The sequence below is a fragment of the Parasteatoda tepidariorum genome, chromosome 6 (genome assembly GCF_982258835.1).
Source record: "Parasteatoda tepidariorum strain Cologne lab strain chromosome 6, Ptep-v5.0, whole genome shotgun sequence".
NCBI lineage: Eukaryota > Metazoa > Arthropoda > Arachnida > Araneae > Theridiidae > Parasteatoda > Parasteatoda tepidariorum.
This window is the reverse complement of record NC_141760.1, coordinates 67,861,274-67,933,362: the sequence shown is the minus strand read 5'-3', so window position 1 is coordinate 67,933,362 and position 72,089 is coordinate 67,861,274. Positions and strand designations below refer to the sequence as shown.

General features: G+C 29.2%; 3 protein-coding genes across 3 annotated transcripts; 2 read left to right on the top strand and 1 right to left on the bottom strand.

The window, feature by feature from the left end:
* Positions 1-8,483: 8,483 nt before the first annotated feature.
* LOC147808095 (ATP-dependent DNA helicase PIF1-like) lies at positions 8,484-9,275 on the top strand. Its single transcript, XM_087166865.1, has one exon. The coding sequence runs from the start codon at positions 8,484-8,486 to the stop codon at positions 9,273-9,275; it is 792 nt and encodes a 263-aa protein (XP_087022991.1).
* Positions 9,276-11,475: 2,200 nt separating this feature from the next.
* Positions 11,476-12,039, top strand: LOC139425246 (uncharacterized). Its single transcript, XM_071179191.1, has one exon. It carries the CDS (start codon positions 11,476-11,478, stop codon positions 12,037-12,039), a length of 564 nt encoding a protein of 187 aa, XP_071035292.1.
* Positions 12,040-24,204: 12,165 nt separating this feature from the next.
* On the bottom strand, positions 24,205-36,795 carry LOC107452867 (uncharacterized). Its single transcript, XM_016069487.4, has 6 exons — positions 36,007-36,795; positions 33,696-33,748; positions 30,548-30,655; positions 28,400-28,447; positions 27,308-27,364; positions 24,205-24,361 (listed from the first exon to the last, which is right to left on the bottom strand). Exons 1-6 carry the CDS (start codon positions 36,119-36,121, stop codon positions 24,311-24,313), a joined length of 432 nt encoding a protein of 143 aa, XP_015924973.1. The 5' UTR covers positions 36,122-36,795; the 3' UTR covers positions 24,205-24,310.
* Between the last annotated feature and the right edge of the window lie 35,294 nt (positions 36,796-72,089).

The following is a 72,089-nucleotide window of genomic DNA, read 5'->3' as shown; positions in this document are numbered from 1 at the left end:
TACGATATTAAAAATAAAAAACTTGGTACTCAGGAAGCTGGAGCATTTAACAGTAATTTCTAGTTCAATAAATATAATTCTAGTGGTATTTCTAGGTAATCAATCACTAGTCAAAGCACTTGAGTTAAATAAATATTAGTGTAAAAATTACGGTGTAATTGTATGCGAAAAAAAGGGATTTTACACTAAAAAGATTTTACGGTTGATGCATTAAAAAATCTGGTACCAAAATTTGAACCGTAATTTTTACAATGCAGTTGACACAGGGCCGGGATAGCCTGGTCGGTAGGGCGCTGGGCCCATATCCAAGAGGTCGTGGGTTCGATCCTCGCCGGCCGAAGACTCCCCGTGTAGTAAATGGTGACTGATGCACGTTAAATCTGTCGAGTCTCAAAGTCCTCCATGTTCCCACAACAAATCAATACCTCTGGGGGTACTGTTCCAGGAGTTTCCTTGTCTTCTGGATTAGTTCAAAATTACAAGGCTACGGAGTTGAACGTTAGTAGTCGTAAACCCATGAAATTGGGTCGTCTGTTCAACGACGGTTATAAAATAAAATAAAATGCAGTTGACACGTTTCATATAATTTATATCTATTGTATACGTTTTTTCTAGCTTTTTGAGGATAACTAGTTTTGTTTCTTAATGTTTGTTATTTAATACTTTTTTGTAAATTGGCTCAATTATAATGTCTACAGTCAATTATAAGAGTCTTTTTTCCTGATTGGCAAACTTCTGTTAGTGATTGTGAATAACATATACTAATATGTAAAGAATATTTCATTGCTAATTTACAACGTATTTTTTTGCTCCTGGCATCAGCATTGTTTGGTTATTGCATGTAGTCAGCCAACCGCGAAATGAATTTACGGCTTTTCGCGACCAATGCGTATAAAATCATTTCCCGCACTCCGGAGGTCCTTAGGACCCAGGCTCATCTAACACGGAAACCAGGAGTCGCCACCGAGAAACCGTGCGTGCTGTTGCACGCACATTGTGCCCAATCCTGCAACCCTACAGACCCACTAAAATCCGTCTTCCTAGGCTTCCTAGAAAGGAAAAGGTTTTTGTAATTTTCGATTCAATAAATGCTCCTCCTCCATCAAAAAGGAATACTGTCGCGACAACGAGCTTAATTTCCTCCGTATACCCATTAATAGAGGATGGGGTTCGAAATTTGTAAACTTTAGCATCTTGCGTGGATTCTAAAATATTTATCAAGGGCTGTTAGAACAGATCACCCAGTGCACAATTAGAATTTTCATTCCTTAATTATGGTAAAATAACAAGCAGCAGTATGTTCATCCGATTAACCATAAGGTTTATGGTAAATAAAATCTTTTAACCTTATGGTTTAGAAACCGTTTACAATTAGTGCGGTTAAGAAAACGTGACTACAAAACTATACCGATTTGTTACCATGTACGACTAGCATAGTTTCTAAACCAAAAAAAAAGAGACTTAAACGGACATTGGAGCTATGCGTGTGCTGCGCCATTTATCTGTGAATGCTAGTTTTGTATTCTTATAGTTTAGGGTCACTGATAGAAGATTGCAGGACACTGGAAACTCTTCATGTATTGAAGGAATAAAACAAATATTTTAGCATCAACGTTGAGATTCGTACCCCTGTTCAGCAGGTCATGAGATTGACCAATCAGGCCTTCCAGCTACAGTACGTATCCAGCTGCATGGAACAAAATTGCTATACAAGATGGACCTATTTGTCGCTGTTCGAACCCTGATTGTTAAACTACTTTGCCACTTTTTTATGGTTATTTTACTGTTGTCAGTTGAATATTGTAAAATAGCAATTAAATAAATTGCTTTTTAACAATATTTGTCGAGAAATTTCTAACAGTGAAGTTTGAATCATATATTTAGCAAATTCTTAACTATATTAATTTGGAAAAAATAAACCTTTCTGAACAAAATAACGCTTCATAAAGAAGCCAATAATTCATTTATGTTCGTATAATTTGAAGGATTTAGATGCCAGTTCTTTTCTTTCTTATCTCTTTATGTCAAGGCTGTGCTTCATTTTATATTCGTTTAATCTTCCTACACAAAAAAGTATCCAAGAAGAATTGTGTTGTTTCTTTCACAAGCAGCTCAAAAATGTACCTGTATTACTTCCTCGCAAATAAAAGGAACGTGGAGATACCGTAATCAAATTTTATCCGAATTCCTTTGAAACTAAATTACATTTTGTAAGCCATGTTACTTTAGTAACTCAAGTTTCGATGTATTTTTATTATTATTATTTTTCTCTTCATTCTTATATTTTCGAATTGGAAAATTTATGCATATTTTGGTTTCTATAAAGTTTTTGAACAAAGCTAAAGCACTGAATTTTTTTATTCATTCTCCAATAAACATTAAAAAGAATCTTGTGTAAATTCGTTTTGAAAATAATAAGAAGAGTTAATTTCGCGCCACAATTGTAAGGAATACGAGATTTTACTCTAATTTGATCTGATTGAAGATGGAATTTTTAAATTAATTCTTCTTTAAGAAAACAATGAAAACAAAAAATAAAAAAATAAGAAAACCGCACAATAAAATTGTATGCTGAAAAACTTTAGAAACTTTCTTTATTCTTGAAGAAATATTTTCGTGGTATGTGTTCCGAGCAAAAATTTCGTCTGCGTGTCGAAATAACTATCTTCATTTCTTCAAAGAAAAGAATTTTGTTAAAATACAGAACTATTTGGTCATTTTATTTTTTCCAAAAAAAGAATGATACTAATTTTGCGATTTATCCAACTTTTGTCATAATCACTTTAGTGGTTATTATACAAGTGAGTCAATTTTACCTGTATGATACCCACGGACGTCACTTGTATTATAACACATGCCCGAAGCTGATTTCGAACCCGGGATCTTTCTGGTCCAACTCCTTTGACAGCATGCAGATCTTTTGACTTGTTTCGTTGATTTATGTTCCATCGTCCACTCTTCATTCCAGTTAACAATCTCTCTCAATGCACCGCAATAAGGTTTCGAGTTGGTGTATCTTCTGCTATGTTGGATCTTCTGCTTATTCTTCTGCTATTTTGGATCTTCTGCTTATTCTTTTGCTATTTTGGATCTTCTGCTCAAACATATTTTTCGTATTTCTGTACATTCAACCATTACTTTGATCAAACGATGCTTTGAGCAAAAGTTTTAAAAGTGTTTACTTTTTTTGCGTGCTATACATTAGACATGATGATTCATGAACCTTCTAAGCAGAAAAAAAATATTTCAGTAAAAAAAGAAAAGAAAAAACAATTGTCTGAAATTATTTCAACTTAAATTGCAACAATATTTCTTTGTGAAGCTGTTTATATTTCAGTGACAGTAATTATTAATAATTTCCAGCGACAATAATCTTCCTAAACCTTCTTTTGAGACAATACAAGAACCAAAATTAATATAGTTCTTTGCAATTAAGGCAGAAGCATTTCCTGAGAATAGGAGCAGCTGCGAATGAAGTGCTTTTGTAGCAAATTAGTGAAAGCAAAGCCTTGAAAATATTTCAACAATACTTTAACAAAAATAAAATTTCTTTTAAAGAGAAAAAAAAGGAAATATAAAACAGAAACGGTCAAATAGCTTAGTTGAGCGCATTATTTTATTGTCAGTTGAATTGGAACATCTGTCAAAGCATATGTAGTTTCTTTTTGATATTTTCTGTTGAATAGTCACTAAAACGTAATATATCATGGAAAAAGTTTTCATCACAAGTTAAGGAACTAATAGAGCATGGCAACAAACGATGAAAGAAATTTTTCAGTAAAGTGAGCATGTCAAAAAATATCGACAGAAAAACTTACTTGCCAAAGAAAAATTTCCTCGCTTGAAAACTTAAAGAATATGTCAAATTACATTTATCTGACTGATCTCCAGAAAAAAAGAGTTTGTGACAGTTTAGAAAATTAAGGACATTTATGAAAACATTGCAAAAAATAGGTAATGACATTTAAGTATTAAAGACGAATCCAAAAAAAAAATGTGTATATGTATGAAAACCCATTATTTGCCTCACGTAATTTTAAAATTAGCATAATCTATTATATATAATTCTCTTACGTGGCTCCCAAATTTTGGCTGTATTTCTTTTCCACCGGTGGCAACGTTTGCTTTGTTTTGAAAACACCAAAGTATTCTGCCTTTTAATGATGTGTTTCTGATCTAATATATATAATTCTCTTACGTGGCTTCCAAATTTTGGGTGAAGTACTTTGTACAACTAAATAAGATTCTTTTCACAACAGTTAAATATTTACTTTATTTTCTTCATTCATAGAGAAAACAGTCGGCAAAGAATTCTGTTAGGTTAAAAAACATTTCGCTAAAAAAATAACGAATTCTAAAAGAAATAAAAATAAACAACTTAAAAAATAAAAATGCTGTTGCCAGCCATAGAATTTTTTGAAAGTTAACTTAGCAACATAAGTCAAAATGACATAGAAGCGCAACTAGATCAAAATTAAGATACCTGAGCGCTTGACGTAACAAATCCTTCAATTCTATAAGTGTGATATCGCCAAATGCCCAAATTAACAATTGTGTTTTTAAAGAAATTCTCTCTCTCTCTGTATATATATATATTTGCATTTTACAAGTTATTCATATTAAACTTCTGTTGTGTGTCTGAATACTGACATTTAGAAAAAAATTAAGGTTTAGAATTGCCTCGGAGAAATTTGAATTGTTAACAATGACTTAAACAAAAAGTTTTATTTTAACTGACAAATACTATATTATAATTTTAACTTTTTCTATGACTATACTCATTTTCTTACTCTTTTCTTTGTTTTTTATACATTTTATATTTTTGTGATAAAATAAAAAATGTATAGTTGTTCTGCTTCTGAACACTGATGAAAACACAAAATGATGGGCTTCATCAACAATCAAAAATATCTATCTATCTATCTATTATATATAATTCTCTTACGTGGCTCCCAAATTTTGGCTGTATTTCTTTTCCGCCGGTGGCAACGTTTGCTTTGTTTTGTTTACGTTTTGAAAACACCAAAGTATTCTGCCTTTTAATGATGTGTTTCTGATTAAGAATTAAGGAAAGTATTCTGCATTAGAATTAAGGATGGATTTAAGAAGAGCTGTGAAATATTATTGCAATAACAATCGTCGAAGAATTCTTAGAGAGAGTGAAACTCCCGAGGAAGCCAGCTATCGCCGGGCCAATCGCGTAGAGGCAGACAGATTGCGACGTGCAGCAAGTGATCGTGGTATCGGTATTTGCGATATAGCGTTACTAACGGAGCATGATTGCGGGTCGATGACTGAAACTTGCCAATATTGTTCTGCACGGTATTGGAAGAAGGAAGAAAACTCTAGCAAACGTTATATGAAATGTTGCCATGGTGGTAAAGTACAGTTGCCAGTTCTTGGCACTCCTCCTGTTCTACTCCAAGATCTTCTGACCGGCAATTCATCGGACTCAAAAAATTATCGATCTCACATAAGGGAATACAATGCTGCTCTTGCTTTTGCTTCTATGGGAGCCCAAATAAAGGCCCCTCCAGGAACTGGGCCATACTGTTTTCGAATCCATGGTCAGATCTACCATATGGTGTCGCCACTTTATGCTGACAGGGAAAACAATTCTGGATACGGACAGTTATATATATATGACTCGAGCGAAGCTACAGAGAGAAGAATGGGAAGAAACGAAGGGTTTTTAGAAATCGTTATGAAAAATTTGGATGATATGTTGCGTCAAGTAAATCCCTTTGCAGATTCTTTCACCAAGATGCATCAAATTGTTCAAAGTAATCAAACAGTTCCCGTAAAGATGGTTTTTATGGAGGATGGCAACCTGGATCTGCGGAGATATAACAAACCTACAACCACAACTGAGGTTGCTGCTATTTTTGTTGGGGATGATGGGGAGCCCCCTGCAAACCGGGACATAATTATCTATCCAACTGGAAGTCGCTGCAAAAATATATCCCCTATTAACCAGTGTGCTGATCCCATGGTGTACCCTTTGCTATTTCCGAATGGGGAATTGGGATGGAACAGCAGTTTAGAGCATGTGGAAGAGAGGCAAACATCTAGAAGAACACGAGTGACTCAGCTTCAGTTCTACGCATATCGCCTTGCTGTGCGGGATGGATTCAGCGTGTTGCATGCAAGTGGAAAATTGTTTCATCAATACATTGTAGATGTTTACGTTAAAACAGAAGGCTCTCGCCTTAATTATCTAAGGCAGAACCAAAAAAATTTAAGAGTTGAATTATATCAAGGCCTGCTGGATGCATTACAAGCTCAGGCCGGAAATGAGCAAAAGCAAATTGGAAAATTGATTATTCTCCCTTCTTCATTTCAAGGTAGCCCTCGGCAAATGCAGCAAAACTACCAAGATGCCATGTCAATTGTGAGAAAGTTTGGTAAACCTGACCTATTTCTCACATTTACGTGCAATCCCAAGTGGTCAGAAATAAGTGATGCTGTAGGGGAAAGGTCAAAAGATAGACCAGATGTTGTTGTCCGTGTGTTTAAAATGAAGTTATCTGAACTTTTAGATGACATTTTAAAGCGAAACCTGTTTGGTGTTGTTGTAGCTTATATATATGTAATAGAGTTCCAGAAACGGGGCTTACCACATGCTCATATATTGTTGACATTAGATGATAGATCGAAAATCCGCACAAAAGATGATATTGACAAATTTGTTTGCGCTGAATTGCCAAATCCTAATACTGAACAACACCTGTATGATATCATAACAAAATGCATGATCCATGGGCCGTGTGGCCCTTTGAATCCTAATTCCCCGTGCATGAGAGATGGGGAGTGTTCAAAAAAATTTCCTAAGGAATTCAATGAATGTACTGAAGAAAATGTTAACGGATACCCTGTATATCAGCGTAGACAAAAAGAGCCAGTCAAAGTGGGAAAATATGAAATAGACAACAGATGGGTTGTCCCATACAATCCCTGGCTTTCTAAGAAATTCAATGCACACATTAATGTAGAAGTATGTGCTTCTGTCAAAAGCGTTAAGTATCTCTACAAATATGTCTACAAAGGTCATGACGCTGCTTCTATCAGGCTCACAACTGAAAGCGGAAGACTTGATCACGATGAAATAACAACATTTTTAGATGGTAGATATGTAAGTGCCCCTGAAGCAATTTGGCGTTTAAGTGAATTTAATATGTCTGACAGATCTCATACAGTCATGCGTCTGGCAGTTCACTTACCACTCCAGCAGCAAATAGTGGGCAAGACGCTCAAGCAGCTGAACAAGCTGCTATCAAGTATACAACTTTGACAGCTTTTTTTGAATTAAATAAAGCGGATAATGCAGCTCACAGCTACACTTATTCTGACATTCCCCATCACTACGTTTTTGACAAAAGTGGAACAAAATGGAAGAGGCGCCAGCGAGGATCACAGCAGGTGATTGGAAGAATGCCTGTAGTTAGTGTTCAGGACAGTGAAAGATTCTATTTAAGAATGTTGTTACTCAGATGCAAAGGAGTCGTTGGTTTTGAAGATATCCTTACTGTGGACGGAATGCTGTGTACTTCTTTTCAAGAAGCATGTAGGAGGACAGGACTTCTGGAAGGAGATGAACATTGGAACCAGACATTAAGCGAGGCTGCAGAAGCGCAATCTCCTAATCAGTTGCGGATGCTGTTTGCCATAATATGTGCATTCGGGGAAGTTGAAGATATTCCTCAACTTTGGAAAACACACAAGGATGCTCTTTCTGAAGATTTTCTTCATATATATGCTGGAAGTACTGGCATGCAATATGCTTTATCAGAGATTGATAAATTGCTGCAATCATACAATTTAAATTTGGACAAGGTGAAACTTCCTGCAGTTTCATTATCAATGTTTGGCCCATCATCCTATGATGCTTTACAAGAACAGGAAAATGCAGAAATATATAAATGAAAACTTAACACCGAGCAGAGAGAAGTTTTTGAGGCAGTCTTATCAGCTGTTTACAGTAATGATGAAGATTCCTCCAAGTGTTTTTTTCTAGATGGACCTGCAGGAACTGGCAAAACATTTCTTTACACTACTCTTTTGCATACTATTCGAGGGAAAGGGGACATAGCAACACCCGTTGCTTCAACAGGCATTGCTGCAACTCTTTTGAGTGGTGGCAGAACCGCATATTTTGTCTTTAAAATTCCTATCATTTTAAATGCTACTTCTACTTCCAACATAAAACCTAAGAGTAAAGAGGCAGAAAGGTTGCTTAAAACCAAATTGATTATCTGGGATGAAGCCCCAATGACTCATGCTCATGCCTTTGTTACTGTCAGCAGATTACTATGTGATATCACACAATGTGAAAAACCATTTGGAGGGAAAGCCATTTTCTTGGTGGGGATTTTCGGCATGTCCTACCTGTTATTTTACGGGGATCGAGATCCTTGACAGTGGCAAGCTGCCTTAAAAAGCATCTTCTTTGGTCAAATTTCATACAACTGACTCTCACACAAAATATGCGAGCACTGGATACAGAAAAAGAGTTTTCGAAGTGGCTTTTGGATGTTGGAGATGGCAAGGATGGGGATATTTTAAATCTCCCTGAAATCTGTTATCCTGAGCTTCAAGATCCCATTGCACTATTGTATGGAGATATTGATTTTAAAAATGTTACACCTCAACACTTAAAAAACAGAGCTATTTTAACAGCTACAAACGACATATCTCTGACCCTAAATAATCAAGTCCTCAGTATCTTGCCTAATGATGAATTTGTATATGAAGCAACAGACAAAATAATAAGCGATGACCCCCAAGACCAGCTAACTTACCCAGAGGAGTTTCTAAACTCTTTAACCCCTACAGGTATGCCTCCACATAAACTTCATCTAAAAATTGGGTGCATTGTAATGCTCCTGAGAAACTTGGCACCATTGCAAGGATTGTGCAACGGCACCAGACTGATTGTCACAAACCTTCAAAGAAATATAATAGAAACTAAAACTATTGATTCCGTCAACAAGACTTTTTTTATACCTCGGTTGCCGATGGTTCCTTCCGACAGCAACATGCCGTTTAAATTTAAACGGAAACAATTCCCCTTGAGGTTAGCTTTTTGCATGACCATCAATAAATCCCAAGGACAGACTTTTGATAAAATCTGCCTGATGCTGCCTAAGCCAGTTTTTAGTCACGGCCAACTATATGTTGCCCTGTCCCGTGTGCGTTCTTTTCAATCTGTGACTGTAGTAGCTCCGAGCCGCAGCATTTACAATTGTGTGTATAAAGAAGTTTTGGATGAGCAATAATAATGCATATGGCAACACTTTTACAAATTTTTACATTCATGTTTTTTTGCTATACATTACTATTTCTGCAATACCATTTGTTTTCATTACAAATTAAATTTGTTAATAATCTCAGCTAGAATGTAAAGTATACGTCGAGCGAGCGAAGCGAGCATAGGATTGCGAAGCAATCCTAGGGGAAGTGCGACAGCAGTACCCGGGGGTTGGCGAGCGAGAGCGAGCAGGGGGCGATAGCAATATTTGATAATTTATTTTGCTAATATGTTTCTTATTTAGCTAATGTTTTGATTTTTTCACCATGTACAATCTAAATAGCTAATATACTTTTTTAAAAGCCAATAAGAACATTGGTAGAATTCTTCTACATAAGTACAATACTATGTCTTTGATGATAAAATACTATGTCTTTGATGATAATATATTATGTCTTTGTGCTAGAACATTGTGTTCATTGGCGAGCGAGCACAGCGAGCCATGGTTCACAGCGTGAACCACATAGGATTGCGTAGCAATTCTCGGGGGTTGGCGAGCGTTAGCGAGCAGGGGGCGGAGCCTCCTAGTTAAAATATAATACTTTAGCTAAATGGCATTATCTCCTGATTTCGTAGTTTTCCGCTATCGTCTTTATTAAATCCTAATACTTAGTTAACAGAACTACCACATAGATAAACAACAACAGAGAGATTAGATAATATATAACGTTTCGGGAATTTATAAATTTTCCCATGATGCTCAGCTGCTTAATCAAAATCTGTATGCCATATTTTCCATCATTTTGTGTGTCACATCAATTTTACACACATTTATGTTAAACTTTTACCTTTATTAAAATATTTTCTACTTGTTCCTTTCAGTTACCTTTAAAGCGGACAAGTTATGTTATTGGAAACATCATGAAGTTGTTGTTTCAAAAAATAAATGTGATATGAAGATCATAATTTGAAACAAACAACTTCAAAGCTGCGAAAATTATGATTGGGAAAATATGATATCCGAATTAGTTTCTATACTTTGAGAATTATCTAAGTTGAATGGTTACTATAACTAATTTCAATGTCTTGCGTTGTGCAATAAGTGCAATTCTTTCTTTTCAACTCCAATAACAAAGGAGTCATTTCGAACCATAGTCATGTTTATGTTTCAATATATCTTTTAGCTCAGTAGCTGTCTTCATTTTTTGAATTTTCACGTTTTGACACTTACTGACTTTTCCTTTTTCAGCAGTTTATTTGCTAGAAGTTCAATAAAAAATACAACTACCTGCCACTAATGATACTAGAATATTATTAACATCTAAAAATGTACTCAAACAAAAATATAATTTTTTTTAAAATATCCTTGCAAGAAAAACTACTTATAAATAAGATGTAAACTTTATTGATTCTACTATTAACTCCAAGGATGTTCTTAACTTCTCTAAAAGAAAATATTTACATTAATTATTAGGAAAAAAATTGGATCTGGAAATTCGGATTTTTTACTAATAATATTTTGTTAATTTTCTAGCATAGTATCTACTCTTGACTTTACAGTTAACCCAATAAACACAAACGTATTTCTTCACTATAGCTTTTTATTTCGATTGAAAATATCTGCCTTTCATATTAGTTATATGATCTTCAATATGCGTGTAAAACAAAATGGTTTTTTATTTTTATATTTGCATATGACTTATGTGCTCATTACAAAATACCCTTTATAAGCCTTAATCAAGTGTAAGAAAATTTTGCTCAAATCAAAGAAAAAAAATTATAAACTTAAGTTCATTGCAAAAAAATGCTTCGATGTTGTATTAAGTAAAAATCCTAACTCCTCCCAGTCTACACATGTGTACTGTGAGTTGATTTGACTAGGTCTCTTAGCTGAGCTTTGTAATGTGTTCACACACCTGCGTACATGGGTACAACAATAAATTAATGAATAAATTAAAGAAATAGATTCATCCGGGGTCATGGTGGCATTTGAAGCATCTACCTTTATGATTGCATATTAGAATGTTGAGACAGCCCTGATGCGGTAATTTTATTTACCCTACTGTAGTATTTGTTTAATAACAGTTAAGCTACTGATTTAGTTCAGCCTTTGTTGCACGCCGGTAATTAAATTAGTAATTAGATTAAATATAAGAACTTAGTTGTCTCTGCAAGGCAACACTTTTGTTAGTAGTCGTTTGTAAATAAAGGTAGGGTTTTGGGAGAGAATGATTGGTACTATCAAACAGTGTCTGCGGAAGACCCTTGGTAAAGCTTGTTTAGACACTACCGGTCTGATCACGGTTCTATGGGATATCGAAGCCGCCGTGAACAGCAGACCAATTGTTCATGAATATGCTATTACAGACGTTCCGGACGAAGCACTGACACCCTTTTACTTTCTGATGGGAAAACGACTCACAATTATCCCTTCTGGCTCATCGAGTTCAGATTCTGATTTAACACGCATATGGAGAAGTCGTCAACATTTAATGGACTCCTCTTGGAAAAGATGGCAGAGGGAGTATTTGATGGACTTGAGAACATTTCACTACGGGAAGAACCCACCTAATGGAACTAAAATCCGGGTCAGAGATGTGGTCGTGTTGCTGGAGGACGTCAAACCTCGGCACACCTGGAGGAAAGCACGCGTCGAGTCAGTGATCTTAGGCAGTGACAACAAAGCCCGTACATGCATACTGCGAGTAAATGAAGGGACAATTTCCCGACCCGTGCAGCAATTCATCACCCTGGAGGTCGACCCGGGCGGGGAGGATGTTGCAAGCGGGTAATTAAATTAGTAATTAGATTAAATAAAAGAACTTAGTTGTCTCTGCATGGCAACTCTTTTGTTAGCAGTCGTTTGTAAATAAAGGAAGATGGTGCTCTTTCAAAATATACTGAAGTTGTGTTTTAATTACGTTTACGTGAAATAACAGCCTTGTTCAGGTATTTGCACATCTACAAGTGTATTTTTTTTTATAGTTTTAAATGTTTATAGATGTTAACTGACAGCTTACATAGAAAAAAAAAACACTGATAAAAAATAAAGTTTTCAAATGTTTACTGCCCTGTTAAAATTACCTAATCATGCAGCTATTAATACTTAACAGCATAGTGATAAAGACCATGTTTTATTGCTAATTTGACAAAAAATTCATTACCAAGGCATTTTGGTAACAATTACCTGGTTTTTTGATGTTCCCATAGAGCCAAAAACACGGTTAATTTCACCATATTCTGGTAGTTTTGACCATATTTTTTCAGTGTAGATACGAAACGGTGATGAGAGTTTATATTATTTACTAATTACATTACAACACATGGTTTTAAGGTAATTGAAATCGGGAAAGTATAGAAAAAGAAAAGATGTGAATTTCTGGAATTTAATATAGAGCAATTGTAGTTCTTCCATTATTACCACTTACTGTTGGCCACAAAATCAAGTGGATGGTGGAATATAATGTGCAGATATGTGTAGATATGCAGTCCATATCATTCAAAAATATTTTATATCACGTTAGACCGTTAAAATAGACACCTTTACAAGTATTTGTGACACTTTATTAAATTTTTAAAAAAATCTTTCAGCGACACATGAGCTAAAAGGTTCATTTATGATTCTTAATCTGAGTTAACAGTTCTAGAGTAATTTTTTAATGAAATACTAGAGTTTTTAAAAGGTAAATTTGCTAAGAAGAAAAGTAAAGAGTTGCATATATATATATATTTTAAAATTAACTTTCATTTCTTCATTAACTTTTATTTACCATTTAATTTTTATGATTTTAAAATAAATTGCCATAAGATTCTGGAAACTCCTGGTATGAATAAGTGGAAAAATTTGCCGAATGTGTGAATAACATGTGAGGAACAGATTATTTTGTCTCATCATCCGTTATAAAGTACTTAACGCTGAGAAATTCTTTTAGGCAGCGAAACGAAGGAAAATCACTTGGTGTAAATTCTTAATTGTTCAGTGGGTAGCCGGATTGTTTCCTTCCGAAAGCATTAAATAGAATTTGAATGTCAATGGAAAAAAAGTATCTGGAATTTTCATGTTGTTACAAAACTCATGAGACCCCCTAGCTTATTCTGTGTTGTCGAATCACCGACCATAAGTAAACCATAACACAAGCCGTATTTTTTAACTGGTGGGCTGATAAATTATTTTAAACATTTTGTACCTATACCCTACACTTTATACTGCAATAACACCCATGAAAATTGCGTTGTTTAACGAGGAAGACATACCAGGAAAAGGTACCCATACGCGTTACAGCGCTCAAGCAATATTCAATTAATTTCGAGAAGCTACAGTGATTTGAATCTTAAATTCCAAATAACTCATGTAAAAAACCTTTCAACCAATCATTATATGAGAATTATACTCTTCTTAATTCAAAAAAAATCATGTCGATCAATCAAAATCAGGTGATTCCAATGTTAAGTTCCAAATAACTCTAGTATAAATTCTTTTATACAATCATTATAAAGGAATTATACTCAGTTTAATTAAAGCAATTGCAAAAATAGTATTACTTTACTTAAATTACAAAAATAGTATTACTTTACTTAAATTACAAAAATAATTTCAACTATAACAACGGATCAATTTACAGTACAGATTGCCATTGCGACCTATCTGAAAGCTGAATGCCATCTGGTGACAATATGTGTAGTCCATTTCAAACCACTTACTTTTCTATGCGTTAGGTTGTCTCCATGTTTCAAAGAACAGTAAATGTTTAATTTCATTTCAACTTTTATATTCTGTACTTGTATTTTTCCTTGTGAGTGGTATATGTGCTCTATCTTATGCGTATCAATAAGGAGCTAGTCGAAATCCTAATTTCTAGCCAGAACAGTTACAAAACCATGTTTTACCGAAAGCAGATTATAAATAACTAAAATATTTATAATTTCGAATTAATAAAAAATGGGTAATATTTTTTTGAAAAAAAAAATAACATACACTACTGGCCATTAAAATTGCTACACCAGGAAGACGACACACCACGAAAGTGAAATTTGCTGGATGGATAAAGTATGTTGTGATACGCAAATGATTAGCTTATCAGCGCATTCATGCAAAGCAGGCAACGGTAGTAGCACCTACAATGTGTATAAAGTAAGAGATTTTACAGTAAGTTTCTGATACAGAAATATAATTTGAGGGTTGTTCTTAGGGTAAAAAAGATTTTGTTACGCTTCGTGTAAGAAGGAGAAATCCCTACCAACACGTGTCTGAGTTTGATCGAATTCGAATTGTGGACTAACGAGATTGCGGTTAATCATACCGAAGTATTGCTGCTCGCGTTGATCGAAACCCCATGATTGTTAGCAGAATATGGAATCGATGGGTTCATGAAGGTCTTATGGAACGCCGTGCATTATCTCAGCGGAGCTCATCACTAACAGCCGAGAAGACTTACATATTATCCGCATGGCTTTAAGGGATCGTACAACAGCGTCACGAACCCTGAGTCAACAAATGGGGACATTTGCAAGACAAAAAGTGTCTGTACGAACAGTTCGACGACGTTTGCAGCAGCATTGACTGTCAGTCCCTGGCTTCCCTTGACGCTGCATCACAGGCAGAAGCGCATCCATTAGTGTGATCGACGACAAACCTGGATGCAGGAAAGGCAAGATGTCGTTTTTTTAGACGAATCCATGTTCTGTTTACAGCATTAAGATGGTCTTTTCCGTGTTTGGAAACATCGTGGAGAACGCCCATTGTCAGCTTGCATTCGACTTCGTCATACTGGCCCCTCACCTGAACTAATGGCATGATGCGCCATTGGATACACGTCTCGATCACCTCTTGTTCACATTGGTGGCACTTTGAACAGCAGCCATTACATTTCTAATGTGTTAGGGCTAGTTGTTCTTTCTTATCTTCGAGGCCTCCATAATGCTACGTTTCAGCAAGACAATGCACGACCGCATGTTGCCAGCACTGTCCTGACTTTCCCTGACACAGAACATGTTCGCTTCTTGCCATGACCAGCACGTCTTCCTGATCTGTCCCCAATTGAAAACGTCTGGTCAATGGTTGCCAAATGACTGGCACGCCATAACTCGTCAGTCACTACTGTCAATAAATTGTGGCATAGTGTTGAAGCTGCATGGAATGCTATACCCGTCCATGCTATCCAATCTCAGTTCATCTCGATGCCCTGGAGAATAACTCTTGTTATAGCTTCTAGGGGAGGCTGCTCTGAGTACTGATTTCTCAGGATCTATACATCCAAATATCCTAAACATTTAATCACTTGTTCCTCCAACTATAGTGTATGTGCCGATAAACATCACTCTGTTATTTGCATTCCTTCCTGGTGTAGCAATTTAAATAGCCAGCAGTGTATTATTACACTGAAATAACTGCATTATTGCTTTCTTTATTAAACACCTCTTTCGCTTCAAAAATAAATAAGTTGGAAATAACAGTCGATATGCTTTAAGTTCTCAAAAATAGGTTTCCCTTTTTCAAGTCTCGGCAGACGTGAGTGAGAAGAAACATAAATGATTTGAAATATAAAATACAAAGTTGCCAACAAAAAATTTAAAAATAAAGGTGAGAAATGAAACTAGAAAAACTACAGAAGACGAAACAGAGCAAAAGAAAATTATCAAAAAAACAAACGAAAAAAAGCATTTTCCAAGAGGGGAAAATTAGAGAGAAATACATTTCTACACGCTATAAAGAGGTGGGGATGAACTAACGTTTATAATAAGGGAATCAACATTCGTATGACTAAAACAAGGTTCTATGTCCTCAAGATGAGCTGACGTGATGGGGGGGGGGATACTATTGAAATTGTTGAATTTGAATTTATGTCCAGGATTCCAGCAAGAAACTGGAAATCCAAAAAATTCAGCAATTGATGATCTCTTGTATTTTCGATAACAAACATATCTATAGTGTTCTTTTAGTCTAAATTTTAAAATGAATCTAGTTAGCTTGATGACGCCCGGTGATTGAGTGGTAGTGCTTCCCGCTGTCGTGCCACAGGTCCCTGGTTCGATCCTCGGGCCGGGCAAGGTTCGCTCAGCCTTTCATCCCTTCAGTGGGTCGATAAATGAGTACCAAGCATGCTTGGGAATAAACACTGGGGGTCCCGCGTTCGGTTGACCACCTGATCGGAACATCTGCTCCTGCACCCCAGAGCACAAGGTTAAGAAAACTGAGATGGGCACAGTTTGTCTTGACCCTCTTGGGTTGCTTTTAGTTTAGTTAGCTTAGTTTAGTAGCCACTGAGTTTAGTTTAGTTTAGTTAGCTTGATACAGTCAATATCGCACTGACAAGGAATGTGGTAAATGCCACAGCGACTATCAAAAATAATAGATAAAACTAACTTCTCATTCACGTCTAGCAAATCTTGATAATGGGTGCTTATTTGGGAATGTTTAAAACGTGTCGATTAATATTTTAAAATTCATTTATATTTATATTAAATTAAGTTTCTAATCAAGTAGTATCTTACCGCTCCAGTTTCCTTTCCATTATTACTCGTTTTGAAATAACAGTTATATTCATAATATTTAAAAATATAAGACAAATAAACTTCATAAAAAATAACATTTTAGCTAAACTAAATCTTCGAACATTGCTTTTACTAAGCAAGCCTGAGGCAAGTATACAGAACTCAGCTCGCAGTTAATCATTTAAAGCTGATGGAGATTCTAATTAGGTTTCGGATGTTTCAACAGATAACTCAAGAAACTAGAATGACTTAAATTTTGCCAAAGTTTCCGCTAATTAACTTAATTTTATGTCGTGAAGTGTTTTGAAAAGGAATTAAAAATAAATTAAATTATGCAGCCTATTTGTATGAGTTTCAAGATTTCAATAGATTCGGCAAATTTTCCAGAGTTCTTACATAATTATTAAGTATTAAGAATTTCTGAAATTGCACTGTTTATTGAGATATTTGATTATAAACTATTTTGGTGTAAGCCATAGATTCATCGAAATGCAAAATTAAATATATTTTTTATAATAAATTATTTTTGGATTTTTTATTTTGATTGAAATAATTTTTTTAATTTATTTTTTATGTTTTTATTATTTTTTATTAATACAGATTAAACTAACTGAAATCATAAATCTTTAAAACAACAAATATAATTTTGGATTCATATAGTGTAAACATTGTCTAAAACAACTCATATTGTTATATGATTCAATTTTTTTTAGGCAAATAAAAATATATGTTATACAGGTTTAATAGAATCTACGTGAATAGTTTACGAATACTCTTTCGAAGATTCTGAAGTTTCTTTTCGTAATTTTTGACATCCTTGTTAACATTTGCAGTAACAAACTATTTTCATTTCGAATGAGCTTCTTTACAAAAAAAACACTTAAGAATTTTTGTATTACAAACTTCAAAAGAGTAAACATAAATATTGTTATTTATTCTTGCGTACTGTGGTTTCTTTGCAACGGTGCATATACGCTAACTAACTGAATATAACATAACATAACACATACTTTCTTTACGAAAAATATTTAGATCATAAAATCAACAACAGATATAAGATATTTCTAAGGAAAGGGGAATTATTTAAATTAATACTTTTGATACATTATTTTTACATGAAAGTTAATAAAGAATAATGAATATTATAAATTTTTGTGTACTGCAATGATTAATAGTAAAATCATTTTTGAAGTAATTACTCTATAAAAGATACGTAACGTAATAAAATAGATACGTAAAAAAATATATGAGATATTTTCGAAACCAATATTATCGTTTTGTCTGTCAGTAATTATTTTTTACATATGAGTATTTTTGAACGAAAACATTATTTTATGTTTCAAAAAGAGTCAGATGTAACAGAGTTTCATTTATTATCAGTAACTTATTTACTCTAATGACATATAATATTTAGATAATTAAATAAAATTAAGGGATCATTGTACAATAAATATGTATTATTATTTTGGGTAGTTCGCGGTAGAATAATTTATTTTTATATAAAACTTATTAATTCCGAAAACATTTTTGACTTAATCTTATTATATATTTAAAATTTTTTTTATAAATTACGGACTTTTTATTATTTATTGTGACTTTATGACGAATTACTACTTACTTTTCTGCTTAATTCGAGAGTGTAATAAAATTTCACACTAAAAATCAGCATTAGTAAGACTAATGTTCAATTAAAATTCCACATGTATGCCTGAAATATCTTAAATGGGTATAACGTTCATAAAAATGAATAACATGAGTTCATAAAAAGAATAAAATAGAAATCAAGAAAATAATTAATTTATATTCAAAAAACAAAAATTGTATAAAATTTACATTAAATACAGTTCACTCAATAAAATTTATTCACTGCATAAAATAATATTTTTTTCAATATGAAAATAGCCAGTTTCAATTTATATTCGATATAATTTGAAACTAAAAATAAATATAGCAGTATCTTTTTGATGTCTCAAACAGAAACATTTTTTTAAAAAAAATAATTGTTCTTAAATCACATAATGCTATATTGTTATATATTATAAAGCAATATTATGTATTAGCGCTAAATATTACTTATTAATATAATATATTAATAATTAAAAATAATAGACTTACATTAATACATAGTTTCTACTAGTTAAATCCCTTTTCAGTATCAAGAACGCTAGTTACAATTTTTATTTGATATAGTTTGGAAATGTTAATAGATACAGTAATATAATTTTTAAGTCGAAATACTTTATTCAAACAACTTACTTGTTATGTGGCTGTATTATATTTCAAAAATCTTTAAGTTATCATTTTTCATGAGTGAGAATTCACAGAATTTATTATTGCAACAAAAGCAACTTTACCGTAAACAATGAATTAATTAAATTTGACTGTGTTCTTATAAAGTAGAATATTTTTGAAAAATAAGCTAAATTTTTTTAAAGCTCTGGAGCAGTTTCTAATTTGAAAACAAAGCAGCCACAGACACATAACACGCTCTTTAGATTAGTTTTAAATATTAGAGCATAATAATTTAGGAAAAAAAAAGAAATATTATAAATATTTTATAAATATATTATGAATTTATTACTTCGAAATTTAGAGAAAATATTTTTCTAAAAAGTTGTTATTATTTAATAAGCATTTACAACTTTATAACAATAATATAATGTTGAAACCAAATTCAATCATATACAGCTAAATAATTTGTCAAATACTGTTCCGACGTGGTATTTACCCCTTTAAAAAAGAATGCTTTAATTTTCCATATAAGGGACTGTATTCTGCTTTTCTAAACTAATCAAAATGCAATAATTTTCAAATATTCAAATTATGTCTATCTATCTTGTATATATGTTACGGCGAATGACCGAAATCGGTGGTTTTTGACTTTCACCAGTGAATGTCGACAAACACCAAATACGTCGGTGAAAGATCGAATATTTCATTGCATTCTTGTACATTCGGACCCTCACCGGTGTATGTCAACAATCACATAGTCGCTTTGGTGAATGTCCGAAATATTTGTTATATCCAATTTTATATTAATTTATTAGCGGATATTATTATATTTATTTGATATATTTATATTTATTCTATATTTTAATACTTACTGACGACAGATTAGAAGAAACATCAGTGTTTGGAGTATCGGGCAAATATATATCGGGCAGTGGCACTTAACATTAAAAAATCATCAGTGTAGGGTATACCGGGCAAATGTATACTGGGCAGTGGCACTTCACCTTAAAAACATCAGTGTAGGGTATACCTGGCAAATGTAAATGTATGGCCTGATACTCCAAACACTGATGTTTCTTCTGATCTATCGTCAGTAAGTATTAAAATATCGAATAAATGTAATTATATCCACGAATAAATTCATATCAAATCAAATGTAATAAATATTTCGGACATACACCAAGCGACTACGTTAATGTTGACATTCAACGGTGAATTTCGGCATTCTCCAGATTTCGGTGTTTCACCGTAACATATATATTAATCGAAAAATGCCATTTGGTTTAGAAAGATTTAAAATGAATATCTTGTCTTTATTGTATGCACGTGAAAGAGTAAATTTTACTGAAAATAAATTTATTTTTATTAAAAAAGAAGAAAAATAGAATTGTACTTATGAACCTCATATAGATTATTAAAAAAGTGAAATCAAATGTTAAATGATATGAACCAAAAATTGTTTTATTTTAAAGGTTCAAATAGCTTTCAAATAATTTTGTAGGCATTATTAATATTTTCTTTAGAAAATTACATGGTTTTAAATTGCTTACAAATCTTCAAGGTAATTATTTCCTATATACATAGTCTAACGAAGCAAAAAACATTATTTAAATACTCAAGTATGAATTTAGTTCATAATCCGTCTAATTACATCTGTTTGTCTATCTGAGATATTTACAACATCAATTAATTGGTTATTCTAGTAAATATCATATGGAAATATCTTATTATTAATTTTACGAATATAAATAACCACCTACTTTAACTAATTAAGAGTATCAAGAAAAATATAATGATATTTCTTTTTTCCTTTCTATTAAATTCTTGTTTCAAGGCTTTAGACTTCTTTTAGAAAGGTCAATGTTTTTATTTAACTTTTTAATGAGACGCAGCAAAGCGTAACTAATTTCTTGTTAATTAATACTTACTTAAAAATATTCTTGGAAGTTTATGTATTTTTCAAACATTTTTTTCTCTAAAGATTAAGAGTAATAATTAAAGGCTTTTATTATACTATTCTTATTCTATTTCTGCTTTTAAAAAAGTACAGTGAAAATGAAAATAATACCTCATAAACGTCTGCATTAAGCATTTTGTTTTTCATGGTTTTTTGGGAGTCTTTGAACTGAAAGTGTTTTTATTGCTACTGCATAAATAACTTTTCCACTTATCGTTTCAATTTGCGCTTATTAAAATGTGCCTTATTACTTACAGTAAGGAGAGATAAAATAATTTCGACACAATAAATAATCGCTAATTACGATCAGTTTATATATGAAAACACAGAGATTATTTCATAAAAATTAGATCTCAATATTATTATGATATTCAAAATTTTTACTTTAAAAAAACGTAATAACCGTAAAAAAAGCAATTTTTTATAAATTGTGTTTCAGTTAAACAGTATGTAACTATAAATTATTATATAAATCTATTCATATAAAAATGAGTAGATTTATAATTTTACTGTGTACGACATTTGACCGAATGAAAAGATTTCGAAGAATTACGTTGCAATATCCATTGTTTAAGAGGAAAAATAATTATAAACAGTTTATTAGCGTAAATAGATTTTTTTAATATGTATAAAACTAAAATATACCTTTTTTAAGGATAACTATACCCTTTTTTCTTTTGACTTAGCTTATAATTCTTTTATTGAAGGAAAATTAGGGAATTGATTTTATGTATTTATTTAGCTTTAGAGTTTTGTTCTCCATCACTGTGGGCTGCTGGAAATCTTATTTTTAAACACAGTAAACGAGATACAAAGATAACTAAAATTTTAAAGCTTTTTTTTATGTAATCAAAGCAGTATTTATCTTTAAAAAATTAACGGTTTAAAAAATTGCACAAATTTCTAATTTGTTATTCATCTCGGCACAGTTTTTGATTTCATTTTGTTCTATGTAATGCTGTACAGTACACAGAATAAGAAAAATGTAATACCTGAATTAATGTGTGTACAATGAATGAATTTTTAATTACTATTATGCTTATTTAATTGTTTTATGGATTTATCTGAGTCATTTTTAAATTTCCAATTCGAAAGAGCTGAGTGACTGATTATTTTCAATGTTTTTATATTTTTAGTTTAAATCTGTAAAGTTTATAAAATAGGGTACCAATTTTCTACTTTATAATAAAAGTATTTTTGGTCATTAAGTTAATAAAAAAATATAAAAAAAATTATTAAAAATTATGTTTACATGCAAGTAACTTTTTAAAAACGAGTTAATTTTTTGAGTGCGAAATGTTTATGACTTTCTAAAATAGTTCAAGACATACTGGGAAGGAAACGCGAAACTTATTAACACATCAAAAGTTTCAAACGCACGCTTTCTTGCGGAACTTACGGGACCATATTTCCATACATATGATTACAACCCAATTTTTGATCAAAGCCATTGAAAAAATATTTATTTAGAGAATCTATGTTCTAATTTCTGATTTCGTAACTTAACCCTTAACGGAAAAATGACGCCTTGCAAGCGGTATGGCAGTTTTACTTACTGAATCCAATTTTGTGCTCATATTTGTTAAAATCATTTTATTATTTTTATTTTATTTACTGCTGTCATACTAACAATTGATTTTATTGTTATTTATTACATAATTGTAATTGATATATAGTTAATATGTAATTAATCATTATAATTTAACTGGAAATAATTCCGCACCAATAAGGGTAAAAATGGCACCGCTCTTAATTGCCAATTTTAGCACATGAAACTCTAATTATCATATCATAGGTTATTCACGTGTTTTGATTTTAATTTTTCAAACTGCACATTAATAAAGCGGTTTTTTTCAACGAACTCGATGCATATCTTATTAAATAAAAGAACTGCAAGTGGGATAAGAACATGGGCTATATTACATAATTCAATTTAGAATTGTGTTAGGTCTAATAGTGAAAAACTTTTTCATACATTTATGGCATTTTGTTCAATAAAACACCACAGCATAGTTCAGATATGATTTAAAGAAACACCTACTATAACTTTTTAAAGTTCACTACTTTATTATATTTCAATAGCAAAATCCATTAATGTTCAAGTAGTAGGTTTATTTATTCTATTGGTTAATTTAAGATGATTTTCACTCACTTTGTTAAGAAACAAGTAGAGTATTTGTCAAAAAATGAATTAGCATTTTAAATAAGAAAGCTGATTTAATAAAAGATCCTACGTTTGGTCAAATGCGTGAATTTATAAATAAACTTATTTTAGATTTTAATTCTTGGGAACTTCCGATATAAAAACAATTTGGATTATTTGCAAGGAACCCTGCTAAACATGCATATACCTCTCTAAAGAATTTAGACAAAATAGAATGCTGCGAAATACTACTTCTCATAGAAGCTTTGAAAAATTAAAATAAATATACATTATCATTTCAAAAATATTTTTATTTGAATGATTTTTAATACGGATCATTTTAGACATAATTTAATAGTCAAACTTTCTCAAAAATTTGGCTTCAGAAGTCTCTTTTAGTATTTCGATTCGATAGTTCGACATTACTAAACTAATTCCAAGTAAGTTTTCAATTCCTTATTTCTTCAAAATTTCAACAAATATTACTAAAAATTAAGTTAAAAATGTTAAACTAACTACACTAAGAAAAAAACATGATCATATAACTACTAGAATATGTTAACATTTACCGTAGTTCAGGCTCTATGGGAACATCAGAGAACTCCATAATTTTTACCAAGGCACTTAGGTAAAAATTTTGCAAAATTTATAGTAAAATGTGATTTTATAATAGAAATTAAAAATAGTAGATGTGATAAAATTTGGTAATTTCTTTAGGATACCTTAAAGTATAGCATAAGAACCATTTATTTGTTTAAAATTAATTTTTAGTTTCATATTTTACCCTAAATATGTGGTAAAAAGAACTGTAATTTTGAGAAACTGAATTTCAAGTAAACTAGAAATGTTATTATCATAAAGTACGGTGTGTTTACCAGATTTTTCCTTCCAGTAAAGCTATAATAAGTTAAAAGGATATCTGCAGATATTTTTCATTACTAATTGCAACAATATATCAGGAACAAGAACATTGCAAATTTTATTTTTTAAATCAATGCAACATACTATCTGAAAATGACCCAAAAGAGGAATTGCAACTGAATAGGTTTTATAAGATATTGAAACTTTCATAAAGTTATTGCATTCAACTTTTAATTATTTTCATAATTTGTAAAGTTGTTTTTTTCACTAAATAAGACCTTTTCAAATACTTTGCTCAGAACAATAATTTTTATTTCATAAATTGATAAAGGAAATCAAAAATAAGCAGTTTTACATTAATACAGATCATGACAAAATTTTAACAAAACTCTTCTGCATGCAATTCATCAAGGTTATCATTGAGACATCTCTAAAAGAAGGGAAAAAAAAAACAATTATTTCGCTTATTTTATATTTTTATTTTGGAAATGCTACATATTGCATACAAATGTAAAAAGAATAATTTAAAATGAACTCCCGATTACCTACATTAATCTAATTCTGCAAATTTTTGAATATAAATAATTTTTTAACAAAAAATAATAATTATTGAGTGATTTAAATTCAGTTTCTAAAATATAATTTTACAAAAGAAAATATTTTATTTGATTTCTAATCCCTTGGAATAATATTTAAAATTAATTTTAATTTTTTTTCCTGTTGAAATTACCTCATAAAATACTACCATCAATCCAACAAAGGAACGGGTAATACTTTGCTGTGTAGACTAAAGCCAAACACAACGCGTCTTAATTCGTGCTTTATTCTTGTTGTTCATGGCTTTAGTTTACCCCCATAGCCATTAATTAATTAAAAGTTAATTAGCTGAAGGTAATTAATTATAAAACACTTTGAATTGTAAGAAATATATTAGTTATGCGTGTTATATTATGTAAATAAATGATCCTAAATTCAGGGAATTTTATTGAGATAATTATGCGAGGAAAAAGTGTTTTTTGTTTTGTTTTCTGTTGCATGAGTTATTTATCAGATATTAGATATTTTCGTAACCTTAATTTATTGTTAATTATAATAATTTTATAGCATTTGGATGATGGTAAAGAATCAAGCCTAATTAAGTTAGAGTACATGGACACTTTGCGCAACCATCGAATATGAAAATATAATAAGGATTATGATAGCAGATATGAAATTTTTTATCATAGCTGATCAAAAATTATCAAATAAAAAAATTTATAAAATTGAAGGTAAAAAAAAAACTGATTTAAATAGTACACTGTAAAAATTTCCCGGATCAAAAAACATTATGGTATTTCCTGCCTCAAATGTCATTTTTATGGATAAAAATGGGTATTCAGGATGAGGCACCTATAAAGCAGGTACTTTATACCTTTATTTAATCCGGGATTTTTTACAGCATATGGCAGTATTTATGTTTTGCCATTTTTGAAAAAATACACCTTGCCGTGTAACAATTTCGTTTCTTTATAGATTTTAAAAGGAAGCCATGCTTTGAAAATGACCCACGCATAAATTTTTTCAACCAAATTTGCTTCATTTTCAATTTCCAGACACACAATCACTAGCTTAGCCTTACTCCCACTAAACTCATTATGTAAATAATAATTATTAACATTAAATATTAACATTAACGTTTTGAATTACTAATATAAGTTCCAGACAGCTGCATCAATGTTTAGATTTAATTTTGTGATTGACAAGTTTGACATTGTTTGTAGTGTATGAGACGAACCTACACAATGTTATATAAAAATGGTTAGGTTTTGATACAAAACAATTATAATTATTATGATTAGGTAGAAAAATAATGCTGGTTGTTTCGACAAACCTTTTAAAAGATGTATTCCATATAGACGTAAGATGAATACCTAATTACATACACTATCCTACAATAATGGAAGAGGCTTTTAGTTTTTGTAATTTTTTTGAGTACTTGGAAGACAATTTTGTAATTTCATATAAGTTTGGTAAATGCGATTTTTCATACTTTATAATAAAGTTTAAAGATTTTAGAGGTTTTAGGTAACAACAATAAATTACAAAAGAAAACAAATATTTTTGAACACTTTTAGATAGAAAAATCAAGCAATAAGCTTACAACTTGAACTAAATACTTTGGTTGTTATTTGCAATTACTGCATAACATTTCGCTAATCTAGCTTAAATATTTATGCTGGTATAAACAATTTTATTTAAAAAACTAGCTTTTTCCCTGTAAATTTAAAAATATTCAGTGAAGTTAAGCAAAATTTTTGAAGCAATTTAAAATAAATTACATAATTATTGTCCAAAAATTTGAAAAAAAAATGAAAAATGCATAAAATATGAGCATTTAAGGGAATTATTTTGTACTGCGCTGAAAAAAATTATAATTATTTCTTCATAATTGTATAGTGAATCATATTTTGCAAGTAATGGAAAATTTTTGATTTAAACATCTTAAAAACGTAAAAAGTTTCAAGCAATTTTCTGAGTTGTTTTTGTATCTCTTAAAAGAAGGTTCGAAACGATACGGGTTTTCTACATACATAATTTTGCTCTTGCTATCCAGTTATTTACTATAGGGTAGTGTAATTTCTAATAATACATAATACAATTTGAGAAAATCCCTGATTCTTTAGAGCTTTCTTAAAAAGGACAAAAACTACTTCGATAATTGCTTGAAGCGTTTTACATTTTTAAGATATTCGAATCAGATTTTTTTCCCATTAGTTGCCAAATACGATTCACTAAAAAATTAAGAAAAAATCATCTTAAATTTTTCCGAGCATTCACTACACAAAAGAACTTCTTTAAATACTCATAACTTGTGCATTATTTTTAAAAAAAAAATCGAACTTTTAAAACAATAATTTTGTAATTAAATAAAAACTGCGGCAAGAAGTTTGCTTAATTTTACTGACTATTTTTAAAGTTGTAGCAAAAAATTAGTTTTTTTTATATAAAAATATTCATATCGGCATAAATATTTAAATAAGGATTAGAAAAATTGTATGCAGTCTCTGCAATTTACTACCAAAGTAATCGATAATCAATACGAGTTACAAGCTCATTGCATGATTTTCTTGCGTTGTGCTTTCAAAAATACTTGTTTTTTTTGTAATTTATTCTCGGTCTCTCAAACTTCTGAAAGCTTTAAACTTTATTGAAAAGTAGAAAAACTTGCATGAACTAAATACTTTTAAGTTTACAAAATAGTATTTTTTGAGAAATATAAAAAAATATCAAAAACTTAAAGAGTTTTTTCTATTATTGTAGGATAGGGTAAGGTGCACATTATTTCAAACAAAAACTGAGAATCCCTCGTAATGCAATAAAAAATAATGAAACTTACCATCACTTTTTCATATCGAGCACAATCATCGACAGTGGAGGGGTTAGCGCAAAATTCCTAAAAAAAAATAAATATCTATATATTGAATAAAGCATATATATAAAAACAAGATTTTGTAAGTGAAATATTGTAAAGAAGCTGTCATAAATACATTAAAGAATATCAAGTGTTGCATTGATAATTTATTGCAAATTAGAGAAGAGAAATAAATTAAAGAAAGTAAAATATATTATATCTAACAATGTGAAAAAAGTAAAACATATTATAGGATGAATAATTTAATATTATTTCTTCATCAACAAGCTATATTTAACAGATAATTTTAGTTATAAAATAGCACATTTTGTAATTTAAGAATGCGCACGTTTAAAAAATCTTATCAGACTTACTTTCAATACGATGTAGATCACTTCTGAATGCAAATCGTAACTTATAAAAAACGTCGGATTTAATTATCTGAAAATTTTTCGAAATAGTCTTTGAACTTTTAAAAGAATGCTTGGTATAAAAGAGAAATTTCCACAAAATTTTATTTGCATCATAAAACAATTCTAGTAACAAATGACAATATCCTAAAGAAAACATCCACATTATTATCAAAAAAATTAAATTTAATGTGGTTTTTGATAACTTTTCAAATAATATCCTCAACTGTCCTATCTCTTATGTTAAATATTTTTGTATACTGTTTAAAGGGGAACATACAAACATATGGATCTTTTTTTTAAATGACTTTTCTCATATTAATTTAAATTGCCCTTAACATTTCTCATTGTAGTTACAGATTTTAATAGCTGTTACTAAAGCTTTTTAAAACCATCCTTCACGGTTCTAAAACAAATTAAAAATATTTATAAGTACATTTAGAATGTGACGTTAGGCATAGTCAAACTATTACTTAAGAAGTTGCAAGTGTTTTTCTAAACTATATGAATACATACATTCATTTTATGGATCTACGCAATTTAATATTAATTTTTATGTGATGTTGATAACAATGATCAGTAGTAAGTTGTAACTTGACAAATATATTTTGATATTGGTTTGATACTCTAATATACTAAGAAATCAAGTAAAAAAATTTTTTCTTACGGAGTACTTATCTATACCTATTCGGCCAAGTTCAACAGCAATACGATTCTGAAATATAAAAAAAAAAGTAGTATAACTTACATGATGTTAAATCTGTAATTACCGAAAATATCGAAATACGTAAGATTGAACAAGAAGAATATAATATATAAGAGCTAACATGCATTTAACAACACATATTAGAACTACACATATTAGATATTAGATACAGATATTAGATAACAGATATACATTGTAAGCAAACGTACACATATCTCCGATTTCCGCCATTTTTTCTTCTTCAATTTATCTCTTTTGCATATTTGTGATTTTTATTATGTTTTTCATCGTGAGTTTTATTTTGATTTGTGATATTTATATATTTATATAATCGAATACTTGAATTCTTTTTTTTATTCTCTGCCATTGATCTGAAGATGGGAACAATTTATCCGAGAATTGCAAAAAAAAAATTTCTTCTAATTTTAATGTATTTCTGATTGTGAACAATATAGTAGCTAATTCGATTAGTGCAAGAACCAAATACAAATGTAAAATCAGCAATTTACTACATCCTCTATGCAAAAAATCGAGTGAAAGGGGAAACCATGTAAACTTACTACATTTTTTATATTTCATTTGTAAGTCTAAACTAAACTTGTTCTTCCGACCCAGTTTTCAATTCTTCTATCTGTTACAATGCAATAGGATTTTCTTTGAGAAACTTTTTTGATTATCTGATAAGTGTATATTGCTACCTTTTTACACAATTTTGTTTATAAATGTTATGTACTAAGTGTTTCCAAAACTGCCAAAGATTTGCAAATTTAGTTAGTAAAAAATGAAGGAGGATAAAATTTAAACGAAATTTTTAAATTTAATTTTAAAATTATATACCAAGTGTTATAGTTCTAATACTTGTAATAAGGATTTATTGTTGAAGTAGTTAGTGTCAAAATAAAAATAAAAATTACAAATCACGTTATCACTTTGCTTATGATGTTCCATGTTGCACCATCACATGTGGTCCACATGTTGTACCAGCAGTAAGGAAAAGGTTAAAAGACTATATTGCTCTGTTGCGGGGGAAAAACACTGCACGATTGTTGATTGTATCCAACAATCAATACTCCATCATTGCTCCCTAGCGGATAGTCGGGACTTAAAAAATTCCTATCTTAATCATCATAATCATCATAAAAATCCCAATCTTAATCATCATAATCATCATAAAAATCACAATCTTAATCATCATAATCATCATAAAAATCCTAATCTTAATCATCATAATTATCATAAAATCTCAATCTTCATCATCATAAAAAATCCCAATCTTAAGAGATTGAGAATTATAAATAATAAAATAATACAAATTGCAAATAAATAATGAATATCACCATGCCTCGCTATGCTTATAATTATTGTGAAGTAACCAACCGATTTTCTCACTCTTAATGTCTTTCTGTTTGGTGCTTTCAAAGCAATCATGTAAGATATATGAACTTGTTACGGCTATTAGAGATTACGTCTATCATAGATTAGCTTGCTCTGCTGCTGGAAAAAAAAGACTGACCGACTGTGGATCGTGCCAGACAATCAATACTCCATCTGTGTTGTCTAACGGATACTGGGGTAAATTTCTAATATAAGTTCTAACATATTATTGTGAAGAAACCAACCAATTTTCTCACACTCAATTTTTTTCTGTTTGGTGCTTTCAAAGCAATCATGTAAGATAAATAAACTTGTTACGTCTATTAGAGATTACGTCTATCATAGATTAGCTTGTTCTGTTGCTGGGAAAAAAACACTGACTGATTGAGGATCGTGCCAGGCAATCAATACTCCATCTGTGTTGGCTAACGGATACTGGGGTAAATTTCTAATATAAGTTCTAACATATTAAATTGCATTTATTTGGAACGCTGCATGAGAACTAAATAAATTGCATTTATTTATTTCATAATGCCAATAAATGTTTTAATATCCTTCTTGCGTTATTCTGAATCTTCTAACTATGTTACAAAATTCCCCGCTTGTTTTCAGTTATGGAGTTTTTGATAATTTCTAATTCTTATGATATACATCACCTTACTTAGAAATATATCACACAATTTTTAAATTTCTGTACATATGCTTCAATGTTTTGTTAATATTTTCTTTTCTTACCTGGAGATCTTTTTCCTGCTTACAAAATTTTACGCCAAACTCATCTAAATCTGAAGGATATTCAAATACTCCAGTTTCTGAGGCTTTTTTGGTAATTTCAATTCTCTCCTGTAAAGAAATGTAACGATATATGTTCAAAAAAATTTTACTTAAATTTGAATTGTGTGGTTCCTCGCATATTTTACAAAATCAGTTCCCTGACTTGGAGTTTTTGCAACTTGCTCCATGATTTTCTGACGATACATTTCAAAAACAAACAGAAAAAGTTTAATCTATTCTATATTTGAGAATAGATGTTCCTTTGTTGTCAAAATCAAATGATTTCGAGTTGAATTAAAACATTTTGAAAACAAACTTTTCATTCTAATGAAAAGTATTTCTCAACACTATACTGACAGTATTTTTTATTGTAACTCTTTCAGTAAAGTAAACATTTTAATTAAATATACATTTGGAAATTGAAAATTTGATATGCTCGTTGCAAAATAATCAAATCAAAATCAGTAAGAATGGTTCAAAATTTCAAAAAAAAATCATGGATTGTGAGATTTTAACTTCCATTTTTATTTAGCTGGTTTTTCTGTTGGTTAAATAAAGAATAATGATGCCACGTAAAAGCTATGAACTGTGTAGTTCATTGAACTGTGTAGCATTCATGATGCATTTCTAAATGAAAAGTATTTATTTTTGCGCTAATAAAAGACAAAGAGTGTACTTAAAAGAAATTACCTATAAGACGCTAAAGCTAATTACAATGATGTATAAACAGGGGTTATTGACTAATAAAGTGATAGAAAAAGTGTCATTAATCCTCTCCTTTAATATATACTTTTAAATTTTTGTAAAAAAATAAGCAACTAAAATGTATAGTGCATAAAACTATATAAGTGATCAAGATGATTAACTTTTCCTCTAATGATATTAAATCTAAACCTAAATATGCTAATAAATTAGTGCAGGTGATGTTTTAAGTTGAGAAATCAAACACAAAGACGTACTTAATATGCTTTACAGCATAAAGATTTTCAACAGATTTGGATTCGCGGTCCTCGAAATATGATTCGTAGCCTCAATATAAAAAAATATGGTCCCATTAGTTTGGGCAGAAAAGTAGTCGAAAGTTTGAATACCTTACTGTTATTTTCCCCTCTTGCTTAATTCACAATTTAATAGCGATTTTTTTTTATAAATTGTATTTAAAAACGATTAAAAAAATTACTTTATCCATAGAGAATTCTTTACAAAATTATTTTTATTTTTTCATATATTTATTTAATAATAATCGAAAAACATTTGTACTGTAAGTTATTTATTTTTACATCCTTTAAAGATGGTAATTTTAAATGACAAAATACAAAACATCAACGAAATTATTAGAATAGTATTCGAAAACTCAAATTTTAAATAAATGACTTGTTCTTAAAATTAGACAACTAAAAACTATTTGACCAATTTTACACAAATTTTCAATTTTATCCTTTAAACCATATGTACTGTGAAATGTAGTAGCCTTACAAGTCTTTAGTTTCTAATTATTCTTAAATTAATAAAAAAAATTATTATTAAAGAAAATTGTTCAAGTAAAATTATCATTGGATAAGTAATTTAGAAATAGAGAGATTAATTTTTTTGATTCCATTACAAAGTTTTCCAAACATTAAATTTAGGTTAACATTCCAATTATTAACCGACTGACTCCAATCATTAACCATTATTATCCAACTAAATTTAAATTATAACATTCCAAAAGGAGGGGTCCAAACTTTCCATTGCTTTCTTAAACAAATTATTGGAACTATATTTCCAATAATTTGATTGTGACTTCCCCCATATTTTGCGAATAAGGATTCCAAATCTGTGGAACAAAGCTTTTGTTCACGCAAAAGAAATACATTTTTGTGCCTGGCTACATTACTCAAAATACCGTCAGCACTAACTGGTTAGCTTATTTAATTTTCGGTAAAAGAACAGTTAAGATAAAAACCTAAGGCGTGAAAAATCGATGATTAGATAAAAGCCTATTCATTATGTTTACTTTTTTACCACTTCTAATTCAGAATTTCAAATTAATGTTTTTGTTAAAAAATTAAATTTCTCCACATTGAAAAATCGTAAGTGATGCCAATGCAGCTGTTTTTTTAGGTTTTTAGTTTTACGTTACAGTTTCTTTTATTAAAAAATAGTTAGAAACTCTTAGAAACGGAAAATTGTGAAGATGTGGGAAAAAATGTTTTGGCAATTCGAGAAAATAAATAATTAATTTATTAAATAATTAATCTGGGAATAATTGAAAGATCGAGTTACGACCATCTACTGGTCTTAAGATTTCAGTATGCGATCGACTTTATTTTTGATCTTGAGGTCGTTGGAATATCTAAAATACCCAGTTTCCATCTTTTTCAGATGTCTCGAAAATAATGAAATGATCGAGTTTCGAATTTTTTAATTGAAACATGAAGAAATATACCACGGAAATAATTAAAATGTGGAAAATTCAGGTTTTGCTTGTGAATTTGTTATGTAGCTCTCCCACGAGACATTTTACTAAACAATTTCAGTACTTTTTGCAGACGTTTCCTCCTTTTTATTTTCTTTTAGATAATGACAACTTACCCATTGCAGTAAAAAAATCATTTATCTCTCGAGATCATTATTTGCATAACGCATGCTTGATTGATATCAAATTTAATATAAAAGAAGAGAGAGAGCAGTAGATAGAGTATTACAGAAAGAGAGGCAGAGGCAGAGAGAAAGAGGCACAAAGACACAGACACAGAGAGAGAGACAACAAAAATTTTAACATTTATTAAATGCAAGAAGACATTTTAAAAAGTATAAATGCCATCCTATGTCTAAAATCTCTCAAATTTTTAAATCTTTATGCTATTTATTTATTATTGTTATTATTGCATTGCATATGTAATATTCATTGAATTTTGTTTTTTACTTTTTTAACCAATGTTAATTTTTAGATACAATTACACTATGGTATTAAGCTTACTTCTCATCCTTGATATTACTTGGCAAAATATTGTCAAACAATTGTATTTTGAATATTATTTGAGTATATCAGGTGCTAACAGGGATTTTTCCATGGATTTATTTAATTTTTAATTGAAATAAATAAATGAAAAAAAAAGTTTCTTACTTTTTCAGGCACTGATGCATAACAACTGCGTATTTTTGCATAAATTGCGTCATCTAAAAAATAAATTTAGCATTTTAAAACAATTTTTAAATTACTCTTCCACTTAGTTATTTAAATAATGACAGCATAAGTCCAAGATTAGCCTACTATTTTTGGAACATCTGCGTCTTGACCATAAAAATTGGTGTCAAATTACTGTAAAGTGGCTGTACGCTGCAAGACGAAACCACTTTAAGCCCGAGCTGGTAAGAAACTGCAGAGTGAGTGTTTAATTTCGAAAAATGCATGATTAAGAAGATGGAGGGAAAGGAAATTGAACAATCGTAAAGCGCCTCATGCATCATCCAACCATTGCCTAGCATATAGCCCCATATTTCTGGGTTCTCTCATTTGGTGGCCATTGCCTCGTAATTTTGACGTCCTTTTTCTCTTCGTAAATTTATTTAGAAGACGTGGACAGCACCAGAGCTGGTGCGTACCCCTATCTTAGACATTCAGATACAGCATAATAGTACACCTTGTGGTATATACAAGTCGGTTTCTTTGCCGACTGCCAGAATTGAACTCACAGGCCCCAACTCCTAACAATGATGACAATCCTCTCAATAAATTAAAAAGTAAAACAGCTTCAATTATTTTGCTTTTAATTCTTGATTTAAGTTTTAAAAAATTAAATGAATATTAAGAATACATGGTTTCAGTAAATTTATAAGCTCTCTTAAAAATTGAATTTATAAAATAATAACAATACCGTTTTCTAGAACTTACCTTAAAAACATTTATTTACTAGCTACCATACTCAAACAGATTTAACACTCTCTCGAAATTTCCTCTTCACTACTTGTTTATACATGCTAGGACGTTTTGTTAGCATGGCATTTCAATAATTAAAAAGAAAATAAAGCATAAAAACTATTAGTATAGATGTTTTGCCTCTTAAGCAGTTAATCTTAATACAAAGAGAACCCTCTAGATTGGTGAAATATTTATGAAAAATAACCAAAGATTTAATTCACTTTCCCAACCAGGTATGACAGAACCTAAATTTAAACAAGAATTGAAAATAAATAATTATATAGGGTTACTAGATGCTCTTAAAATCCAATTGAAGAAGAAAATAATAAAAATCTAAATATTATATTTCGATCAAAAGATAAGATATTAATGGAGTGTGAGAGTGGGGTAAATTGTAACAGGGTGCAATTGTAACAGAGCAAAAATTTCGAGTATCGGTTTCTAGATTTAGTTCCTAGGTGGTGCACAAGGTGCATTTAATAAATCTACATGTACACGCCTGCTGGCAACCATTTTTATGTACTTTTGAAAGAGTTACATCACAAAAGATAATCCCACGCTACGTAAGTACTTTTTTTGGTATTAGAATATTATATTGTAACAAAGTAATTTTGTTTAAACAAATAAAAATTATTAACCGAATATGTAAGTGGACACCTTAATTAACATTTCAAAAAAAAATTTGTTTTGTTAATTAACTGGCATGTTTTTAACAAATGAAGGTGAAATGACTTCTTGGGGACGATCGTAACAATAAGTAAAGGGACGACTGTAGCAGCTGGAAATAAATAATCTTATGTTTACAAACAATTAAAAATATATCACAACTATGATAATATGTATAATTAACTATGTTTTAGTTGAATTTATGAGCTGTTACAATTGAACCTGTAAGTGAGGACAATTGTAACAAGTACACGACTGTCAAAAATTGTTAATAACTAATAAAATAACATTTAAAATAAGGTTTTTATTTTTTTTCTTGTAAAGGATAGTCTACTTTACTCGTCTGTCAATCAATACTAATAATATATTGGATTTTCTGTTAGTTAAAAATAGTTAAGTAAAAAATGTCACAATTGACCCCACTCTCCCTTATATATAGGATTCAATTCAAACTACATAAAGTTATTTTTATTGCAACATTCTGAATTTGACCTCAAAATATACTTCCAATTTTTTGAGCAAAATTATTTGATATTTTCCAAATGAAATATATTTAAGATTTTATTTCAAGCAATAATTTTAAATCGAACTTCGTAAATACAAAATTCAATCAATCTAGTTCAAAAGAAAAACGAAAGCACACATTATATACGTGTATGTAATTTTTTAAATTGAAAATTAGTGAAATTTCAAGTATGCGTTATGTTGCGCATGTTTTTTTTTCTTTTTTTTTTGAAAAGTCCGCATTGAATCCTATACCTCAAAGTATGAATTACGCTTCTCAAATTTAAACAGAAAAATTACCCAGATTTTGATTCTGAGTATAGCAGAAATATATAGATAAAAATACCTGCTTTGCACACTCCCCATTTCCAGCAAGGCATATAATAGTCTTTTGCAAATTCTAGCATCATTCCGTATTCAAAACAAGCTATAATGATGAGTAGTAATTTAATTGAAATCATTGCGGAAGCAATTAAGTCGTCAATCACAATGTCAATGTCAATGTGAACTGCGTTATGAATGACAGCCTTATTAAATAGCAAACGTAATTTGGTATTGCGTACAAATCATAAACAAAAACAAATATTTATAGTTGCTTTGATCTATCCTGTTTAAAAAATAATTTTTTACTCAAATATTATAAATAAATGCTTCGAGTTTTCCTAGCACGGAAACAACAACCTTTAGAATTAAGACTTGAAAAAGAAAACTGAGCTTTTATGATAACTTTCCTTTTGATTTGCACAGCTTACTTTAATAGTAATATAATCCAATGTGAACAAATAATTTAAAAGACAATATATAATATAAAACGCGAAATATTTTCCGTCTCAATGCATCAACACAATGGATGTCGTGGATAAAATGCATTTTCCGTATTTCTTATACTTTTCATATTTATAGTTTAAGCTTTTTTTACTAATTCAGTTCTTTTTTTTCTCCGTAACTTACCCATTTAAAATCATATAACAAAAGATAGTTTAGTATAACAGTTTTCTGTATGCATAAGCTGAACGTGCGTAAATTTACCGTCAATAAATTCTGGTTATCTTTATATAACTTATAAATGGATGGCGCAATGTGTGACATAATATTTTCATAGCAAACAAAACTTTTATGCATATTTTAAGGAACTGAATTGGAATACGTAACTTATTTTGGGACAACTTCAGTGGTTCTCAAGTTATTCTTAGGTGAGGTTCATATTATTATTATTATATAAGTGACATTACAACAGGATGAGTGGTAAGAATAATATATAGAAAGTTTCGCTTTTGTTAATAATCGCCGTTGTATGTTAGCGTCATTAACATATTTTTTTAGAATATCTTCTCTCATCTAGATTGTATTTCGTGCTATTTAACGTTACTTTATTTGGTGAAGATGGCTTTAAAGAAGCCTTATAATTATTATTATTTTATTTCTCTTTTTTGTTTTGTTTTTGAACTTTACCATTCCATTTGCTTGGTACATTTTAAATTATTCAAATGAAATTCTAACCACAAACGCAAACAAAAAAATTTCATCATTCGAATAAGTCTTGATCAGGTAATTCCATTTTGATAATAAAAAAAACAAACTTTCACTGAAGAAAATTTGAAAATTGCGTGCTCTTGACTGTGAATTTCAACTCGTCCAGCTTCTCGATAACTGATTTCGCCAAGCAGATACCTCTTTCCTCACTTCTCTTCGCCACGGTGTTAGCAATGTGAATAGTGTTTCAAACAGTATTCACGTTGCAACGCTCTTATTCATGAAGCTCAATGCTATCGACGATCTGTTTCAGAAAGCACTCATTTTAGAAAGCTCTTTCAAATTATGTTGTTATTGTGAAGCCATACAATAATATTCTTACAGAAATTGGAAGGGAAAAAAAAGACAATCAATGCGACAGTTCTCTTAACTGATGACCAACATCAAACATTCCATACTTTGAAAACCATAATCCCAACCGCTCTTATTCTTGCTTATTTCAAACCGAGACTACCAAACCTTTGTAGAAACTGGCACATCTTACACAATAATAGATGCACGTCTGTTGGGTCATCGAAAAGGGTGGGCAAGGCGGTTGATGGCACGGAGTTCCAAGTAAGAGGGGTGCCGAATGAGACCCAGATTTAATGTGCAATAATAAATTATATATATTTTTCTCCTTTTTAAAACTATTATTGGTTTGAAAATATATTTATAGGTTTTTTAATCATATATTCTTATGTTAACTTTCTTTTTTAGAGGTTCTAATGCAGAAGTTTGACTAAAGAGGGTAAGGAAAAAGTGCCACAGAGAAGTCCTTTTTTTACCAATAAAGTTTTGCCTTTTTCAAGCATTTCCGAGTTAATACATTCAACAAACAATGGGTGAGGAGGAATTGCTTTAAAATTAGTGAATAAGCATAGTAAGAACGAGTAAGTATATTAACAGCAGTGCATTTAACAATGGGCGATTGAATGAGCTTATAAATACATAAAAGTTTTTATAAAGCGTTAAATTGTGTTACGACAGTCAGCAACAATATTTTTTCATTTTTTAGAATAATGTTTAATAAAATTGCGACATATTGAATACCAATATATTTAAAATATCATTTAAATGTGCACAGAAATATTCATAAGGAAAAATTATAAAATTATACAGCAGCTCTTCCCACAAGAAATCAAACTCTCCAACTCTATTACAATATTATTATGTGGGAATCAGATTTGATTATATAAATCTGTAGGAAAAAAAATTTCATTGAAACATCTATTCACAGTAAAAAATGGAAGCTCAAATTTCACGAAACTATCTTCTTTTTTGACGAAACCGTTTCCTGGTATATGATACGAACAAAATAACTATAACCACTTCTTCGGTGAAGCGAATTTCATTAAAATTAGAGAGATATTTTGTTATTCTATTTTTTTTCTAGAAAAAAATATCCTCGTAGAACCTAATATACTTAACTTTTCTAATAATCACTTTATGGTGGGAACAATATAGATGAAGAGTTAAATTTCCCACATGCCATAAACTGGAATCGAAGTCGGGATCTTCCTGGTTCGAGATAGACATACAGCCTAGTCAGCTTGTTTCGTCACTTCATTTTTGATCGTCTTGTCTGCATTTTTCCCACAATGTACTTCAATGAATTACAGAGTTAAAGAAATATTTTCGCCATATTTTTGAGAACTCGCATTTTTTTTTACAAATTAAGTGTTTCTTGAAGAAATGATCCTCAAAATTAACGAAGCTCAATGAATGCTGAATCCTCAAAAGGGAGAGTTTTATTACCGAAAATGTATATTTTATTCAGTTTGGTCTTAAAATAAAAATGCTAGAATGATGCATATCTTATAACTTATTCTGTTTTCTAAACTAAATAAATTATAATATTTTACCTATAAGCCTTCTTATAACAGTAAAATTATTATATATTTATTATGATTATGCCTTCATATAACAATAAAATTGCGACATATTTATTTTAATTATGCCATCTTATAATAGTAAAATTATAAAATATTTATTTTACGCATGCCTCCTTATAATATTTAAAAGACATACAATTTGTGTATATATTGATCGGAAAATGTGATTGAATTAAAAATAAATAAATAACTTGTGATTGCATGCACGTGAAAGAAAAACACTTTACTTTTTTTTTAAAAAAATAGAAAAAATGGAATTGTATTGATTACTAAAAAAAGTAAAATAAAATTTAATGAAATAAAGGACAAAAAATTAGGAATGCATTCTTTTTAAAGATTTAATATATGCTTTGAAAGATTCAAATAAGTTTGCAATTATCCTTTTTTAAGGACTTTATATGGTTTAACACGTTTAGCGTTTTAAGGTTGAAATAAACAGATAAATTTATTCAAAATCTTGTAGATAATAAAGGTTTTTACAAAGTATTCGTACAACTGAGTTCTCAATTTGTCTAATTACATTTGTTTGTCTAAGGCTTTTACGGTATCAATTAATAGGCTATTCTTGAAAACTGATTCAATATTACCAATGAATGATTTTACCGGAGAACCAATGCAACATTAAGGAAGTTACTTGAAAGCAATATATCTCCCAGAATGACCAAAGTAATTTAAAGAGAAGTAAGTTTTGTAAAGATTTCAACAATTGTTGGTAAAAATTGCATTAAAGATGTTAAAATAACTTAAGCTTTAAAAGTAAGAACCATTTCTGGAGACATATTCTTAATTATAGCAAAGATATACTTGCATCAAAGCAAAAAAAAATATCAGAGACAAATATATTGAATTTCTTATATTTTTTTAAATCAGAACTACACACTATCTGATACTGACCAACTAGATATTGATAAATTCTAAATAAGATAATAACTAATATTAAACATTTAGTTCTTTGACTTTACAATACAAGTAAATTGCGTCGATTGTTTTCCAATAATTGATATTAAAAACTATCGAAATATTTTGTTCCAATTCATATTTTTTACTTCATTAATTAATAATGAAACACAAAATTAAGTACTTTTACAATAGAGTCTTGAGTATTTTTTTAGCAAAACCCTTCTCTATGGAAGTCATCAACAGTAGCAATGACAGAGTTCCAAAAGAAAAAGAACAATTTATCATAAATTTTTTTTCTATATATTATTTTAGAAACATTGCATATCGATCCAAATTTGTGGAGAATCACTTAAATTAAACGATATACCCATATTAATATACCTCCGTGTATGATCACGCATTTTTTTTTTAAAATCACTGTGCAACATAATAATGATTTCAAAAATATCATTTTTAATAAGAAACTATCTGAATACCTGATCTTTTGTACAGGCTGTAAAAATAATTATTAAAAATAATTGGTGTAATAAATTATAAAATAGTATAGTATAGAGTAATTATAAAATATTATTAACTCATTCACAAAATTGAAAGACAAATACCATCATAAATGAAAAAGCCAAAATTATTTTAGTGTCTTTATTATTCATCATTATTCGTTGTCCTTACAATAACTTTACAACAACAAATTTATTTGAGCATTATTGGTATCAAAACTGGTGTTACAGTTGATTTTTATTTTATTCCTAAACTAATTAGTACCATTACATCATTAACTTTGCTTTATAGTGAAAACTTTATTATTTTCTTTCAATTTCATTTAGTTAATGTTACCAAAATAAATTTAACAGCATTGGTGTCGAAAAGAGTAATTATTTTTTTTTATATAATTCATAAGTGAATTAGTACCGTTTTGCCATTTACTTCACTTTTTTCTACGTAGCTTGATTTTTGTTCCAAATAGTATCAAATTCAAAAATTAAATAATAATCATTTGCACTCAATAATAGTTTGGCGAATTTTTGCACTTCACTTGAATGAATTAGCACAATTCTCCTTTCATTTTAGTACAACAGCTATTTTTTTATTTAATTAAGTACATATTAACAGAAACAATAGTTACTAATTGCATAGACACTTAGGTACAATAGGTAAGCCTTAAGATATATTGTATTTCACATTAAAGTATCTAGATTTTAGTTATGTTAAATTCAATGTTTTATGTTTATTTTTTTCTTATGTTAAATACACAAAAAAACTACGTGAATCAATATCGCAGGACAAAGAATCATTTTAATGATATCAGTTTTATTGTTACCTAATATAGAATGTTTATTCTTTTCTATCATGATAATTGCATCTGTTTAATGTTACTTTTTCGTTGAGAAAAAATTAACAGCTATGTCAAGAAAAACATTTTTTTTCTAATGCCTAAGTTCTGTTTGGTCTGAAGATTATTTTAAGAAAAATCATTCTTCTTTTTCAATTTCGCCATTTTACAATGTATGTGAAGTATCTTAACATTCTACAGGCATTTGAAAGAAAAATCAAGGTTGTAAAATAAATATTAAATGTCTTCGAAAAATCTGTAGATACTTTAAAGCGAACGATTACCATTTTTCAGGGATAGATACAGAATTACCTCCACTTGTATGTAAATAGTGAATGTGTTAAGAAAAAGACGCAATTAAATGCATAACTTTAAATGAAACCTAAGAATCCCTCTAAAAACAACAAGATCAAATGATCTTACCATTATTTCTCCATATCGTGTACAGTCATTGAAAGTGAAAGGGTTAACGCAAAATTCCTGAATTAAAAAAATAAGAAGAAAAAAGCATCTTTAAAACAGATAACAAACAAGATTTTGTAAATATAATTTTGAGAAGAAGCTACATTAAATACTTTTAAGAGTATCAAACATCAGAAATTTAAATTATTGCAACCAATAGAGGACAAGGAGTTTAGATAAGATGAAACATATTGCATGCAACAACAATAAAGAAAAAGAAAATGAAGGAAATAAAAATGAAAATATGACCACCGAAGCCGACGTCTTCAGGGGGTACCGGCCCCGGTAGCCATAAAAACAAAACCATTTCTAATTGAGGGAGAAGTAAATGCTTAAATTAACTCCCTCAGTACCCCGATGGTTTTGTATAGAAGTCCAGGGAAAAAAAACATGCAATATAAATAACAAATTAAGAAAAGAAAGTCAAACAAAATCATCAGAAAAATAAAAATAAAAACCATTTTTATTTTCTTCACTTTCTTTTTCTTTATTGCTCCTTTTCCTGAAATTTCTGCTGCTTTTTAGCGCATTTTTTCAAAGAAGTTTTTTCTATTTAAAATTAAAAATATTTGTGTTTTTTTTAGTATTACATGCAACAACATCACAGTTGTAAAACATAATATAGAGGTGGAAATTTTCAAAATATAATAATAGTATTTTATCATCAATAAGCGTTATTTAGCATTAGAACGGCTGGTATTTTTACCGACCTTGAACGACTATTGCTGTTATTTTGACCACACAAAGAAAATTAGTATAAATATTTGATTTCTGTTCAAAAAAACTTTTAAAAAAAATTAGAAAAGATCATTTTTAATAATTTTGAAACTAGGCAATATATGGTAATATTTTTATTATAGAGCAAAATAAACTTTTTTTCAGGGAAAATAATAACATCATAAGACATAGAAACATATCATTGTAGATATTATTCCATGACTTGAAATAAAAATTAGTAACGCAAATTTCTGAGCATTTTTCACAAATAAACTTTTGGTAAGGTAATACCTTTTATTTTGTGCTGGCAGAAAGAACATTGATAGTAATTATTACTTGTAGTTTTATAAAATCATGGGGTCAAGCGGGTAGTATTTTTGTTGCAAGTTTCTTTGTATGTAGTTTCTTTGCTTGTGTTGTTCCTTGGAAAAGCTCAAAATAAAGGACTAGTGAAACTTGTAACAATTTACACCCTTTAGAAGAAATCAGAAAAATTGACAAACTTTGTAACAGTTAACAGGACTGAAATAGCCATATTCCAGAAAATCGTTCATGTTATTTACAATTGACTTATTTGTCGGAACCTATGCTATAAAGCTTATGGAGGTTTTTAAGATAATACAATTTAAAACATTCATGTTTTCGAACAGTATTGAAGATGCAGAATTTTTCTCAGTTTAAATTGATGTATAATAATAGTTTATTGATCCAGTACTAAAATATTTGTAAAAATAGATCAAAGTTGCCGAAAGTCAATCCAAATTTTACAATCATTTTCCCTAATTTACTGATTAAATTTTTGATGTACGTAACGTTAAAGGACAACAGTTTATTAGTTTTTTTCTCAATAATATATGAATTAGAATTTCTCACAAAAATCAACACTTTTTGTATGGTTGGTGAAGCTTGGTTTTTTTGCGGTGATGCTGAGCATATATTTTGAAGCAATCTGTGTGGAAACGATTGACATTTGCGTAAACATTTGATGAGAATCAGAGGGTAGGAGAAGGATTTCTTTTGTGGAAAAAAAGTCAAATTAGTCAAGCTCAAGTGTCAATTTAGTCAAGCGCATGCCCAAATAAAAAAAAAAGCAATGGGGGAGACACATTGTACTAACTCTAAGTGATTCGCATAAATTTCTAGTGTTAACAGATAATTGTAATTGCAAAACGCTAAGATTTATTATTTCATGTATGAAAATTGAAGTCTGTCTTCGCTTTTAAGACTTCATATGTGTAAGTGATTTATATGTTTCTTTCTTTTTTTCCTTTTTGAAAGAAAAAGAAAACGCTTGTTTGAAGATTCTATTATCATTAATATATATATATATATATATATATATATATATATATATATATATATATATATATATATATATATATATATATATATATATATATATATATATATATATATATATATATATATATATATATATATATATATATATATATATATATATATATATATATATATATATATATATATATATATATTAAAACAATTTAATATGCAATTTCGTTCAGGTAGTTCTGTAATATCTATCAGGTTGAAAAAACATTATATGATGACGTTTGTTTAATTTTATATCCTGGTGCTTATTTTTCTAATAACCATATGAACAATGTGTTCCGCAGTGATCGATTGTAATATTTAGTCTTAATATTCCTGCAGCAGTAGGAGTTTGTGTACTAAGCACACTGGACAGAAAAGAGTCACCCTCAGAGAAATCATTAAAAACAGAATTTATTAATGTGCAACAAAATCTCTGGATTTGATGACCACCTGGACCACCTTCGGTTAGGAATTGAGTTCACAAGGGTTTGCAGTAACGCCGAATCCAGTTTAAGCCACTCACTGAGGATTTAATCACGCAAATCCACAAAATTGCAAGGATGCTGATTTCGGTATTTTACTAACATGTCCCGAGCATTTTCAATGGGGTAAATGTTGGGTAATTTGGCAGGTAAGGCGAGATGTAATTGAGTATGCAAAAGTTCATAAAACCAGTTACACATTCTTTCTGTCCTATGAACTTTGCCGTTGTCATCCTTATTAAGAAAAACACCCCAAAACAGGACATACCCACCTCCGGCTAGAACCTGGCCTTGCACACAGTCAGGATGAAATGTTTCATCTGGTCTTTGGTGCTCACGACTACATGCGTCATTTAAATGAAGGCAAAAATGTGATTCGTCAGACCACATTGCATCCCGAAAGTCAGAAACTGACTCCCGCCTGTCAGTACCACATTGAAACATCGACAAATCTAGCAACTTCATTCACCGTAAATCCATGACCAAGCACAATTACCCATTTTTGCGTCTGTATCACATCCTTAAACTTGCCCATATTTACGCACAATTTCCGCTTTAAACAAAAATATCTCACTTATGGCTACTTGCTTTGATCACGTTGAGGCAGCGCGCAAGTAGTTAAGCAAGTCATTTGACCACTGCGTCATCTAACAAAACCTAACGATTCATCGGTGCTTGCGCTTTAGGTTGACTAAATTTTAGCCCAGTGAGCTTATTTTCTAAATGTCATTTTTTCCTTCCTAATAGCTATGTAGGGCACACCATGAAAATTAGCATTAATATCCACTTTTAGAGTTATTTTCTATTTACGAAGTTATTAACATTTCTGTAATATTTTATCTAAACACTATTCACACTAGTAACAGTGGAATGTGTTTAGTAGACATCACCCTTAATAGCTAATTTTTTGTATTCCCGTAAATCTAAGAAATTATTGCATTCGTATAGTTTTATCTATCTGACTATTCACACGAGAAATATACAGGATATTCCGTAATCACGCCCTGTGCATTAGTCACTTTTGTAGGTCATCTAAGAGTTGACTTATAAACATAATGATCTCTTTTTTTCAATGGATGCCCCCATATGCGTTTAAGTTGCATGTAAAATTACTCATATGAACTTCACATAGTACTATCTATTACAAAAGCTTCTTGAAAACATCTGCTACGTTCTTAAACTTCAAGTAGTAAATTGAATCTTGAGAAATATATTTTTACAAATGTACTAAAAAGTTAAGTACAAAAAATGCCTTACGGAGTATCTCTCTAAACCTATTCGTCCAACTTCAGCTGTAATGAGATTCTAAAATATAAAAAATTTAGTAAGATAAATTATATGAGATAAAATCAGTCGTGAAATACCATAATACGTGAGACAGTAATATACAAAGGCTAACATGAGTTGAATAACACATAGATTAGAATAACCGATGCGCAGTGCGCAAAATAAAAAGCGGACCGCCTAAATAGCACTAATGATCGGATCTCCACGTTCCAGGACTCATTCTTAATGGTTTTAGGGGGTGATTTCAAATACAATAATTATTTAGTTCAGATGATATTTTAAGTCACAAAATCAGACACAAAAATGCACTTTTTCTAAATAAACTTACCCTTTTTACTACAGGATCAAATTTCAGACCCCCAGATTAAAGGGGGTACCAACAAGCTGTGAAATATGATCAATAATATGGTCAGGAGAACGCTCCAAAAGTGTGGATCCCTTTATATTAATTTTAATTTTTGGAGTATTTCACTATATCTCGCTAACTTTTTGAGAAAATTGAAACATTTTTTCCTACAATAGTAAAATTCATTTATCCATTTATTCAGGCAAAAAATTACTTTCAGTAAAAATTTATTGTTTTTATTATATTATTTGTGGATGGTAAAAAAAATTTCGAATTTTGAGATATATAATTTTTTTAATCATTTTAGAAAAGGTAATTTTATATAGCAAAATACCAAGTTTCAGCAGAGTCAGTCGAGACAGCCAGAGCTCCTGAGAAATCAAGTTTTGAACATATGACTTTTTTGAAATTTTATATTCTCAAAACTATTTCACTGATTTTGCTCAAATATTGTATTTTGCTACATAAAAGGTTGTATTTTCCAATTGTATTTTACTTCATTTTAAATTTTATCATGAATAGCACGTCAAAGCAGTGGATATCACCACAACTGTGTACAGACCATTAAAATGTTTACAGCATTTTTTTTCGACATTGAAACGCCACTAATAGGTAGAAAATTTAACCAGATCTATAATTTTCCGGAAGAAATAAATAAGGTCCCCAAGCATAGTACCATAAACTATATATTTTCATCAAGTTCCGTTCTATAGTCTTATTGGTTTTCAAAATTCCTCTGATCTTTTTGAGACAAGAGGTAGGTACTGTGATTTGCGTAAGAATCTAACACAAATGTATAACTACTCAACTTTTGTGAAGTAAATCGAGTGGGGGGAAGAAATCATTTTAGTTCACTGTCTTTTTATTATTTATTTGTAAGCCTGGACTTAGCTTTCTCAGCAGCAAGCCAATTTTTAAATCTTCAATCATTTACTATATAACAGGTTTTTCTTTTGAAAGAAAGTGTCTGATAAGAAAGGATTGCCCTCTTGTTACAGATTTTAAATTTTAAATTTCCTGTGTAAGTACTCTAAAATTGGCAACATATTTGAAACTTACTTTAGTGAAATATGAAGCAAGAAATAATTAGATAGTTTGTGTTATTCTGCTAAGGAAAAAAGACTTTTACAGAAAATTTTAAAATTAAATACCAAATACGACAGCAAATGTCGCAGCTGACCATTAAGCTATAAAATATTCTTTTCTTCTGCAGCATGTCAGATCATTCCAACTGTATTATTTACATGAGCGTCTGTTTAATTTGCTAGCAGATAGCACATCTTTTTTACACTAAATTGAATTTTTATTTTGAAAACATTGTGCCATAATTTTTATCGAATTTAACAACAGTCTGGCGATGAGCTGAAAAACTTGGTAATAGGAAATCTCTGGTTTTTTAAGCATGGTACAGCAAACTAAACATCTCTCTCTCCTTCAGTCCTCTTCTATATTTAATAGATTTATAAAAAAAAATTGGCCACTTCAAGTTCCTCCTAATGAATTCCAGATAAAAGCTACGTTTGTCTTTTTTCCTCAAATACCGAATATTTTTCATCGACTATGGCTGGTATGCGACTGCTGTTGAACAAAATATGACATAAATCATATAATCACAGTTATCCAGGAAAACAAATTAATGAATTACGTTACGTAAAAGGAAAATAAATATATATTTTTTGGATTCTTAGAAAGGAAAAAGGGCAAACTTTTAATGTTCTAAAATATCATATATAAATTGTCATTCAGTTCTTTTGGTTCTATTTTGTAGACGTTCGAAGTATGATACAAATTACTTACATCATATAGAATTAATTGTATGTGAGAATCAGATTGCTTGGACAGTTTCAAATCTTAAAAAAAAATTGCTTCCTTGTTTATTATTATATTATTATTATTTTGGTTTTTATTATTACGCAGCATAAAGAAAATAACACTTTTTCAACATAGCACTTTTTGAAACAACTTTATAACTGGTATATGCTAATGGTTGTTCTTTAATAAAAGTCAATGTGAGCAATAGAGACAAGTTGATTTATATATATATATATATATATATATATATATATATATATATATATATATATATATATATATATATATATATATATATATATATATATATATATATATATATATATATATATACAACTAATATCCAATTGAAATAAATTGAAAAACATCGAAAAAAAAGAAAAAAAAATATTAAATTTTAAAAAAAATGCTTATATTTTTTTAATTTATAAAATTAATGTGCAATATATATGCATTCACAGCTAACTTCGTGTTTAAATACCTTCTGTTTCAACTTATATTGCACATTCAATTATTTTTTACTGGGTCAAAGATCACAAAGCTATATATAACCCCCGTGTTTGCTTTGTTTATGTTTGTGCTTTTAAAACGTGTTTCTATAGAGCAAAACAATTTTAAATCAATGGTGATTTAAATAAATAAAAATAATGAACTAAAAATTAAAATTAATAGATAAATTTTCTTATTCGCGCAAATCCATAAAAAGTTTGATTAAAATTATATATGATTTTAAAATTATATTGTACGATTATATTATAAAATTATGTTATAATATTCTTCCGAATTTAAAGATAAATTAATATCCATAACTTTCAAAATTAAAAATAATTATATAAATAACAAAAATTTTGCAAAAAGGTTAAAGAACATAAGAATATTATTCTATAAAATTTTAGGTTACCTTGAAAGTTTCGATTTCCTAGAAATGTACTTTTAAATCGCAACTTCTTTTGTTTAGTACTTGTATTCTTACTTGTACTTTTTACTCGTTACTTTTTGAAGTAAGAACTTTTTACTTTTTACTCATTACTTTTTTTAAAAATACTTGTACTTTTACTAGTTACTTTTTAAAAGTAACGTTGCCATATATGATTATGATTATTCATAATTTCCCCGAAAGAAATAATCCTTTATATGGGAAACTTTAATGTGCATTTACAATTCCTAATACTAAGTGTAAAACTCACTATCGTATTCAAAAGTTGAAAAAAAATACAAAAATTAAGCTCTAACCCAAGGGGTATTTGAACCTTTCACCTTTCGGACATAAAAGACCGACGCTTTCCTGTTTCAAAACCGGTTTTCCATGGTGGAAGCAATCATTATTTCTGCTGTGCATCATAAGATATTACTAATTTTTTTTTTTTTTAAGATTAGCATGATAATGTACGTAGCCTCAAATAAATAATGCATTAGAATTCAGTACCTAATAAAAGTTTTTATCGGTATCAATTGTTGTTCAATTTACGCTGTTTCATACAGAAAACTTATTTTCCGTTACAGCCAGTTACATTATTCAAAAGATAAGTTATGAAAAGGAAAACACTAAATTACTAAATAATAGTGAAACTAAAAATAAGGAAAATATAGGGAAGAAGGAAAAATTGTAATTAGAATAGTTTCTGCACGATATCTCTAATGTTGACCTTATGCATAAGAACAAAAAAATACGATTTATTTCGTTACTCATTGATTTATAAATCATTTGTTCACCTCGGATTATGTGATTATACGTCAGCTGCACAATTTGAACAGAAAGGCATCATAAAAGCTGATTCTATTCTTTAATTCTTTATTCCGAAAATCATTATTTTCGAAATAGGAAAATTTGTACTGATTATATATAATATTTCATTTAAATGATTATTTTTTTCTACATATTAGATAAAAAACATCGAATTTCCGCAAGTAATACTAATTACGATTGCTATAAATAAGGCTGTCATTCGTAACACAATTCAGATAGATATTGAAGTTGAAGACATAATTGATTCCACTTTGATTTCAGTTAAGCTACTAATCATTATTTTCTCTTGTTTCGAATACGGAATGTGCACGAGTGATCAGCTTCGGTCAGGTTGTTATATCTGGGCATTATGCAAAGCATGTACATTATCTATACATGCTTGCCTTACATTGTACTAAAATCACGAATATTACAGATTTTAGGTTGGCAACACTTGCGTTATACTTAATTCATTGAATTTATTTATTTTTTAAGGAAAAAAAATATGCAAATATGCTCCATACTAATGAGTACCTAATTTTTATTCGAAATTTACATGCGCGTAGGAATTATGTTATCCATTTTTGTTTTTTTCTTCTTCTTTTTTTTTTTAAACCAGATTGTTTAACTGTAAGTAAACTTGGAATTCACCAAGAGAGAACTAAAATTCTATGTGCAATATTAAATAAATTTTATTCGTAAAATGTAATATTTCTTTTTTCCAATGGAAAGCACTGAATTTGAATCTCTTGCCTATACTGTACCACAATAGTTGCTCATTTCGCGTTACCCAGTGGCCAAAGTCACGGAGGCAAGCAACATTGCCCACGCCACACTGCCACAAACCCGTTTTTATAGGGTGGGCCACATTCACACATCATACACACAAACAACAGAGGACAGCACAAAGAGAGAGAGAAACATCCATGCCCAGAGAGGGATTCGAACCCGCAGCCTATGGCTTCGCAGTCAGGCACGCTAACCGCTCGGCCACCAGGCCGGCGTAAAAGTTAATATAAATTTCATTCAATTCCAAAATATAAAAAGTATGAAAATAAGTATAATACGTAGTTTTATTTAATTCCTATTCCATTTAATCGAGAAAAATGAGATAATTCGATGTTTTTCAATTTATTTCAATTGGATATTAGTTGTATATATATATATATATATATATATATATATATATATATATATATATATATATATATATATATATATCAATCTGTGATTTATATATATATATATATACAAATCACAGTTTAGACGAACTTCGTTAGCTCTAGATGCAAAACTAGTTCTTCAAATAAAATTAACAATACGCAAAATTCATAAAGAAATTAATTCCTAACCGACAACAGGTACGAAAAAATAATTTGTTGTTCATGTTATTTCTCGTGTGTCCAACAAGTTTTCATCAGCAATATTCAGAAAAGTTGAAATTTGATATGTTATGTAACATGCAAATATAATTCAATTAAATGCATTACAATCAAATCAAAAACATATTGGTATTAGAGTTTCAAAATGTTCAAAAATATTGCTTTGCTTGATATTGAAATTTCATGTTACAGTTGGAAGTGATCCTTGTTAATTAGTAAATATATATCTATTGAACAGAATATTTTTGTTCCCCTTACTCATATTTCGTTCTCAGTATCTACTTAAAAAATTTCCCGAACTCTGATCTGTGCGTTTATTCCCCCTCAGGAAAAAGACGTTTTTTATAGTATTAAAAAAATATTTGAAAGATTACATTTATTTACTAACTTATCGCTCCATCTAATTAAACATTTGTATTATTTTTCTAAATATTATTATAAAAAATAATTACAGTAGTAAATATTAAAAAAACAGTTGCAATTAATCAATTACAATTATGACAGTTATAAATTTTGACCCTCATGACCTACATGCCATTTGTTTTTAAAGGGTTCATGAAAGATTTTTTAATGTAGTATTAACATTAAGAACATTGTTGGAATCAAAATAATGATGTTTTACCTTTCTAACGTTTAAAAGTGTTAATATGAGGATTTAGAACAATAACTTAATAAATTTTTTTAACCTTCCATGTTGATAAAATTCTAAAATATTATCTTGAAAAACTTTTGCATATTTGTTATAAGATATTCTTTGATAGGTTAGATTTATTGAAAATAATTGTGCTCAGATTTCTCCTTAGAACTGCGTGGTACTCAAATTATGCACAGCAATCAGTAATACCAAGTTCCAACTAAAATTAAACGACGAAGAGGTTGGAATTTATGAAGTTTAAATTTTGCCAAATCAATAATTTATTTACACCAAGAAGTATCTTTGCGAAATTTGTTAATAAATTTTACAGAATAATTATTAGAGTCAAGGACAAAATTTTTAACGATTGAAAGCAAAATTTATTGCGCAAAAATTTAGTCATTAGCAGAAATTTTTTTCAGAGTGATATATTTTATTTCTGAATAATTTTAGACCAGTATTAGTGCACATTAGTTCTTAATTTCACCCATGTAAAAATATATGAATTATCATAATGAAGTAAAATTTATCATTTTTCAGTTTCATGCGAAAACTAAGAAACTGGGTAATTTTTTACGGAAGCATTATGGCAATGATTTCAGTAAAAGGGACAATAAAATATGGTTTTATAATATGTCATTATTTGGAGAATTGCAAAACATTTATTTGTTCGGTAAAATTTGTATTTCAATTTTTGGAATTTTTCTAAAAGTGTAGTAATAAGATCTATAGGTTTGAAAACTAGAATTTCCGGTAAACCGTGACGTGAATAAAAAAATTACAAATTAAATAATTTAAATACAGTATATTTCGATTTCATTACCAATTTTTATTACCATAAATGTTATTACCTAGCAGTACATTAATTTTTGCAGAATTGTTTCGCCATGCATATTCCAGATTTGTAGAAGAAACATTCGGATAATCAGTTTTATACACACTTCAATTAACTGCACACTTTTATTAACTCCTTTTTTTGAAATAATTTTTATTTAAGGTATAAAAATACTGCTCCAAGTGTAGGTTTCCTTTCTACATTAGCCGTAGATTTGTATATTTATTTTCATCTTTATTATATCATTCTTTATGAACTAGTATCTCGTCATACATTTATATTTTAGGCATGCTACAAATCATGTTTCTAAATTGTCACTTACAAAAAATCATTTATTATTTTCTACCTGTTTCGTATTTTTTTCTCAATTAATAACTTGGTCAAGTTCACCAAAAACAGGTGGTTTAGAAGTTTTACTGAACATAACCCTTTTAAAATATTTACATACATATATTTATACAGTTTACGTATTTTTTAGTGTCGCATTGTCTAACTTTACCACAATCACAAATTTTTGAATAATTGACATTTTCTGAAATATTTCAATATGATTTTATTGATTCTTATGATATGAAATACGAAGAAGAAGTGCGTTTTTAATAAAAACAGGTGTGATTTTATAGATCTTTCAAAATCTCTATCAGCTCATGGCAAGCAAATGAGTTTACCTGAGATCTTTTAGCAAGAAAAACCAAGGGTAAATAATTAATAGAAACTTGTCGAATTAAAATGGCTTTTAATAGGATATAGCTATAAATTTATAGATTATTCATAAAATATTTATTTAATCCTATGGAAAACTCCTTAATTTTTTGTAGCATGCGAATCAGAGGTTCATGTGCGAAACCGCAAAATAACCAAACCCATGCACATATCAGCGTCAAGCTTGAAACTGATTGCAAAAAGATACATTGCAAACCTTCTGACTACAAAAATTTTACATACGCAAGCTGCTTAAAAATTCAACAGGCAATTTAAGAGGGATGGAAAAAAAAGCATCAAAACGAGGAACATGGAGTCTTAGACTATTTTTGAGGGGATTTAAATCGCGAAATTATAATGCTAGCCTGAACATTGAGGGGGAAAACAATTGCAAAAGATTCAACAAACTTGTTACGTAAGTAAATAATTTTTTTGTAGGTAACTATTACAGGAGTTGTTGTCATTTTACTTTTTGGCACGACGAAAATCAATTCCCTGAAGTGCTCAAAGATAAGGTCTTATTGAACATTCTTAATCTAAAGTAGGCAGAGAAAGGGAATTTAAATTTGTAACCGGTGGATTTAGATTACATGAGGAAACCAATGAAAATGGACAAAAATTTATTGATTTTGCTGCTTCACATAATACGATTATAGGAAGCACGTCCCTTCCATATAAAAATATTCATAAAGCTACCTGGAGTGCCCCATGTGGCTCTTATGCCAATCAAATTGATCACGTGCTAATTGACGCAAGACATTACTCAGACTTAATGGATGTGAGAACTTATCGTGGAGCTAATGTGGATTCACACCATTTCTTGATTATTGCTAAAGTCAGATTAAGATTATCAAATGCCAAAAAGCTTAAGGGGAAGACTTTGAGAGAATATGACTGTGATAAGCTTAAAAATGAAAGGATAAGGCTTGAATATTGCGAAAAAGTAAAGGAGCAGTTGAATTTAAAGAATTATGATGGTACTGTGGAAAATAAATGGAAAGGTATAAAAGACAGTATCTGTAACGCTGCCAATACCGTGATTGGTAAAGTAACTAAGAAACAGGTTAAGGATTGGTATGACATTGATTGTGCCATTGCTAATGATAAAAAGAATGTTGCATATAAACGTATGATACAAGCTCTCACAAGAAATAGTGCAGAGGAGTACCATAGACGCAGAAAAGAGGTGAAGAAACTCTTTAGGCAAAGGAGAAGGGACTTTGATGAAAAATTGTTTAAAGACGTTGAACATCTGAAATCCATTAATGAATGCAGTGCATTCTATTGGAAAATCAACCGCAGTCGATTGGACTTTAAACAGACCTCTAGTCTATAAAAAAAAACAAATTTGATAAAATTATTAGTGATAGACAAGACATTTTAAAAAGATGGCATGGACATTTTAAAGAACTTCTTGATGAAAATTGTGAGGATGTTAATATAATTGCACCTGAATTCATAAATGACATCGAAGTTGAGGCTCCAACTATTGAGGAGATCAGGGCTGCAATTAAAAACTTAAAGAATAAGAAGGCTTCGAGACATGATCTCATTTCAGCAGAACTACTAAAAAATTCTGAACTTACCTTATTGAGAAATTTATTTGAACTTACTACTGACATCTGGCACTCTGAGATTATGCCAACGGATTGGAATATTAGCATTTTGTGCCCAATTCGCAAGAAAGGAGATCCTATGACCTGTGCCAACTATCATGGCATTAGTTTTCTTTGTATAACTTATAAAATTCTATCTGGAATTTTATATCTTAGGCTGTTACCTTTCTTTGACCCACAAATAGAAAAATATCAATGCGGAGAATCAACTAAAGATCAAATATTTTGTCTCCGTCAGATTTTAGAGAAATCAATGGAATTTAACATTGAAACACATAATCTTTTTATTGATTTCAAGGCTGCTTTTGATAGTATCAATAGAAATAATCTTGAATTGAAACAATGAATACTTTTGAAATACCTTTAAAACTCATTAAATTGACGAAACTTGCATTGAAAGATACAAAGTGTGAGATTAGGTTTCTGGGGTCTCTGTCAGAAAAACTTGGCCCATTCACAGGTGTTCGACAAGGAGATTCTCTCTCCTGTCTTCTTTTCAATATTGCACTTGAGAGAGTTATTCGTGATTCAAACATCAATACCAGTGGTCACATTTTTACTAGATCATTACAACTACTTGCATATGCTGATGATGTTGATATAATTGCTCGTTCCCTTCCAGCCCTGAAAAAGGCATTTCTTGCCCTTGAGGTGACTGCAAGGCAAATGGGCTTGGTCATAAATGTAGAGAAAACAAAATATATGATATTCTCAAGAAACAGAGTCCCAGACCCAATCTTGAAATAAATTCTTATAGATTTGAAACAGTGAGGAGTTTTACTTACTTAGGATCAATTATTACCATTGACAACAGAATTACTCCTGAAATAAAAAACCGACTCCAGCTGGCGAATAGGGCTGTCTTTGGGCTGAGAAGATTTATTAAATCTAGGTTTCTTTCTAGAAAAACAAAGTTCTTAATCTACAAACTCTTGTCCGGCCAGTCCTGAAATACACTTCTGAAGCTTGAACGGTGACAAAACTGGAGGAAAATTGTATCGCAATATTTGAGAGGAAGACTTTGCGGGGTATACTAGGTGGCGTAAATGAAAACAAAGACTGGAGAAGGAGATTTAACTTTTAACTGTACAAGATTCATAAACAACCTGATATTATTAAGTACATAAAAATAAATAGAATGAATCGGATCGCCCACGGGATTCGAATGAGTGACGACAACACAGAAAAAAAGATACTGTTTTTTATACACGCTGGAAGAAGCAAGCGGGGAAGGCCGCATTTGAGATGGGCAGACTCAGTGCAGTCTGATATTCTCGCAGTTAATGAAAAGAATTGGAGATCAAAGATAAATCAGAAGTCGTCATGGAGAAATCTTCAGAGGAAGGCATTGGCTCACATTGGGCTGTCTGGCAAACAATGATGATGATGTTGATGAGGAACATTCTTAATAAATATTTTTCTTGTTTGTTTCATTTCATTATAAAAACTAAGTCACAATTACCTTAAAAACAAAGTAAAATTACGAGTTTAATTTGCTGAAAGTGTGGCATAGAAAAAACAATTCCAGTAAAATAACAGTACGTTTTAGTAGCGACATGACTGGTAAAAACTAAAATCAGAAATTATAAAAACCAAAATCATGAAAAAATCTAATAATAAAAACCAAAATATTCGGTAATTAAACTGTTCATTTAGTAATTTTTTCGTTCATATGGTAACGATTTACTGGAAATTGCTGTTTTTAAAATTATAGTTCTTATTACCACCCATTTAATAAAATATACAACAATAAAAAGAATAAATGTTTTCTACGTCCAGCTGTAAAGTATCATGATAAAAATTCAGAATTTTAATACATTTACCAAGTTTTTTTTCACGTATTATAGCAATATGTTTTATTGCTGTTTTTATCAAAATCACTGCAAGTACGCATCGGTAAAAAAAAAACTCTTCTGCTTTTGCATATAAATCTATAATAGCTGCGAAATTTTCTGATATTCTAGCAGTTTTGACCATAAATTTTTTTTTATCTGTGTATTACTAAGCGATTGAAACGTGCTTCGATAAATTCAAGAAAAAGAAAGAAAATTCGTTGAAAAAATTATGAATGCTAGAAAGAAATAAGTACGCAGGTAAAAGTGCCACTGTACCAATGCAATTAGAAATCAAGGTGGATGTTCTTAATATTGTCTATCACGGGTCTTGACTAAGCAGAAAGCAGCAAATTGCGAAATTCTATTCTTTTTAATATTCTTAAATTGCTTTTAGAAAATTTCTGAACAGTTTTGAGACACGCACCATAAAAAGAAATGTAAATAAAACAATCATACCTATACAATTAAGCATTTCTATCTTCAATATTCAAAATTATAGATCTGAATTGAAAGTAATAAAATAAGGCTAGTTTGGTTCCCATATGTTTTAAAATAACCAAGCAGTTCAAAAAGAAAATTTGGAGAAATAGAAGAAAATGAACAGGAAAGAATATCTATAAGTATCTCAGACTGATACTCATATTGCGTTATGTGTATCTTTAGTAATATTATAAGTATTTTTCTATATTTAAAATTATAGCTGAGAGAAGAAATGAATAAAACAAAACTGCATGTTTTCCCATGAGTTTTCAAGTTACAAATTGTTATTCAAAATGTTATTCAAAAAGAACATTTGGTGAAATACCAAGAGAAAGTATCCAGAAAAAAGCTATTTTAAGTAGCTCAGATCTATACTCATATTTTGATATTCACATTTTCCCAAAATGTAAAAGATACCATAATTTTTTTTACATGCAGATGATAATATTTTAGACTCTTGCGTTTAGTTCAGGAAAAAAAACTGGGGAAGAAAACATTGAAACTGGATTTCTCCACTCAGAAAAGAAAATATCTAATATGCTGAAGACAAAAGTGCACAATTTTATGATCCGTTGGAAGCATTATGAATTATTCATTTTAAACTCAATAAAAGTGACTTCGGTTTGGTGAATGGAATGAAATTCTATGAATTTCAAAGAAGTTTTGCTTCTTAAAATCATTTCACTTCTTGTTTCTCACTTTTATTGATTGTTGGAAATTCCAGTCTCTCTATCATGGAATCTTGTATTGCCTCAATTTAGTGTATTTATAAATATTGTTGATTCTAACGAAATATGGTTGCATTTATATATATATATATATATATATATATATATATATATATATATATATATATATATATATATATATATATATATATATATATATATATATATATATATATATATATATATATATATATATATATATATATATATATATACATATCTTATAAATTTAAGTAGTTTATTTTCTAATTGTGTTTGTAGTAACAAATTCAGAAATTTCAAATTTTAAACTCTTCTTAAGGAAAAAAAGAGGATATGTATTTGTTAAATAATGATGTTTTAATTAGAAAATTTCTGAAATAGTTTATTTAAATTTTTCAAAAGTAAATATGTATACGGTGGAATGGTAATTGATTTTAATTTTTTTCTTTCTTATTAAATTAAAAGAAAGACATTTATTCTTTGGGAAATGGATAATCCTGATTTACTATTAAGAAAATTTGAAAATTTATTCCTTACTAAGGGTGAGGTTAAAGTTGTTTAATTAGATCCTGCACTGTTAGCTTCTTTTGTTTTTTCTTAATTTTTCATTATATGGAACTTCTGTATTTATATTTTTATGCGGTATTAACCTATATTTATTTTAATAATTTTATACACCGACGTTACTGTTAACTTTTTTATTTTTATAAATATTAAATTATTTAAGTAATTATCATGCTAAACAGTTTTAAAACTGAAAAAGCCAGCTTCTTCCAATTGTAACTACTAAAGAAATGTGTTGAACAGAATTAAGGAAAATGATTAGATTCTTGATCTAAAAAGATAAAATGTCACACCAACGAATTTATATCTTATATAACAAACCCACCAGGCATGCAAAAATATGCGGGTCCTTTACAGAAAAGTTGCCATTTTTATGTCCCTGGTACCCTAAAGGAATATTTTTAAGGAATAATTAAAGGAATAATTTCAAGAACAAATGAAGGTAACTAAGCTATCAATGACTAAACTGTTCAACTTATAATAGTTTGTAATAATAGTTTATAATAGTATAAACAGTATAATAGCTTATAGTAGTATTAATAGTATAATAGTTTATAATAGTATTATAAGCAAATAATAATAGTTTATAAGTAGAACAGAAATGTGAGTAAACTGTGCTACTTATAAACTATTATTATTTGCTTATTGCAATTCAGATATAATTTTAGGATACCTTTAAAAATCAAAATATTCCTTCACTGTATTTCATTTACACTTGCAAAATAATAAAAAAGTGTGTTTCATTTCCGCATGCATAATAAAATTGTTTGTAAATAAAATTTATTAAATATATTTAAATAAAGTTACTGCCAGAGGCTGAGTTAAAAATGTTTTTAAGTCCTTAAACATAATGATAATATGTTGGATACATTATTATATAGCTTTTAATGCTTTTAACTCTGGCTCTAAAAATAGCCATAATTTCCTCACAAAACAATAAAAATTTCTTTATGTAATAAGTTAGTGATAGCACGCGACATATACAGAAAAATTGAGTTTATATAACAGTTAAAAAAATAATTTTTTCAGTTGGAGAGCATCCTCTAGTGAATAAAACAAGACTCTTGAACATTAGATTATTGTAAGCATATTTATTGAATCATTTCCTTGTATAAAATTAATAAAAGTAAACGATTTTTTTATTGTTACATTAATAAAATAGGGTATTCCAAAATATTTCTGTTTGTGACTGTAATTAAAAATAATGATTTTGTTTTAATAAAATGGTTTATTATGTTTTCCTCACTGCCATTCCCTCATTTTTCTAAACATTAAAAATAATTAATTTTCCCCGAAAATATCACATGCAGTGTGGTTTATAGTAATTTTTTTTACGTATGATATAGATGTACTAGCCAAAAAAGTTTTGAAATTTTTTGTGAAACCTCTTTTCAGAGAGTGATCTATATGCATAAAACATTGCTAAATGTATGACGTTTTTTTTATTTCTCTCATAATCATTACCAAAATGACAATAACAGTTTTCAAGTGCGAATAAATTAATTTAAGCAGAGCTTTTGCATTGCACTAATACTTAATAATAGTATTTCAAGAAATGTTTCGCATTCCTATTTTTCTGTAATCTCATACCTTGGAGTATTAATTTTCAATCATTACAAACTCTTTATGCATCCAGGCATTTTAATAGGATCATAAACTCAAGACAAAATTTAAAAAATTTAAACTTATTTTTTAAATATAGTTCAGAAATATTTTTATTATAAAACCTATTTTGTTGTAAGTGATTAGGGTAAACCTACCAGTGAAGGAACATTTCATATATATATTGATTAAAAATAAGAATTTGAAAGTTTTTCTTTAGATTGATTGGTAACAATAGCTTACTGTCAAACAATAGGAAGTCATCTAGCAATGTTTTGGATTACCTGGTCAAATAGACTTCTCTGGAAATTTTTTTGAATTTTTTTATTATCACTGCAACACCTTGTTTCCTTGAAAAAATTATAAGGTGAGTGTTTGTATTTATATGTTTGAAGTGGAATTAATTGCTTGTAATAGTTTTATTTTTCCCACTGTGAAAAAGAGAATTCAAAATACAGTTATTGAAGTTGCGTTTTATTTTTTTTCAGCATCATAGCATAATAAAGTTCTAAGATAAGAGGGTGTTTATTCACTGGATTACCAAACGATGAAAAACCAGTGAAAGAACAAGTGTTCCTTTACTGGGTTTTTTCCAAGTTAATGAAAAAAAAAGATAAACTTTAATTTTCTTGCACCTTTAGTGATGTTCCGCATCGAAAGTATGTTAAAAATGCGAAAAACAACTTCTAACCAGTGAGGGTACAGGCATGTTCCTTTACTTCGCATAGATTTCCCAGAGAATGAACAGTATGTGCTAATACGTTGACACTATAATTTTCAATTCATGATTACCAAAAAAGTTAACATTTTCCAAGTATTTATATGTTATAATTTCAAGAATAGGCTTGTTTTTAAATATTTGTACGGCTAATAAATTCATAAAGAGCATCAAAAAAATAACTAAAATTAAGTGTTCCTTTTCAGGGTTTTCATTCACTGGTAAGAGCTGTTCCTTTACTTGGTCTTCTTATTACTTGTTATTTGAATAAAACTTACTTAAAAATTTGTATTGCTCTTTTTTCTCTCTAAATATACTAGCACAGTTCGAAGGCATCATACGTTTTACCTAAACTAACAAATATTATAACATATATATATATATATATATATATATATATATATATATATATATATATATATATATATATATAAATTTCTACTTAGGTCAACAAGAAAAAATTTATTTTAGTTCCTTTTAATTAAATAATTTAAAAAAAATTTCTCCCATATTAAACTAAAATTAATTAAATTTAAATAATGAATTTAACATTCGAAAAGGCAGTATTAACATCAAGTGTCAAGTTTCAAGAATGTATTTGAACTTGAATGGATAAATAAAAAGTGTTTTATTAACGATGGAGAATTTGAACAATGTATAGGGAGAGTGTGAACTAATAGTAGGAATTGAAAAAAAGGCGCTTGGTGTGAGATATATAAAAATATAAATTTGGAGACGTGGACCACACGTGCTACCACGTAATGTTCTTTTTTGAACTCATCTGACACAGCGAATATCAAATAATTTAATATTTAAAGGATCGCTATAAACTATTTTTTTTTGTTCAAATAGAGCTATAAGTTAAAGAATGTCACTAATGTTATGTTTTAAATATGTGAAAAACTGAATTGCTTATAGTGAAATTTAAAACAATACTTAACCAATCGGAAGATTCCATTTTGTTTTTCACTCATCCCTATTTAATTAATGAATTAATATTTGAAAAAACTGTATTAACATCAAGTGTCATCCACTACAAGTTTAAAAAATGCATTTGAACTTGAGTGGGTGAATAAAAAGTATTTCATTACTGAATAAAAATTTGAACAAGATATAGGGAGAGTGTGAATTAATAGTAGGAATAGGAAGAAAAAAAACGTAACTTTTATTCTTTTTCACAAAATTTCAAAAAGTGTGTTTATAAAAACAAAAAATATAAAAATAGATTTTAATTGCTGGCGCATGCACATTATTAATAAAAGACAAAAACAAATATAAAAAAGTGTATAAAACAATAGATGGAAAAGGAAAGTAAAAATTAATAATTTACTATAAAAGCCGTTTCTTAGAGTTTTGAAAATGAGAAATAAAATTTTCATCATGATGAAGAAATGTCTAACCCAAGAATCCTAGATACGATGTGATTTCAATCTTGCGTAGCTATCTAAAAAAATCCTTTCATTTTCTTTTCTATCATTACTTCAACATCAATTTTTCCTCTCTTCTTTCTCTGAACATCTGATTTTTCGAAGTGAATTTCAGGTATATATAGCCGAATATAAGAACTGCTATAAATTTGAGTACTTTGTAAAAATAAGTAAGAAGGATAATATCTGCATTTATTGTAATGTAGAAAAGTGAAAGATAGTGGAAATAAAGGTTCTCGATAAACATTGAGGCTTATATAACTTTTTGAGGAATTTTATCTGAGAATCTTTTTCAATAATTTTTCTTCAGGAAAATGTATACTACGAGCCACATTTTTAGCAATGTAAAAAAATCTTTTGTATTAAATGAACTCTTTAATATATATATTAAAGAGTATATACAAAATGAACAAAGTGAATTGCACAAGACATGAGAACAAAACGAGAATACGCAAAATGAATTATAAGAAAAGAAATAAACCAAATATGCTCATTTTCATGAAGGAATTATAAAACGATTAAAGTAGGAATTGCTTTAAGTTTCATGTTTAAGATTAACATTGCTTTGAGATTAGGGGATAAGCATAGTGAGAACGAGAAAATATATCAACAACAGTGCATTTATTAATGGGCGATTGAATGAGTTTATAAATACCTAAACGTTTTATAAACCTTTAAACTGTGTTACGACAGTCAGAGACAACACATTTTTGGATTTTTCAGAATAATTTTTAACAAAATTGCGACGTATGGAATGCCAATATATTTTAAATATCATTTAAATATGTTCGGAAATATTCATCCGAAAAAATATTATAAAGCTATATAACAGCTCTTCCCTCAAAAAATTCAAACTCTCCAACTCTGTTACAATATTATTATGTGGGAATCAAGTTAGATTATATAAACCTGTATGAAAAAATTGCATTGAAATGTCTATTCACTGTAAAATAATGGATGCTCAAATTTCACGAAACTATCTTCTTTTTTGACGAAACCATTTCCTGGCATATGATCCGAGCAAAATTTCGTTGCAAAGGGACAAAATAACTGTAGCCACTTCTTCTGTAAAGTGAATTACATTAAAATTAGGGAGACTTTCTGTTAATCTATTTTTATTTCTAGAAAAAAAACCTCCTAGAACATAATATATTTAATTTTTCTATTAATAACTTTATGGTGGGAGCAATATAGATGGATCAATGTCACTCAAGCAACACAAGAAGGACAAATTGAACAGAGAGTTGAATATCACACATGCCGAAAACTGGAATCCATGCCGGAATCTTCCTTTTTTGAGATAGAAATACAGCCTAGGCAGCTTGTTTCATCACTTCATTTTTGATAGTCTATTCTGCATTCTGGCTAAATATTTTCCACATTTCAGAGTTAAGGAAATAATTTCGACATATTTTTGAGAACTCGCATATTGATACAAATCAAGTGTATCTTGAAGAAACAATCCTCAAAATTAACGAAAAACAGCTGAAGGAATGCTGAACCGTCAAAAGAGAAAGTTTTATTTCCGAGAGTACATATTTTATTTAGTTTTGTTTTAAAATAAAAATGCTAGAATGACACATATCTTATAACTTTTTTTGCATATCCTAAACTAAATAAATTATAATATTTTACCAAAGCCTTCTTATAACAATAAAATTATAACATATTTATTTATTTTCTTCATGCCTTCTTATAACAATAAAATTATAAAATACTTATTTTACGCATGCCTTCTTATAATATTTAAAAGGAAACATACAAGCTATGTATATATTTATTGGCAAATGCGATTGAATTAAATAAAATAAATACGCTATAATTGCATGTACGTGGAAGAAAAACTCTTTAACCGGAAAATAAACTTACTTTTTAAAAAAAATAGAAAAAAAGGAATTGATTATTAAAAAAAGTAAAATTAAATTAAATTTATTAAAGAACGAAAAATTAAGAATGTATTCTTTTTAAATATTTAATTTATGCTTTGAAATATTCAAATAAGTTTGCAATTATCATTTTCTTAAAAGCTTTATATGGCTTAACACGTTAACGTTTTAATGTTTAAAATAAGCTGATCAATACATTAAAAATCTTGTAGATTATAATTTTTTTTACAAATTACTACTCCATTGGACATATTATAATGAAACGGAATAAAACATTGAAATACTTAGGATTGAACTGAGTTCTTAATTTGTCTAATTGCATTTGTGTGTCCTAAGGTCCTTACAGTATCAATTAATGGGCTATTCTTGAAAACTGATGCAATTTTACCGATCACTGATTATACCAGAGAACCAATACAACATTATGCAAGTTACTTAAAAGCAATATATCACCCAGAATCGCCAAAGTAATTCAAAGAGAAGTAAGTTTTGTCAAGGTTACAACAATCGTTGGTAAAAATTACGTTAAAGATGTTAAAATAACTTAAGCTTTAAAAGTAAGAACCATTTCTGAAGAAATGTTTTTAAATATAGCAGACAAATATATACTTGCATCAATGCTAAAAAAAAATAGCAGGGACAAATATAATGTATTTCTCATATATTTTTTTAATTCAACACTGCGCACCACCTGATACTGACCAAAAATATATTTTTAAATTCTAAGTAAGATAATAACTAATATTAAACATTTAATTTTTTTACTTTACAATACAAGTAAATGGCTTCGATTGTTTTCCAAAAATTTATATTAAAAACTATCCAAACATTTTATTCCAATTAATCTTTTTTATTTCATTAATTAATAATGAAACACAAAATTAAGTATTTTTACAATAGTGTCTTGACTATATTTTAGCAAAGCCCTTCTTTTTCGAAGGCATCAGCAACATCAATAATACAGTTCTAAAAGCAAAAGAACAATTTATCATTAATTTTTTTAAATATATATTATTTAAGAAACATTACACATCAATTCAAATTTGTAGAGAATCACTTAAATTAAACGATATACTTACATTAGTATAATTCCGGAAATGATCAAGCATATATTTTGTAATAAAAAAATCAATGTGTAACATAATGAAAATTTCTAAGTCATTTTATAAGAATGACGTATAATATCATAATTTATAAGAAACTATCTGAATACCTGTTCTTTTTACAGGCTGAGAAAAATTACAAGTGAAATTAATTGGTGTAAAATAGTATTAACTCATTCACAGAATTCAAAGACAAATACCATCATAATTGAAAAACCCAAAATTATTTCAGTATCTTTATTATTTATCATTATTCGTTTCCCTTACAATATTTTTACAATGTTAGGTTAAGCAAAATTATGGTTTTAGTAGCTCCACCCATCAAAATAACTGTAAACTTTATTCGATATCGTTTGGCCTATGATGTTTATTTATGGTACTCCATAGCCAACTATTTATAGTACTCCATAGTTTGGTTTATTATTGTTCATATCATACTCATGATAATTTAAATTTGTCACAGTCTAGCAATTTTCTGTTGTACTTATACAATAAACCTTAATAATCAAAGTTTTTTCACAGTATCTATATCAAATAATGTACAGTATTGGTGCCGTTTTGCTGTGTCAAAACTGTGCATTAAAGTACTTTAAAAAACTTTGTATCTGTATTAGTATATTTGCAACATTGAAAGAAATAATAGTATGACATTCTTAAAAGAATTATTCGGTTTCTCCCTAAAATCGGCTATTAATTTCTCCATCGCTTATTTTTTTAAAATTTCAGCTAGCTCTTATTACCGAATTTATTTAAGCATCATTGGTGTCAAAACTGGTGTGACATTTTATTCTTATTTTATTCCTAAACTAATTGGTACCATTGCATCATTAACTTTGCCTTATAGTGAAAATTTTATTATTTTCCTTTAATTTCATTTAGTTACATAACCAAAAAAAACTTAACAGCATGGGTAATGAAAAGAGTAAGGATATTTTTTATATTATCCATTAGCGAATTAGTACCATTTCTCCATTTATTTTACCTTTTAGTACGTAGCTTGTTTTTTGTTCCAAATATTACCAATAACAAAAATTAAATAAAGATAATTTGCCGTCAATATTTTGGCGAAATTTTAGCACTTCTCTCGAATGAATTAGCACAATTTCACCATTCATTTTAGTACAATAGCTATTTTTTTTAATTAAGTATATCTTGACAAAATTAATAGGTACTAATTGTACAGACACTCAGGTACAACAGGTAAGCCTTTAGATATATTGCTTTTCGCATTAAAATATTTAGATTTTAGTTAAGGTAAATGTAATGTTTTATGTTTATTTTTTCTTATGTTAAATACACAAAAAACTATGTGCATGAATATCGCAGGAAAAAGAATCTTTTTAATGATATCAGTTTTATTGTTATCCTATATAGATTGTTTATTCTTTTCAATCATGATAATTGCATCTGTTTAATGTTTGCTTCTGTGTTGATAAAACAATAAACAGATATGCCAAGAAAAACATTTTTTTTCTGATGCCTAAGTTCTGCTTAGTCTGAAGTTTATTTTAAGAAAAATCATTTTTCTTTTGCAATTTCGCTATTTCATAATGTCTGTGAACTATCTTAACATTCTGCAGACATTTGAAAGACAAATCGAGGTTGCAAAAGCTGTTCCTAACAGTTCCTAACTGTTTGTGTTGATAAAACAGGTCAAGTGGTAGCAAGATGCATATTATCACCCGACTATTTTTGCTGAAAAGATGATATTTTCTCCCGACAGTAGTAACACATTGTTTAGTAAAATAAATTTATTGTGAATTTTTAAAACTAAAAGGTTTGCAAAAATTAAAATAAATTACTGTGATTTTATCTTTACCCATTTTTCAGGGATATATACAGAATAACCACCACTTGTATGTAACTGACAGTGAATGTGTTAAGAAATAGAAAAAATTAAAATCATAACTTTAAATAAAACCTAAGAATCCCTGTAAAAACAACAAAATCAAATGATCTTACTATTATTTTTCCATAACGGTTACAGTCATCGATTGTGGAAAAGTCAGCGCAAAATTCCTGGATTAAAGAAAAGCATCAATAAAGCAGATAACAGACAAGATTTTGCAAGTATAATTTTGAGAAGAAGTTATATTAAATACTTTTAAGAATATCAAACATCAGAACTTTATTTTATTGCAAACAATAGAGGACAAAGACTTTAACGAAGATGAAACATATTACATGAAGTAGCATCGCAGCTCTGAAACATAATATAGGGGTAGAATTTTTTTAAAAAAAAATAATAGTATTTTATCATCAATAAGCGTCATTTGACTGGTATTTTTATCGATCTTGAACGACTATTGAGGTTATTTTGACCACATTTGGAAAATTTGCATAAATATTTGATTTTTGTTCAAATATCATTATAAAAAATTAGAAAAGGTCATTTTTAACAATTTTGAAACTGGGCAATATATGGTAATATTTTTATTATAAAACAAAATCAACTTTTTTTCAGGGAAAATAATAACATCATAAGACTTAGGTACATATCGTTGAAGATATTATTACATGATTTGAAATAAAAATCAGTAGCTAAAATTTCTGAGCATTTTTCTTAAATATGTTTTTGATATGACGATAACTTTTTTTTTTGTGCAGGCAGAGAGAGCATTGGTGGTGTTTATTACTTGTAGTTTTTTAAAATCATAGGGGAAAGAGAGTAGTTTTTTTGTTTGCGTTCTTTCTTAGAAAAACTCAAAATAAAGGACTTTCTAGAAAAATTCACACTGTTTAGAGAAAATCAGAAAAATTGACAAACTTGTTAAAAGTTAACAGGACTGAAATAGACCTATTCCAGAAAATGGTTCATGTTATACACAACTGGCTTTTTTGTCGGAATCCATCAATGCTAGAAAGCTTATGCATTGAAAGAATTTACTTTCTTATGGAAATGTTTAAGATAAAAATATTTAAAACATTCATATTTCCTGACAGTATTGAAGATGTTTTTTTTTCAGTTTAATTTGACATTTAATAATAGTTTTTTGATCCTGTAATAAAAAATTCAAAAAAAAAAATGCAAAGTCGTCGAAATTCAATCCAAATTTTGCAATCAATTTCCCCCCATGTACTAATTAAACTTTTGATGTACGTAACGGTAAAGTTTAAGAGCTTATTAATTTTCTCCGCAATAGTGAATCAGAATTTTTCACGAAAATCTGATCTTTTTAAGTGGTTGGACAAGCTAGATTTTTTTTATGGTGGTTTCCAACTTATATTTTGAAACAATCTGTATGGAAATGATTGACATTTGCGTAAACATTTGATGAGAATCAGAGAGTAGGAGGAGGATTTCTTTTATGGAGAAAAAGTCGTAATGAGTCAATCTAGTCAAACTCATGCTCCCCCCCTCCAAAAAAAAAATAAGCTATAGGGGAGACACATTGTATTAACTCTAAGTGATACCCTTAAGTTTCAATAGCGGATAGCAAATAGAGGTTCAATAGCAAATCAATAGCAAATAGAGGTTCTATTAAAATCGTCATTTTATGCGTTCATTACATATTTTGATGCAACTTAAATGCTTTTCATGATATGAAAAAGTTAGGAAAAGTCATGCAGGTCAAGCTGGCATGATATTTTAATGATTCACACCCTCATAAATTTCATTTGAGGTCAAACTGTCCGTTCCGGTGCTTTTTGTGTTAACATATAATTGTAATTGTAAAACGCTGAAATTTATTATTTTATGTATAAAAATTGAAGTCTTTCTTCACGTTTAAGACTTCATATGTATAAGTGTTACAATATATGTATATTATATATGTTTCCTTCGTTTTTCATTTTTTTGAAGGAAAAAGAAAATGCATATTTAAAGATTATTACCAAACATTACTTTAAATTTCTTCAAATTGCATCTTAAATATTCACTTCCAACTCAAATTATATTATTATAAATTAAAATTTCTCTTCAGCTTGTCTCTTGTATATATATATATACAAGGTCCGGCTATTAATTTCCAGGACTGACGTAACTGTAGGAGAACGAAAAGCCGGAAGATGGCGCTAATGATTGCATATTGAAGAGTGTTTTCTTGCGCATGTGCAGTGCAATCGGCACCATACTGAAGTAAGTGGTTCTCGTAGAAAGGTGCATTAAAACATAGCTCTTAAATTCTTGTTGTCGAAGTGAAAATGGAGCAAGAATAAACATTAAATGTTGCTTCAAATTGGGCAAGACAGCTGCGGAAACCAACAAATTGTTAAAACAAGTTTACGGCGAGGAAGCATTATGTCGCTCAAGAACTTTTGAATGGTTTAAAAGCTTTTGGGACAGCGCGAAAGCGTGGAAGATGATCCACACACAGGTTGGCTGCAGTCGTTACGCACGCCGGAAGCAATTGAAAAAGTTTGCTTCCACACATTGCGTTGCCTGTGAGGCTATTCTTAACCCAGCATGGTGTCGTTAAGATTCAGCATCCACCATACTCTCCAGACCTAGCACCCGCAGACTGTTTCCTAAGCTGAAAAATTCGCTGAAGGGGACAAGATTTCAAGATGTCGAAGCCATCAAGAAGACTGTAACGTCACTATTAAAGAGCATTCCGAAAGAGGACTTTAAAACTTCTTTCCGAAATTTGTGCAGCCGAGCACAGACGTGCATTACGGCTGATGGGGATTACTTCGAATAATATTAAATGGCTATGTGTTTAAATTTATTTTCTTCTGAGTTATTCTATGAGTCCTGGAAATTAATAGCCGGACCTTGTGTATATATATATATATATATATATATATATATATAAGTTCAAAATGAAGAATAAAACAAAGAAAAATAATAGACATGAAAAAAAGGGGTGGGAAATAATAAGTAAAAAAACAACAAACAACATTTTATTAAAAAAAAAAAAAAAAAAAAAAAAAAAAGTTAAATGTTAATTAAAAAACCGGAAAAAAAAATATATAATCATTTCTTCAGCCCACACAATTATATCCGCTAAACAGAGTGCTTTCTGATATTGTATCAATAAAGCCAAAGCAAAATATATTAATACAATAGTGTGAGGAGCACTCAAAAAATCCTTTGTTGCGATTTTGATTATTGGGAAATTCTGATTAATTTTTGTCTTTTTAGTAATTATCTTTACAATGGGAGGGATATCTTTCTTCAAATTAATGGAATACCACAGGGATCTAATTATTCATCTCTCTTAGCTAACTTATTTTTGCATTATTATGAAAAAAATTTTACTCTGAGTATTAAATTTGTTTTTAGATATATTGATGACTTAATTATCTTTAATTTCCAAGATTTTACTGTTTTATTGAGTGATATATACCCTGAGGAATTAATCTTACTTCGTAATCATGATGATAATATTAATTTCAATTTTTTGGATTTGGGTATTGTGAAAGTTGAAAATATCTGCTTTGTTGATTTATATGATAAAAGAAATGATTTTAATTTTAATATTAATAAACTAGTTACTTGGAATTCTAATGTTTCTAGGAGCATCTATTTAAATACCACTTTTAATGAAATGAACAGAATTAAAAGAATATGTAGTAATATTTATTTATCCAAAATACAAATCGATAAACTCTTTCAAAATCTGATAAAAAACAATGGATACCCAACTAATGTAATAAAATTTTATATAAAATCATTGAATTAATCGTATATTTTGGTGGATATATTTTTTCTAAACATTTTTTTTGTTAATTTTTATGATTTTCCCATGTGCAAATCCATTTCAGGCCAAAATTCATTGCCAAAATTATTCACTAAATTATTTCTTTGTTATTTTATGTAATTTTTCCATGTGCAAATCCATTTCGGGCAAATCCGTGGCTATAATTATGTACTAAAATTTTTTCTTTGTTAATCTTTCCATGTGCAAATCCATTTCGGGCAAATCCGTGGTTAGAATTATTTACTAAAAATTCCTTTGCTAAATAATTTCCCTTGTTAATCTATACAGTTTTTCCATGTGCAAATCCATTTCGGGCAAATCCGTGGATAAATTTGTTTGCTAAAAATTTCTTTATTAATTTATACAATTCCATGTGCAAATCCATTTCGGGCAAATCCGTGGTTAAAATTATCTGCTAGAATTTTTTCTTTGTTAATTTTTCCATGTGCAAATCCATTTCGGGCAAATCCGTGTTAAAAATTATCTATTGAAAAAGATTTTTTCTTTGATAATTTAAATAATTTTTCTATGTGCTAATCCATATTGTGCAAATCCGCGGCTAAAATTATTTGCAAAGCAGGCAATTTATGTTTCTCTTTTCTATTTTATATTTTTTCTTAAATAAACATCTATCTTCTAAAACTATTTATGATCAATTTTTAAAATTATCCAGTATAATATTACCTTGTGCACATCCATTTCGGGCCCATCCTTGGTAACTAACAAATCAAAACTCAGAATAACAAATCACTTCAGCAGTGCAGTAAGAACGACACTTTAGAACCCTTTTGCTACACTCAATTTGCGCTTTTGTTTTCATCTTTTGTTTTCATATTTTGTAATCTGGCAATCTTTCTGCGAAAACATTTTTAAATCATTCTTGAAAAATAACTGTCCATGTAAGTTGTTATGATTTTGCTACTCGCTTTATAGTCCCCCCTTTTTAATGTTTTTTCTTTTTATTTTATTTTTTCTTTTTATTTTATTTTATTATCTGTTTTTACATGTTATATTTACTTTTTATGATCTATTTTTATGTAGTTATTTTATAAAAAAATTTTTTTGAGTGCTCCTCACACTATTGTATTAATATATTTTGCTTTGGCTTTATTGATACAATATCAGAAAGCACTCTGTTTAGCGGATATAATTGTGTGGACTGAAGAAATGATTATATATTTTTTTTCCCGGTTTTTTAATTAACATTTAACTTTTTTTTTTTTTTTTTTTTTTTTTTAAATAAAATGTTGTTTGTTGTTTTTTTACTTATTATTTCCCACCCCTTTTTTTCATGTCTATTATTTTTCTTTGTTTTATTCTTCATTTTGAACTTATCTAATGAGTGCTGTTTACTTGCAGCTTAAGCGCAATAAATGTTACTTATTGTTTTTCTTAACTTTCTTAGTGCTTTCTTGTATTTATTTATTTATATATATATATATATATATATATATATATATATATATATATATATATATATATATATATA

Coding starts and splice junctions, on each gene's coding strand:
- LOC147808095 (XM_087166865.1), top strand. CDS start 8,484: ATGCGAGCACTGGATACAGAAAAAGAGTTTTCGAAGTGGCTTTTGGAT.
- LOC139425246 (XM_071179191.1), top strand. CDS start 11,476: ATGATTGGTACTATCAAACAGTGTCTGCGGAAGACCCTTGGTAAAGCT.
- LOC107452867 (XM_016069487.4), bottom strand. CDS start 36,121: ATGATTTCAATTAAATTACTACTCATCATTATAGCTTGTTTTGAATAC. Junction 30,656..33,695: donor ATGCATCAGTGCCTGAAAAA/GTAAGAAACTTT, acceptor ATTTCTTTACAG/GAGAGAATTGAAATTACCAA. Junction 28,448..30,547: donor AGCAGGAAAAAGATCTCCAG/GTAAGAAAAGAA, acceptor TTTATATTTCAG/AATCGTATTGCTGTTGAACT.